The 67,688-nt window shown below is 44.7% G+C and overlaps 3 protein-coding genes across 3 annotated transcripts; 2 read left to right on the top strand and 1 right to left on the bottom strand.

The window, feature by feature from the left end:
- Positions 1-15,175: 15,175 nt before the first annotated feature.
- LOC119171844 (NF-kappa-B inhibitor delta) lies at positions 15,176-47,090 on the bottom strand. The gene is made up of 7 exons (XM_037422703.2): positions 46,332-47,090; positions 41,123-41,296; positions 38,785-38,899; positions 36,807-37,005; positions 36,291-36,505; positions 34,132-34,341; positions 15,176-25,791 (listed from the first exon to the last, which is right to left on the bottom strand). Exons 1-7 carry the CDS (start codon positions 46,778-46,780, stop codon positions 25,768-25,770), a joined length of 1,386 nt encoding a protein of 461 aa, XP_037278600.2. The 5' UTR covers positions 46,781-47,090; the 3' UTR covers positions 15,176-25,767.
- A 1,708-nt stretch (positions 47,091-48,798) lies between these two features.
- LOC142814214 (uncharacterized) lies at positions 48,799-52,890 on the top strand. Its single transcript, XM_075892487.1, has 8 exons — positions 48,799-49,215; positions 49,352-50,025; positions 50,140-50,378; positions 50,438-50,647; positions 50,706-50,973; positions 51,042-51,735; positions 51,813-52,103; positions 52,214-52,890. The coding sequence occupies exons 1-6, from the start codon at positions 49,010-49,012 to the stop codon at positions 51,356-51,358; spliced, it is 1,914 nt and encodes a 637-aa protein (XP_075748602.1). The 5' UTR covers positions 48,799-49,009; the 3' UTR covers positions 51,359-51,735; positions 51,813-52,103; positions 52,214-52,890.
- An 899-nt stretch (positions 52,891-53,789) lies between these two features.
- Positions 53,790-62,019, top strand: oaf (BRICHOS-like domain-containing protein out at first). The gene is made up of 4 exons (XM_075892486.1): positions 53,790-54,123; positions 57,809-57,943; positions 60,402-60,594; positions 61,590-62,019. Exons 1-4 carry the CDS (start codon positions 53,923-53,925, stop codon positions 61,877-61,879), a joined length of 819 nt encoding a protein of 272 aa, XP_075748601.1. The 5' UTR covers positions 53,790-53,922; the 3' UTR covers positions 61,880-62,019.
- Positions 62,020-67,688: the final 5,669 nt, after the last annotated feature.

The raw sequence follows: 67,688 nt of genomic DNA, 5'->3' as shown, positions 1-67,688 counted from the left end.
AGCTTTCTGCATTATGGCATAGTGACACGATGTTAATGTCATAATGATGTCACGAAACTAGAAGAACTGAAAGTAAATAAAACCTAGAGTCACCCGCCCCACCGCTTTTAACAGTCCCAGCCAACGTCTTCCTTGCTTTCGTGTTTCTGGCCCGTGAAACGACAAATTTTAATTTTACCACTCTGACTTACAAGAATCATCAACAATTAATGCTTAGTGATCGTAAGTTTTCAAAATTGTCTGATTAAGAAGCGTAGACGTTTATAGAGAAAAATGCGCCTAGAATTTCACAGATTAATTTCGTGTTTCTACTGAGAACGCAACAGCTAAATATATCTTGATCAAGCTAAGAGGCGCGAAGTGATTATTTTTGTCGATGGGTGAGCTTTTTTGTTGTATATATTTTTACTTTTCATTTTTATCACCATTACAGGTGCAGTACGTGGTCACCTGTTACACTGCGTGGTCGCAATCGCCTATTTCAATGACTCTTGATATGCACACTTCCTCTTCGCTTGATGTTCCGCGCTAAAGTTATCTTCCTCAAGTAGCGACATTATCCGCATGGCGTGCTTAGAAGATAGCATCCTCTTTGTTCGCCTGTCCAGATTCGGGGAGCCCGTTGCTTTGCTTACAGTGTGCTAAGCCGAAATAATGAAGGCACTTTTATTCCAGATCGATGTTTGGATAACGTGTTATCACTGGATTCCCCCCGTGCAGCACTATGGGGCCGCCCCTGGGAGCTTTTCATTACCGGGTCAAGTAATTGCCTCGTTATATGTGTGTTGCTACAAACGAAAGAACGCTCACCTGTCGCATCTGCTTGAAGAACGCGTAGGTATCCACCTGCATAGTTCGGTCGGCTGCGTCGATGTCCGAGAGGCCCGTCCGGATACCACCATTGCACAGGTACAAGGCCAGCAGCCAAGTCCTACGGGTAAGCAGATGCGCCGTTTGACGCTAATCTCCAAAACAGTGGCTTCACTTTAAATATGAACGTGCACGTGCTCTACTGTACACATCGTGATCTCGTTAATGAATGCAAAAGAGCAATAGTAAAGTCATTTAATGGATTTGTTATGTCCGGTGTTGTCGGCGGCCCATAGACGTACGCGTTGGTCGCGGTAGTCCAAAAAGCTCAGACAGCCTCGAACGGTTAAAACCAAGTTTATTCCTATTCGGATGGAGGCGGCGGCCGAACTGCCGGGGAAAACGACGGTGGCTCGTTTCCGCCGAGCGGGGGAAGGGGAGGAGTCAACATCTGGAAGCAGTTTCAGCAACCGGTCCTTCGCGGGTTCCGAGGCTCGCTCGTGACACAGGGGTGCTTGGAACACAACAAGATTGAATGAAATAAAAATATTGAGGAACAATGTTACTTATATGCGTTGAAGGGAAGTTGAAGTAGTGTCCGGCAAAACTTTGTATTGCCGACGATGTTGCAATTTCTTCTGTTGTTGATAAATATATATATATATATATATATATATATATATATATATATATATATATATATATATATATATATATATATAGCGAAGTTGCGTACAGAAAGAACAGAAAACGATGCTCCCTTAACCACATCTGCTGCCAGACCCACCCCGAAAAAATTTCTCCCTACGCCCTTGCCATGCAAGCGCGCCTATTCGTGAGAGTGGAAACGAACCAACCGGAGCCGCGGAACTCTAACGGAACGTTCTCGCCACTTACTGGTCTGAACTGCGAGAGCACAATTCATGAACCGGAGGCTCAACTAAGCATAGAGACGCTGAACAGCTGAAAGCTCAGTGGCTTAAATGAAATACACGTCATGACGATAAGTAGCCGAGCGCAACGTGAAGAAGCGTCTCTGGCCTCCGTGACTAGCTCCGTTTGCGCAAAGTTGTCGGAGCACATCACCGAGGCTAGGCTTGAATAGTGCTGCTGTTGCAGATGACGCGGCATATGAAGATTACGTTTCGCTTATCTCATTATTACGCTTTCTTTCAGCACTCTGAGAAGTCTGTCGGCCGCAATTGCAATTCCTTGCCCCCCCCGCAAAAAAAAAAAATCATAGACCTCTCATATCGGTTTTTTAATTCAGCAGGGATTGAACTGTAGTTTCTAACTACAAAGTACCGTTTAATTGTTTTTCCGCTTCCAAATAAACTGGAACTGTGCAAAGTTTATTCCAGAATCGTACCATTAATTGTACAAAAAATGTGCAATTCCCAATGACCGAAATATGAGGCCCTTAAAGAAAAGCCGCAGTCCCTTTAGGTAATGCTAAGGGAAGTTCAAGCGAAAGATATGTCCACACTCACACGAGACACAGTCCCATCAAACTTAGAAGTTCTCAGCCTATCGCAATGTTCCTCGCCGCCTAAGCCTTTTACGCGTACTCACGTACAGCGCTACAATTCCTTCGGGGTCAGCCTTCCTTCGGCAAAGCGACGACGATGCCACGAGATGGCGCCATCAAATTATCCCATAACAGGACCACATCGACCACGTGATAATGACGTTGGTACATGGCGTCACGTAATTTCATAGTATACCGTTCGTGTTATCGTCGACCAACTCCTGATTTTTGTAGTGATGAGAATAAGGCATTCGCTTTAATAAGGCTTTCGCAGTGTCACCTACATTCGTGCACATGCAACTGAATTATGAAACCACCTGAAAGGGTCTACTGCCGGTATTTATGACGACAAAGCTTTTGAACACGACACAGACGCGCGTAACCATGACTGCGTTTTTCTGATGTACTGACTGGTTTTTGCTGTCCTGCTTTTTCATCTTCAGCTGGCCTTGCTAGCTTTTACCTAACTTACATCTGTTTCCCTCCCTGTTCAACGTAAACAAAGGGCACCGATAGCTTCGACGCAAGTGAGAACGGGCCTCTGCAGCGAAAAGGGCGCCTGAGAAAATAATTAAGCGCTCCGCTTGTAAGCTCTCCTTCAGTAACACAAAAACACAGTCTCGTTGGCGATGCTGCATACTGAAGCTTTAGCGCGCACGCACGAGAACACAAACTAAAGGTATTTGTGTCCCTTTTGTTTGCGTCCTCGCGTGGGCGCGCGTATGAAGCTCTCCTTGCCACGCAAGACTGCAAAGTTTGGCTGAGATGCTCGCAACAGTTTCAGCATGATATCGCATGTTTTGTCACTCATAGCTATGGGTGATTCACGACCCCTTTAATACACCCGTACTTGCGTGAAAGCCGTTTGCACGCATCATACCTGCACCGGAATCAACTCGGAGCGAATGCGTCGTCCCAAACCGACGGGGTACCCACCCGAGGCCTCCGATGCAGACGAGCTGCATTTGGACGAGCGAGCCGTACCGCTGGCGGTACTCGTCGTTGACGTCCACCTGGCGGCGAGCACCGCAGCGGTTGTACATGCGCAGGAAGATGAACACGATGCCCGAGACCACGGCCGCCACGGCGAACACGCTCATGAGCAGGCACAGCACGTACACCGCCGGCTGGTGGTGCCGCAGCTGAGGAGGCACAGGCCACGAGTGCGCGCGTCAACGCATCTTAATGAACACACGGCGGAAGTAACGACGGGGACACAGAAAGGAAACACACACACGGCGCTAACAACAATATGTTTCAGGTCATTATTTCTTTCTCGCCTATGTACAGGGAATCAACCAGTTCAATGCGCAAGTCCGAAGCAGATCAGTGCTCCTCTTCAGATCGAAAATACAAATCGAAGTTGAAACTCTTTAATCGATAGCATGACTGATCGCGAACTGACACATTTATCACCTAACCTCTCAATCATATCTGCTTATATTTTTTGCGGACGTGTTTGTTCTAATGTTTGCATAGTACAACAGCTTCTTGACAGATTGGTTTACACACGCAGTCCTTACAATGCAGAGCAAGAAGGCCCTCCTAGCCTTTCGTGACGTATGCATGCTCCCTGAACCTCGCATTATAGCACTGTGTTTTTTTTCATAATTATTCACCGACAAAGCCAAGTATTCTAAATAGCGAACTTTAGTGCCGGGGATCCAAAGTAGTTTACGTGCATTCGTACGCGATATTAAGGTTATTAGGGAGTTTTAGAATAGCGCACCGCAAGCCCTTGCAGTGCGGTTGCTGCCACTGCGCATGCGTCGTAACGCGAGTCGGCGTTCGCGGACCGCACTCAAAAAATCCGAAATTGCGCGCGGTAATGACGGCCCGCACGTGGCCCGCAAGCGCTGGTTTCGAGGCTATGGTGTCGCTGCAATCGTGCGTTGCGGATCGCAGCAGGGCAAACGCTATTCTAAAACTCATATGGCGCCCGCTACGCCCGCAGCGCCTGCAAACGGTATTATAAAACTCCCTATTAACTTAACACGCAATCGTCAACCAAGAAGTATACAACGGCGCCACGTCCCCATAGAATAAAAGCCGCAATAATCTTTCTAGGAGAAGGTGGTGTCACGCTTGCTTCACTCACTCTCCTTGCTGTTCCTTAAGCTGCGACCACTCCCGTCTTAGGAAGCTGAGTAAACGAAGCAGTGCGCCACGGAGGAAGGAAAACATTTTTCCTTCCTCTGTGCAGTGCGCCAAGCACCAGCCTTAACACATCTTTCACCGCAATTTCGTAATCACTTGCCGTGATAAGAGTCCACGAAGAATACACTTGATCGCAACGAATCCAGTGCTCAAAATAGAAAAAAAAGGTTGTAGAGTTCGTTGTAGAGGCGGTTGTATAGCAGGGAACAGCCAACGAGGGAGAGAATAATGCGCCATCTTGCTTTTCACAGTTCCGAAACTAGCCGCTATAGGTCCCCGGGATGTTAGGCGGGTCGTCGCTCGAGCCTTCATATTGCGCGCGACTGTACGCAAGCCCTTGCGTTTCTTTGTAATCTACTTGGGTGCGGCTTCAAGTCAAAGAAACGAGATGCCTTGCGTATACCTAGAGAACATATTTTTGGCTAGTTGCATTACACGTTCATTTAAGCCATCTGGGATTGAGCCATCTGGAATTCATCTGGGAAGCAGCCACGGTCGGCTGCTTTGACCTGACGGCCCAATGGGCTTTCGTTGAGTGTGCCCGGGCCGCGGCCAACGCCACTGCGCTCCCTTAAGAGGGATACACGAACACATATAACGCTAAGTCTATGTGGGTTAGGGGCGCTGAATCTTAGGTCACCATTAATGAACAAGGGGTGTTCATGCGTGACCAGCATAGTTAACGAATAATTGAGCACCCGCAGTAAATAAGGTATCGCACTGCCGAAAACGATGGGGCCGGTTCGGTTCCCGGTCACGGTGGCCGTACGTCGGCGGAGGCAAAATGTAAAGTACACCCGAGTATTTAGAACCATACGGGCGTTAAAAAACACCGGCTAATTGAAATTAATTCAAAGCCTTCTCTCGCTCTCTCTCCGCAATCATTTCCGATTGCACATAAGCTTCGGTGAATCATATCGCAGTTTCCGTACCAGAGTCACATACTCCAAGGATGACTTCCGATGGAATGTAGCCTGCAGATCCTTGTAGAAACCTGTTCACGCAGACATAAAAATTTATGAAAAAAGCGATCGAAAAATATACGAAACTTTAGGGCATCATAGAGACCCAGCAATGAGGTGTAGCGTGTGTTACAGGGCCGTAAATTAATTCGTAATTTTGGCGGAGAAAATGCAGTTGTCAAAACAAAGTATTTATGCTAAATACCATCGCAAAAGATAAACTTTAACGTTAACTTCCTTTGATTTATCACCACTGTAGCCATTTCTATACAATTTACGCAGTTTCAGAATATGCTAGTACTATAGTATAATTATAATTACGACGATAGGCTGGCTGGCGATCTGCTACAGTGAAATGTGGTGAAATCGGAATAAGTGCAAGAAGTTGGCGATGACATAGACCAATTTGTCAAAGTATAAAATATTTGAAACGTACATAATGAACAGTAGAGCTGCGAAAGGCCTATACTTGTATTATCAGAATGCTGGTGCGAATGACATCCTATAATAATGTAAAAAAAAACAGAACACCTCGTCTGAATACACGTTGGAATGCGTGCGCGTTATGGCTCCCCGTAACAATATCAAGTTTCTATAAGAAAGGAGGGTTTTTTTTCGTTAAAAATTAGTTCAAAGCAATGCTCAAAGCCATTCAGATATACACTTTCAAATATAAATCATTTTCAAAAAACTCAGACGTATCCATGAGACAGCTGGCGAATCTATCGGCAATGGCACGAGCCGCTGCGAGCTGTGAGATAATTGGACTCCTCATAGACGATCTTGAATAAATGATATTGGCACAATGCCAACAAGCGTTTTCGTTGGTCGAATAAGCAAAAGGGAACGGGCCAACTTAGCAAAAGCTATCAGCTGCGTTCGTGCTTTAACGTCAGTATACTGACTCGGTCTTGGTTTGACGGCAATGGCATGCACCAGCATCTTGGCAGCGGTGTTCCATGCGGACATGACACCAGTGTGAAGGACGAGCGCGGGGGCATCGCGCCGGCGACGGCGCCTGCGTACCAGCAGCTGCCGGGAAAAGACTGCATCGGAGTCTGCGCCAACCAGAGAAACAAAAGCACTGCATCATGAGGTCGATTGTGATAATTATCATCCTAATAATATTAATAGCTAACGTGCCAACACCACAATATGATTATCAGGACAGGGGCACCGTACAGGGTTCCGGAAAATTTTGACCATCTGGTGTTGTTCGTTAAAGGGACACTAAAGTCAAATAAGAATTCACGTCAGAGTGAAAGCTTTATGTATGACAACATTTAAAACGACAATATTGTCAACAACAGTGTCCTACTTATTGAGAAATCAAGGTGAATCCACGAGAACACGTGCGCCGTAGTAAGACCATTTTCAAAATGATCCCGATGACATCAGACGGACCGCCTACAATTAATCATTAGTAATCGATCTAGCAGCACTAAATAAAGAACCTTCTGTACAAGAGACGCAATAAAATGCTACTTGTTCATTTTTGTCTGATTTATGGAAAAAAGAACCACCGGACGTTACTATGGGTACTATGGGGAATGGCGGGAGTGGTTCAAAAATGCAATTTTCGCGTGGTTGCACGGGACTGGCGGTGTCATCTAGCGGACCCAGTTGAACCAAGCACGCCTGCCATCTCAGAGGCCATGGCCGGAAATTGTTCAATGGCCGTTGTTGCTGCTTTCGGTCCGCTGCTACTAGCGCAGTAAAGCCGTGCAACGTTGTGCACGGCAACAGTGACGTGAGTCAGTTTGCTTCTTGAGGCGGGTAATTTGAAGTGCGCTAAAGCGACGCGGACCACTAAAACGTGATTTTATTTCAAAATATGCCCTACCTTGGCACAAAACTAACACTACGAGGTTTCTGGACCGCTATTTCAACAATCAACGTCGACCTAATAGTTGCCTTTGGTGTCCCTTTAACGTGCACCGACATCACACAATACGCATGCCTCCACAGCATTTTGCCTCCATCGAAATGCGGCCGGAATCAAAGCCGCGACCTTCGGGCCAGAAGCTAAGTTTGCGAGTCCAGGGCTAGAGTCCCGTGTACTTCGACTTAGGCGAGCGTCAAAGAACATCAGAAGGCCAAATTTTCGGGAGCACTTCATAAGCCAACCCCCATAATTATATCGAGATTTGGGGACTTCAAATACAACCATTTTAATATTATTATTATTCCCTGAAGTGGTATAGGGCTTTAACGCAGTACACATCACACTGATCCTACGGTGAGCGTGTGTCACATAGACACACACTCAACCTCGTACAAGTTCAAGGCAGAACCTGTACGAGAGCAACCTTTGCGTTTACAGATAAGCCAGACACGACGAACGTATTACGAGACATGTATGCACATACATCAGCGAGGATATCTCAGCATCTAATCGGGTCTTACCTTGTTCGGGCATTTTTTCGACTGATGGACGATCCTGACGACTAGATTGCCAGCTGCAGCTCTGTTTTCTTACCCGCCTATTCACTGTGGCGCAGCTCCGCTAGCAACTTCTTCTTCTTTATCTTCACAGTCTCGGTGCTGATTCGACGGTGGCGTCCAAGGCCCAACAAGATAGATGAATGGGCTTCCCTCACTGTGGGGACGGGCAGGCTAAGCGTGGCCACCGCGGGCTCTGTGAATGGCCAGAAATAGATGAATGAGTGCAAAAGCGAGTAAAGGGGCCGCTTGCACGTTGGCACAATTAAAGTAGTTTTAAGCACAGTCAGGCCATGCCCGACCACCCCATCGTGGGCCCTCTGGAAAAAGCTGTAATTATTTAGCGCTAACATGGAGAATGACCTACTGCGCAGGATTCACGCTAAACGCAGTTACCCAGTTGAGCTTGAAAGAAACGAAATTATTAGCATCATTAAAAGTGCAACGACAACAAATCTGACACCGTGTTGTCAAATGAGCGGCTTGCTACGGTTCCGACACCCCCTTTTTGTTGTGTGTGCCATACCGATACACGGGTTCAAGAGCCGTGCGGTTGGACAATAACTGCTGGTGTTTTACAAACGAAAAACCCGATGTGATTATGGTTTATGAGACACACCGTAGTGATCGACTCCGCAATAATTTCGGCTACGAGCGGTTCTTTCACATGCATCTAAATATAAATAAGCACAGTGTATTCTCCGCGATTCACCCTCATCGACAAGCAGCCGCCATGGCCGGGAACTGAATGCGACGCCCTTGAGCTTGGAAACGGACACTCAACGTTTATTTGCTACGCAACCAATTGAGGTGACCAGGTGGGCCGAGTGGTTCATTTGATCAGCTTGATCAACGCGATTATGGGAAACCTTGGGACTTATTAAAACAAATACGAGAGTTCGCAGAAGGCCTCCGGCCGCTTCTTCGCTTCGGCTTCACGCTTTACTAGGTTTTTTTTTTTTCTAATGCGGAAGTGCCTGTTTTATGCCGGACCGCACCAAGATTCTATTGACATATTCCCGCCACGGAAACGCGTCAGAAAAATACAGATGACGAAGAAAAAAGTTTCGTTGACTTGGGTGACCTAATAGACAAACCCACGGCCTCTGAAAACGGGACCATGGGTGCCCAACGCTCTACTCACTGCACCCGACTCTCATGCACGCGGTTACTCGAACGCGCCTTGTATTTCTAACACCGTCTCTCAGAATGACTCTGGTTGCCAATGGGGTGAAAGGCATGTCTTTTAGATGCGGAAGCATCTTATACTCGCGCCTTGTAGTGCGCCGTCCGCACCGCCTTAGTTGAGCTAATTCATTACGTCTGATACAATAATCACTCGTTCTCTGCTACTGCAATATTCACGCGTTCATCAAGTATAAGGTTATTTGTTGCACTTCAAAAGCATACATGTGTCCGAGTTAAAACGGTCAAAGTTTCACATTAAATGCACCAGGAAGGTAAAGTATTGGTACGGAAACCAGTAACACAAACATGAGCTTGTACGGTAAAGTTAGCTATGTAAAACCTACGCGAGCGTCGGTGCACACTGAACCATGCCTGTGTATTCAGGCATGTGTCTAACTCTGTAACCAGCCACTAAACTGTTTCAGCGGGACGGCTCAGTGCTCTCCCATAGTTGAGTACGAAGTACTCAAAATCGTTCAACATATTAGATGCGGAAGCATCTTATACTCGCGCCTTATAGTGCGCCGTCCGCACCGCTTCTCGAACATTCGACAGCTGACGCGCGCGCATGCGCCGTCGCCCACTATCTGTGCCGCGCGCGCTTCTCCTTCGAAAACATTCGACAGCTGACAGCGCATGCGCCGTCGCGCCGTCGCCATCTGTGCCGCGCGCGCGCTTCTCCTTCGAGAACATTCGACAGCTGACAGCGCATGCACCGTCGCGCTGTATATATACTCAAGGTCGGCGCTCGCTCGCTCAGTTGCCGCTCGTCCGTTGGTTCGTCGCAATAAATAAAACACCGCCCTTTCGCATACGTGCCGTACGTGTTCACTCATTTAACACCCCATTTCACAACCACGTTAACCAATTTAGCCATCGACCCAAGTAAGTCGCAATTTAACACCCGTTAACCAATTACATGCTTCCGCATCCTCCTCAGTGTTCCCCCGAGGGAAGCTGCGGGCAATTTTTTTTGTTTGTTCTTTTAGCGACATGGGATCTCATCGGGACCGTATACGCGTTATTGCTGCCAAATGGCGCGCAGCAGAACTCTCACGACTATGGCGGTTGCCATATAGGCGTGCGCACCAGGAAAGGGGGGACATGTTATGCCCTATACATATACTTATTAGAGAGGAGGGGGCGCTGCAACCCCCCCCCCCTGAAGGTGACCCCCGCACGCTTAAGGCTGTTGCAAAGGCTGCACGAACACTACTGAACCTGTATATATTGCAGGGTTTTCGAAATGGCCAAATAAGAAGGCGCTGCTGTAAGCAAATCCATGCGGACCCTGGCAGCAGGTAAAGGGCCATTCGATGCAGCAATCTTGCGCGCCTCTCTCGCTAGCGTCACTTCTCCCCACGTTTCTTGGCGTTGCTGCGGCCAAAGCTTGCCCACATATAGCGTTGTCACATTGTGTAATTAAATATAAAAAACAGCATAAACATGTTACGCAAAGGTTCTAGTTACCAAAAAAAATGCTCAATAATTGTAAACCGCTTCAATGGAAAGGGGCCCTGCAACACTTTTCTGATTATAATGAAATAAAGCATGCCCCCCCCCCCCCCCCGAACCACATAAGACATTAAAATCTTAAGGATCCGTTCAGTACGAGTGGAGTTAGACGGTTAGGTGTCACGCTTCGACTGCTTTCTCTCACCACTTTTTTTTTTTTTTCAGCGTCACGGCGCGCCGCGAAAAAGAAACGATCGACGTGCAGAACAAGCGTTGTTTCGTTTCTTATCAGTTTGCTCGTTTCATGGTGTTCTGTTAGATTGAAGTAAGAACCGATACTAACTCGCCCAAATAGCCGTCCAACTATTCTCTCTTTATATGCATCGAGCGCGCTGGAGATTAGCAAGATGATTCGCGTCATGATAGTAATGACCAACGCATATTTATGGCTCACGCCGTCTCTGGGAGATTCACCAAGAAATGAATCGTGAGATAAAAGTGATCATCAGGAAGCTGAGCGCTCTTATACGAACGCTGGCTTACCTCCGGTAGAGCCTTTAATGTTCACGAGCGAGCCGCTGGCACGTGGCGGCATTCGGCGGCGGCCGCGGTAACTATGCAGCTGACGATGTTTAAATCGGGCAATGACCACTGCCTTCCGTATATGGCGCAGTAACATGGACATACATCATTTGTAGAGGAAACGGACCAATCTTGCGCTGCCTTACGATAGTCAATTGGTATTTCCAAGCGCCAACCTCGATCGCCGATCGGCAGCGTTTTCCGACTACGCACGAAATTTTTTTCCGGGCCCCTTTAAGCACAGACAAACGAAACAGCATTGCGACGGTCTTTGTATTACTGCTCACCAGAGCATTTCTTTTTCTGCCTTCTGTATTAAGCACATGCGCATTTGCGATGTGTTCATCTATCGCGTCAAACGCACGTGGTAACAGACCTTATGCGCGCACGTTGAGGGCAGGGGCTCCGGAACCGGGGGGGGGGCAGAGGGGGCCACCGCCCCCCCCCCCGGTTTCGGAGCACTGTATTAACAGCAGAAACAGAGATATGTATTAACACCATTATATATATATATATATATATATATATATATATATATATATATATAATATATATATATATATGGGAAAGAAGTGTATACCTAAAGGCTCCTTCTTTCCTTGTTTTGACACAAGATTAATGAGATCTAGCAGACAAAAATGCCAAGGAATCTATAGGGGAAGTTATTGGAACCAATGTAATGTAAACAAGAATTAAGAAAAGTGGGTGAAAAAATAACTTGCCGTGAGCAGGAATCGAATCTACGACCTTCGAATAACGCGTTCGATGCTCTACCACTGAGCTATCACGGCGGCTATCGCCCCAGCCACTTTATTAGTTTTATATGTGAATTCCACACTCGCCGCCATGGCTACATGTGGCGCTGACTGACACTCCCACGTTTAAATTCACATATAAACCCGCATCAATATTAAGTTTCCTCTTGACCTGAATTGTAGCGGTGTTGGCACGGGCAACTTCAAGGCAATGGGCAACGCGAGCAGCGAACTCTTCTGGTAGAGACAAAGATGGAGCACAGGACGTGGACAAAAAGGTGGTGTCTAGAACGAAAGTCAGTGAACGGCCATACACGAGAAAAATATGGGTCGCAATTCGTCGTACATTGTATGGCAGTATTTTATACGAATGTGACAAAGGAAAGTAGTGTCCCAGTTTTTGTGATTTTGTTGAATATACATGGAGATCATGTTAGACAAAGTTCAATGAAAACGCTGCGAGACCATTCATTTGTGAATGGTAGGCTGATGTCTTGTGGATAGTGTTAGATGCCTGGAGGACTTCAGCAAGGACTTGGGGAAAAAATGTCTTGCCACGATTACTAAGGAGCACACGCGGGACGCCATGGCACAAAATTATGGCACGCAGGATGAAATCGGTGACTTCAGAGGTAGCACCAGAGGGAAGAGCTGCCGTCTCCACATAGCGAGTAAGGTGGTCAACGGCAGTAACAATCCAACCGTGACTGGCGGGAGTAAGAGGGAGCGGTCCATATAAATTGACGTCCACGAATTCGAAGGGTGTGGACGGACACGGCAGAGGTTGCAACGGCCCCGCTGGAAGAGATGTGGTACGCTTGGTGCTGGCATGACGTACACGAACTGACATACTTGGCCACACAAGTGGAAAGGCCAAGCCAGAAACAGCGAGTCAATGCGGTCGTAAGTCTTGTGAAAGCCTAAGTGGACAGCTGTCACGTCGTCATGAAAAGCTTGTAAAACCTGGAGACGAAATGAGCGAGGGACTGGAACCCATAGGTTACCGAGAAGATGGTAAATTTGCTGACATATTCTTCCATCTTGAAGTTTGAAGCGTGCAAGCTGTCGTCTTAAGCGGCTGTTTGGAGCCCGGGATAAGCCAGTGAGCCGATTGATGATTGTGCGGCAGTATAGATCTGCATGTTGGAGTGTTGCGAAAGCTGTGGATGAAAGAAGGTCCACCGAGGCATCAAACTCTTTCGGGCCAACAACAGTCTCCTTGGTCGCTTGGCTGGTCAGTGACAAACAGTTAGAAGGTGAAAGTTTAGAACTTGGCGAGAAGGGGCAACGCGACAAAGCGTCGGCATTTTGGTGTTGTTGACCTGACCTATGTGACGCTGTAGTCATACTCCTGTAAGAGTAGCACCCAACGGCCAAGGCGTCTCGACAAATTCTTGAAAGTCGATAACCAACACAGAGCATGATGGTCAGTCACGACAGTGAAAGGCCGGCCGTATAAGTAGGAGCGAAATGTTTGCACAGACCACACAATGGCAAGGCGCTTTTCTTTCGGTTATGCTATAATTTCGCTCAGCAGGAGAAAGAGTACGGGTAGCGTTGGCCACGACTCGTTCTTCGAAGACGTCATTCTGCTGAAGCAGGACCGCACTGGTGCCAAATCCACTGGCGTCAGTGTGCTGAACAGTAGGTGCCGCAGGGTGACATGGCGGAGCACTGGCCGCGATGTGAAGCATCGCTTGAGTGTGGGAAAAGCGGTTTCGCCAGACCGACCAGACAAAAGGTGCGCTCGTGGTCAGAAGTTTATGCAGAGGAGCGGCGATAGTGGCGAACTCACGCACAAAGCGGCGGAAGTAGGATGCTAAGCCTAGGAAGCTGCGAAGGTGTTTGTATGTCGATGTAGAAAATTGAAGTACCGCAGAAACTTTGTCAGGATTGGGCTCAATGCCATGTTTACTGACGTGACCTAAAAACTTGATGCTGCGACTGGCAAACCGACACTTCTTAGTGTTGAGCTGGAGACCAGCCTTAGCTAGACACGTTAAAACTTGGTCTTTGGCCGCTTCAGAGCATCCTGCAGACGTGCTGAAAATCTGCCGGAGTTGCACCTTGAATGTAGTCAAATCGGGAAAGTCCCGTTCATGGTTGTGGAACCATGTCTTAGCGACCTCCTTGAGGTAAAAGGTGACGTAGCACAGTTTGTCGGCCTCATCCCAATGATTACAAGCGCTTGTTCAGTCGTAATTATCCAGCCATTCTTCTTCATCTGTGCGAAGGCCGTGAAATACCGGAGGGTCTTGTTGTGGTGTACTCACGGTATAGTGAGGCCCAGCAGGCTGAGTGGGTGGCGCGAAGAAGGGGGCAGGGGGTGGGTCATTTTGCGCCACCACTGTTGGCAAGCACAGTCGTCGACCAGACAGGAACTTCAGGGGTGACCGGTAGAGCACGACGACGTCGGAATCACAGCACGCTCCACCACTTGTGAGACGACGTCCGGTACGACGAAACGACCATTGTATTCTTCAACACAGGCGCGCAAGCCACAAGCAGCGCAGACCGCACATCTAATTATAATGATGATTACAGCCGTTATTTGGGTATACAGATGAAGATGATGAAGTGAATAGTCAGCGCTCACAATTATATATATATATATATATCGATATATCGACCGGCGCAACACGCACTGGATGTCCGATTGATTGACATGTGGGGTTTAACATACCAAAACCACTATACAATTATGAGAAACGCCGTTTCCGGCTCCGGAAATTTCGACAACCTGGGGTTTTTTAATGTGCCCCCAAACCCGAGCACACGGGCCTACAGCCTTTTCACCTCCATCGAAAACACACTGGAAGATTATTTAGATTGTTACACCTCCAGTCATGGACGTTCACAGGACTTTGTCCTAGCAGGAAGGGGGTGGTGGATGAAACCCCGTGTTGCATTGGAGGGGAGAAGGGGGTCAGGTGACCCTTCTGCACCACCTTGCCAATGCCCATGTTTCCAGTAGTCTTATTTCGCAAGACTAACCAAAGAGTCCTGACCTGAAGCCGAATTCAGCAATAAATAATGTGACAGTGTTTGTGAAGTTGTTCCAAATACTCAATAATTAAAGAAATGCTGTCAGAATTACCCACCTGCTGGTGCCTTACAAGCAATACATCAACAGCTCTTTACTAAATGCTTACATGACAGAAAAATATGATTACACCAGTCTTCAATTTTGGTACTTGGTCATCCATGATTGTGTCAATGCTACTGCTTTTTGTGTCTGCAGCCATTCTGAATATTCAGCTGCTTTTCACATGTAGGTTACAGAAAATGGAAGGACATATTGAAGCAGAATGTTTTTATTATACTTCAATTTCATTTTTTATTGTAAACATACATTCTTGTATGGTTTTGCTTGATTAAACATAGCTTTGGAGCATGTATAATGCTGTACAATAATATCAACAACGAAAAATTTATTTGAGGTCAAGTCTCAATTATAAAAACATGAATCTGCTTCCCCTGTTACATCAAAACAATGCTTTACCAGGATCAACACTTGAGCATAAGTACTGTTCCACTTAAATGTAAACATCGATATCATTGCAAACATGAGACTACAATAAGACCACAAATGAGATATGTACTCAAGTAACAACAAAAGCGCTACTATATTTTTGAATGTGCCTCTTCATTCCCGGATAAGCACCAATATGGTGGCAGCAAGATCTTAATGCCCGGGGAAAAAACAACAACGAAAAAACGGAGGGAATGTGGGCTTCCTGGAAATCTTAACGCTTAATTCGTGGCAGAAGGCATAACACAAATGGTTAACAAACACACCACACGCAAAGACCACAGGGGCAAGCATCACCTATTCTCCCTCCATCCCCCCTGATGCAAAAGAAAACAAGCTTTGCAATTACTGTAAAAATGAGAATGAAGCCATGACGTGCTTCTCACAATGGCCTCCTGTGCGAATGCCTGTAGTTGTAGCAGGTACCTGATAGTTTTTGCAACAACGCCTTGGCACAGCGGCACCAGCTTGTGGCATGATGTCACCCAGTAGCTGCTGCCATCATAACTTCTGAACCGTGAACAAAGGAAGCATCACTTGCTGTCATGTCTTGCATAAAAAAACAAAAACAAAACAAAGTGCCGTAATGTTCTCTCACAAATTAAAAAATTTGAGGAGAGCCAGACCAAAGTAATAGCCTACCAATCCAGTCAAAATGAATGTTCATACGTTGCTTTCTAGCAGGAACTTCACAATGTACAGAACAACATAGGCACTTTTAACAATGAAAATGGATGCCATTGGTATTATCAGCTTCGGTACGGTCACATATTACGGAGCATCAAATGCATGTAAGAAATTGCAGGTACATGAAAACCTTTAACACTACTGACAACAACGAGGCACCAGTGAAGTGCAAAAGTTTGAAGCAAACGATAGCAAGCATGTAGTTTAAGGTAAATAGGCACTACAGAAAAAGCTCACATTATTCCAAACAACAAAACATCACAAACAAACAACAATTAAGTATCATAGAAGTCCATGATGCCAGCATCCTCGACACTACTCTTTAAACATAATAATAATGCCCAACTAAGCAACATACATTTAAAGTTAGCAACAAGTAAAGCAAAATTAAATTTCACCAACTAACAAAAAAATACTGTCTCATTCTTTACACTCTGCGTTGTACAGTTCTAAAGAGAAAACTTAAAAAGCATATATATTGTTGCACAGTGTATGAGTTGGACAAAGAAGAAGAAGCGAGGAAAATGAAAGATCTCTTAACAGCTTGGTCCTGTTTCCATCCAAGCCTTCTACCAACACACCCCAAAGGCTATACTGTGGATGTAACTTATATATGTAGAAGACAATAAGCTTGCGACATGCCGCTTTCAAAATCATTGCAACATATACAATGGCTTTCGCTTGCCCCTTACAGCACTAGTATAAAAAAAACTGTTCTGTTCCCTAGTTTCCAGATAACCGCAGCTCAGCCAAAATATTGCAGCTTTAATAACATGAGCACGTTTGTACACAGTAACACACTCAAAGCAAGGAGCTGAGGCTTAATTCATTCTCCTAAAACTTAAAAATAGTAATTGCAGGGGTTTAACATCCAATAAACAGCCATATCAATTCTCATAACACTTGTGTACCATCTCCTGTGGATGCAATGGAATTGTATAAACACACAGCATAAATGAGGCCTTTTCCCACATTATCAAATAGCTTATAGAACATTCACAATGCAAAACACAATGTAGAGCCTTACAAGTCGCTTTTTCATGACATGGTTTGGATATAGAGATGCAAATGTGCATACTTCGCAGTTAAAATACAAGATCATGCCACAGGCATCCCCTTTCATGCGAATCGATCTTGCCATATCTCTTTCATAGCATTTACAATCAACAAATGAAAAAGACTTCTTTTTGCTCGGTATAATCAGTTTAACAATCAAATATTACACATACGTCAAAGATGTACACGATGCCAGCTTTTGAACTCTTAAATTTACGATTTTAAACACACCAACGTGAGAAGTGCTTCCATTCCACTTCACTAAAAACAGTTGCAGAATCAGACTCAAGTCTCCACTTCAACAATGTAGAACACCTTGTAACAGCACTTCACAAGAAAATGAGCAGTATACGATAACTTTTTGCAAGCCAATGCACAATGACACATTAAGTTTCCACATTGTAGAATTGACACCACAAACAAGCTACATAGTAATTTAAGAGCAAGCAAACAATTTAATAGGCATTCTTCTAGTAGATCTACACAACAGACATCCTGCCAAAGCATCAAAATTCTTTTGAACATACACGATGGTCATGTCGGAAGGACCCACTCTGAATATGGTATCAACATGGCTGCATTTTGTGACTAATAAAACTGCTGTTTTTTTTGCATTTGTGTTTCGCACCTAAACCCAAAAATGAGATGCTGGTTTATGCAACTGCAAAGAGAAGTAATAGCCCAATATAATGCATAATGGCAACAATAACAGTCAACAGAGTGCAATGCCATTTACCATAAGCAAACCAAAGCCATCAAGCATGCGTTGTGAAGAAAGGTATGTTTCAGGAACCACCTGCTGAGCAGCCAGCCACGCCAGTCAGTGCCTCCTCTATTTTTTTCAGTGCCCGGACAAACGCTCTCTTCAGGCGGTCATCCGCGCGCTCCTTCTCCGCTCGCAGCTGCCGCAGTGGCGCTGCGCGAGTAGACTAAGAGATGCTGGCGCTGAACAACTTCGCGTATTAGGAAGCTCGCAAATTCGTGTTTTCATGCGAGTTTATTTGCAGTCATGCTTCTAGACGGCTCACAGATGAGGAAGGATGAAAAGTAACATAAAAATAGCGGCGCGCTGTTTTCACTGGGCTCTGTCAGACCGTGCTACCAGTTCGATATATGCATACGAGTTGTATAGCATTCGCATTTTATTTTCTCTTTCAAGCTATCGAAACCTCATTATTTGCATGCCTTAGTATATAATACTCTTGTGTACCTCTCTGCATATCTGACAAAAAAAAAACAGATTGCATTTTTTTTCATTTCTGATTAGTCACACACACAAAAGAAGCTCGCCAGTCCCCTTATGGATTCACCTAAGATGACTTGTTTGCTTGTTTGTTACAAAATATACAGAAAATATATAGTATCTTGTAAATGGTAACTGCACTATTGCTTACAAAAAAAGAAAAAAATAAAAGACATAGAAAGACATTATAAAAAAACAAAGATCCCGAGAGTGAGAAAAAAAACGATAAAATAATCACTAATATGATTACTATACCTTGACTTTGGGAGCTGACCAGATAACCGAGTAGGCCAAACCCGAATAATATGGTATGTACCATAATTACTCCAATCTAACGCGCACCTTTTTTCCGGTTAAGGGAGTTCAAAAATCGCATGCGCGTTAGAATCGAGTACGAAAAAAAAAAAATGAATACAGTCATTCTATTGCCATCAGCATTTCCAAAATGGCCGCCCCCTACGTGCGTCGGCATGGCGTGTCGGTCATTTCTGCCTATGTGTTTCCCATGTGCGGCACTTCGTACGTGTGCTGAGGAGTTCGTCATCTTGTGAGCATTAGCATCGACGGCATGGAAGGGCTGACTCCAAAAACTCGACGAGTGTACCACGATTCCGCTTTTAAAAGAAAAGTCATCGCGTGTGTCGAAACTGACAGAAATCGGGCCGCATCGCGGTAGTTCAGAGTTCCTGAAACGTGTGTGCGGGACTGGCGGACACAAAAGCAGAATATTGTCGACAGCAAAGTTTCACGCAAAGGCTTCAGTGGACCACAGCAGGGTCGGTTTCCGCAAATTGAAGAGCTGCTCGGTGAGTATGTGATTGAGCAGTGAACGGCACAGCGGCCCGTGACGACAGAACTACTCCTAGTGCAGGCTATGCAGTTAGCCTTAGAAAAAGGGCTAGTGCGAAGCCAGTTTAAAGCGAGCAGATGCTGGCTAACTAACTTTATGAAGAGGAAAGGCTTTTCCCTCCGAAGGTGAACGGGCATATGCCAAAAGTTGCCGGAGGAGTTCGAAGAAATGCTTCACAGTTTTCAGAGATTCGTCCTAAACTTGCAGCACAACAACGGCTACCTGCTTGGGCAAATAAAGAATGCCGATCAGACGCCTCTTTACTTCGACACGCCTGTCACCACAACCGTCGAGAAGAAGGGGGCGAAGCAAGTTCGCGTGCTGACATCGGGCCACGGTAAAACTATAGGGACGGTAGAGTGTACAAGAAGCTCTGAGTGGGATGAGCAGCCGGCTCTGCACTTGCATTGCAGCGAAGCGCGGTTCGTTGACAGTTCGCGTGGCGGCGCTGCGGACGCAGTGAATTGGTGTTCGCGCGTGTTGCATGTGTTTCAAGCAGCTCCAAATGTGTGCATGAGCGCTCCTGCTATGTGTATCTGTGTGCTACTGTGCTGTGGTGGGAGCCTTCACTGTTTCGAAATGAGAGCGCACTACTCAGACACGGACAGAAAAAACAAGTCATGTATCACTAACTCGCCCAGTCAACCATATTAGGAGCCTTGAGTGTTCAAATCAGTGAGTGCCAATGACTTCGGCATGACTAAAGCTAGGCTTCGCCATTGCTACGCACCAGGATGCCACACAGGCTATGCCGGCGTCAAAGCAGAAAGGAAGCTGTCGCTTTTCAGCGTTCCAAAGGATGAAAATAGGAGAAACGTCTGGGAAAGGAACCTCCATCGCAGCGACAAAGCCCTCGAGGAATACTGTGCAGTGTGTGAGCTCTAATTCGAGGACCGCTACATACTGCGTGACTACATCCACATCATTGACGGCAAAGAAGTGAGGATCGCCCGCGGTGTACCCGCGCTGGCACTAGACGCAGTGCCTACACTCTTGCCCAACGCTCCGAAATATTTGAGCTCGAAACTGATGATAATCTCATGCTGCTTTATGTGGTTTATTTGTTTCAGAATGATGAATGAACTGATTGAGGTCATGACGCCTCGATTCAAATCCGAAGCACTGTGGCCCAACTCAAATGGAGCTGCTGCATTGTCAAACTTCTTCAAGTACATCACAAACTGGGAGAAGCACGCTGTCAACGGTGTTGGATTTATCAGCAAATCAACAGCTGTTGGCTTCCGGGTGACACTGTCTAGTTTACTGTCATTATTGCAGTATGTCACAAAGGAGCTTCAGTACCAGTACCTGATGACTGCAAAGCTAAGCCAAGATCCGGTGGAAAACTTGTTCGGGATTGTGCGGCAGTCATCAGGCTGCAGTGATCATCCGACACCAGAGCAGTTTCCGATTACGGTCAATTGCCTCAGCTCTTATAATTTGGCAAGACCAGTGAGTGGTAGCAGTGTGGAGCCAGTGGGGTTGACTGCACTTTTGGACACTGGGGATGCACAACTACAACAAGCAAGCTTGCAAGAAACAATTGAAAAGCACATGGCACTAGGCGACCTCGACAGTTTGAACGATGCTGCTGGCCAGGAGCCGACTTTCCCCATTGAGCATCACAGCCTCGTGCAAAAAACAGCAACTCTCGTTTGGTTTACCACATGGCAGGCTATGCTGCCTAGAAGTGTGTGAAGACTGGCTGTGATACGTGCCGAACCCTCCCGATTCTTCCTGCGTCAGAAGGCAGAGCAAATACACAGTCTGCACTTACAAGTGTTTGCGACCAAGGTTGATTGCTCTATCCATCAAAAGAGCTGTTTGAATTTGTCAACTACCTAGAGACCATCTTCACGGGCTGCTTTAACATGAACCGCCTGCATGCATGTCGATAGCATTTTGGACGTTCTGTCACTTGTGATGAACAAGGACAAAATTATTGGCTGCGCTGCGCATGAAGCCGAAGTGAAAGCAAAGATTGTGCGCTTCTACATAGTCACTCGTCTGCACTTCCTAATAAAGGGTGTAAACAGGGCAAAACAAGAAAGACAAAAAATGGCACAGCTTTTGAAAGTGTGCAGGTGCGCATGATATCACAGTAATAGTCATAGCATCAATTTCTGAGTAGCATAACATTTGGCTGTTGTGAATAAACAGATTCACCTGCAGTTGCTTGTTCTGTTGACACGAATGGTCGAAAATTTTGTAGACTTTGCCCAGAGCCAATCTATAGTAAAGTGGGCCTTTCTGCTGCAAATCTGGACCCTTACTCATTTTCTCGTAATGATGCATGTTAAGCAATCTTAGACACCCTTGTTTTCAGCCTTCAATTCTAAGCACTTCTCTCAGGTATTCACTCTCAATCCCCGCTCGTCCCTACCTTGGTAACCTAACCATAACATTTATTATAACATTTAAGCTCCACATATTTTTTTCAAACCCTGGTTAAAAGCACTAAATTGTTTGAAGTGTTAGCACTGGTAATTTATTTCTGTGTAGTGCACTCACGGAATATCTCAGTAATTTTGCGAGTGGTCGGAGCATGCTCAAAATATTGTAATTGTGATAATGAAAGAGGATACTGAAGCATTACGACAGATTTGAGGGGTGTACAAAAAGTGCAAAAGTACGTCAACGGCAGCGATCACTCTCGAACGTTCAGACCGGTTGACGACGGCCACTGCAAATTTACATTGAACAAGTTGTAGCGCATTGACACTGCCTTCACTTCTGAACTGCAGTGGCTGCCACGACACGAAGGTGATCCATTTCTTAGAGAAATGTGACCCAATCAGTCGGCTGGTATCATTGACGCATCGCTGTCCGTATTCTAAAGGAAACACAGAAAATACACAGCACGCATTCGTTGGAAAGCCTTGTAAGATAATTCGAATTTATTTTTACTTGTTTTCTTCTACCCTCGTGTCTGTATGTAGATGCTGTAAATAGTAAAAAATAGAGCGAAATGCGAGAACGCGTGGCCGATGCGCGTTGGCACGCTTGATCGCGACCAATCCACCTCGCCCGCAGCGCCCCCTATTCAATCAACGAACGCCGCCTCAGAAAGAGCGCTCCGTTCATCCCACTCAGACTATTCTAGTACACTCTAGTGACGGCAATGCTCCGTTGCACGTCAGATAGGCACAAGCTTCTCCCATACCTCATATTTAAACAGTAGACGATCCCGAAAGGAGTCGTTTTCCCGAATGATGTGATCGTACGAGCCAACGAGAAAAATGGGTGCGTGTTGCAATCGATGTCTTACTTTTTTTTTCTGTCGTAAAAACCGGGTGCGCGTTACAATCGAAGGCGCGGTAGAATCGAGTAAATATGGTATGTCTCATATTTATTCACATTTCGAAAATTACTTCCTTGCTCTTTTTTTTTGAGTATTTGTTCAAGTGGGCTTTATGTTAAAATACGTTTAGTGTCTTCAATGAAATCACACACCGCATCAAATAAATCTCCGTGGCGATTTCCGAAAATGGAGGCAAAATTTAGAACAGTTTCTGTGGTTATACCTAGCTTCGCAAACAAAATAGCCAGAAGTATTTTCCTAATTACTGCATAGTTATGACATGAGACAAAATAATGTTCAATAGTTTCCGATTCTTTGCAGAACGGACAAAGAGGGGAGAGTGTCAGACCAGCTCTGTGTAAATAAAAATTTAATGATGGAACACGCACCGGAATCTGGAGATAATCAAGTTTTTCAACGGACTCCACCAAGATTTCCATGGAAATTTGAGACGACAAATGCAAAAACTATTCTCGTTTTCGTTCGATTCAATGCACCGAATGTTTCCTACTTCCCTTCGGGATATTTCTATGCTCAACGTGGTTTTATTACTGCCTCAAGGATTGGAGACAAAGCTAGCTTTCGGCCCCTCACCTAGTTATGCACTGCCCTCATGATCCGCCCATTTCAACCAAGCGAAGATGTTATATGATGCGGTCAAGTTATGTGACCTTCCCACGCGTCACAACATTTATGATATGTAAGATCATATGATGACGTTCTCATGTAGTTAATATTTTTTGTACCACTCGTGCTCACGCCGCTGATGCAAAAAGACGCCGGACGTCGCCGGCGATCAATTTTCAGTTTTCATGAGGCATTTAAAGCTATCGCCTTAATGCACTCACTGCACGGCTGTAGCTTCATGAAATTGCAGCTTTCGCTAGTGTTCGGGGGAGCGTGCTTGCAGTAATCAGGCAGAACGATTGGTCTCCTAATAAATACTTGTACTACACTCTAATACGTAGCCGTCATTAACAAACCGAATACTTTATACGTTATAAGTAGTGGCAGCTGAAGACTACCCATCACATTTGACAACATGGCAATTGGAATCACTAAACGGGAATCACTAAGCGGGGGGAGTGGACTAAACAGTCAACAAATGAGTCTATCAGTAACAACGCTTCCTCGCGATCACTGCGAGTGCAACGCTAGCATTACGCCCCGAATCTGAATGGTAGCCCATGAGCACCACACAGCCATTTGGCTTCTACTCTGCTCGCTACCAAATTAAGATGCCAGAGGCAAGAAGAAATAAACAGAGCTAAGCAGCCGGATATTAATACTACAACAATCCGTTTACGAATACACAGAACCTCAAGCAACTGACCACAGGCCACATTTTTCATGCTTCTCACCTTGGCTCAAGTTGAGAGTAGGCATTAGACTTCAGACTTTAACAGCGCCTAATCAAAGCATAGGCCATGATCGCAGAAATGGCTCCGCGTACAAAGCTGTTCTTATTTATTTCACGATGATTTTATTGTTTAAGCTCTTAAATGGTGAAATCACCTATTATAGTTCCTCATTTTCTGACACTTGCTTTTTCTCAGTGACAACACATCTCATGCTTTATGAAAGAAACGGATGATGACCTATATCGCTGAAAGCAGTCTAGTGGAATTTAGTGCTATTTAGTGCATGAACTTCAGGCTTGCGCATAATGTGCTATGCCACTAGAGAGTAGCAAGCATCGGGGAACATTAGGCACTCAAGCTATCAAGGTTAGCTTCTGGCACAGGCTTCTCTCAAAAATAGACTTTCAGTTAGTCAAAAAAGCAACTCTCAGTCAAGCGAACGCCGCGGTGACAAAATGATCTGCGGATCGCTTGCATGAGCTGTCTGGTATCGGCCTAGCATACGACCCGCGAGCGCCTCGATCAAGTAGTCGCGAACGACTCAAGCCTTTGAAATGAGCTAGGTGGCCAAAACAACAAGTGCTTCACGATTCTGGTTTCCAAGTTTCAATTACATCTCAACAATGTGAATACAGCCAAAAACCGAGCCGTATAGCAGCTTCGAATGCAGCCGCGGCATCCGTTTGCGCGAGAGACGGCGCGGCGGCATCTCTACTCCTGTCGCGGCACCTGGTGGCGAAACGCCGCACTAGCATCCATGGCCGCCTCCCAATGAAATCCACGCCTTCGCCCGGGCACTGAAAATATATAGGACGCGCTGGCCATGCTAAAGACCAATGATAAGTGGTAAGCTCAGCAATGCTACCAGTACATCATTAGGACACATACAATTGATAACGGTGAGCTTATGCTTGGTCCGCTGTATCTAAAACTAAAAATCTCACCGCCGAGGTAAACGAGAAAAAAGTTTTGAGCAGACATATCTTTATGAACAGCAGTAAAATAAAAATGGCTCATATGCCATCCCTATAAAAAGGCAACTGCACTACTTAACAGACGACACGAGAAAAACTTGAGCAATGATAATAACAAAAAATGACACAAATGCAGTGCCAACGTATTCGAGATGCAGCACTGTCACTTCAACAACAACAACAAAAAGAAATGGCACCTAATTTAGCGGCAGAAGGTGAATGGCGGAAAAGTTTCCTTTGTACGATGTCTCATCAGGTCCACACATGTGTTTGCGATGTTCAGTCAATGCAACTGCCTGACACACGCCCCCTTTAAGCAACAGCCCGTTGTTGAGGGAGACCGGCGAGTGCTTTTCAAAAAGGCACATACCCGCTGTGCTAGAAGCGAGCTTCTACAGGTTCTCCTTTCAACTTCTAAATTTCTGAAAATTATCTCTGTCTAGAATCGCAGAACCTCTTTGAAATCATCGGCAGCCTTCTGAAAGAGCAAGAAATCTTGGTTGCGCTCTGCCAATGAGTTGGTGAGTGCCGCAACCTTTCCTAAGTAGCATGATGCTTCTTTGAAAGGAAAATATCAGCTCAGGTGGCTGTAGGCACCGGTGACTCTGACTAAGCTCATCAGAAATGCAAATGTTTCCTGCACTCTGAATCCTACCTTTGTAATGATTGGTAGCGGGTGTCCCTTCCAAAGCACGAGTTTTAGGCACCGGTAAATGTTCCATCAAACGAGGTCAAAAATCGAGTCTTCTCCGTCGAACCAGAGTCAATTGCAAGAGCAAATGTTTCGCCTCAAGGTGCAGTCTGGTAGGGCCCACAGTTGTAAGCAGGGGGAGATAGAAGAGATAACTGGCTCTTGCAGCACAGCCAGCTGAGCTTTTCCCTCTTCAGATATCCAGAAGCAAGCCCACCTAAATAAAGAACAGATATGGCCATTCTCGAATCACTATCAACATGTATCGTAACCGCTCCAAATCCTGTTTGGTGCTTACTCAATGCTAATAATAGTGACTGCTAGGATTTTACATGCCGAAACTAATATATTTATAAACCATGCCATAGGGCCTTCTAATAACAACGTCATGAAGATTCACTTCAACCAGGTATGGTTCTTTAATGTGCATCTAAATTTTAAAAACCGGTTGTTCTCTGCATTTCACCGACATAGAAGTGTGCCAGCTGTGGCCGGGAATCGCAGTTTAGCAGTGCAACCCCTTTAGGTGCTAAACTGCTGTGGTGGTTTTGTTAATGGTAAGCATGCTCAAACTATGCTTGCACAAAACACTCGCAACACAGCAGTGACTTTTTACATTTTCCATAAGCAAAGTTGTATACTTAAGTCTGCACCGCGTTACCATCGAGTGTACTTTGGACATCACTGACACTGAAGTTTTTACAGCTTGTGTGATAGCATTCTGGCATTTTTAATGTGGGAATCGCTCCTTGCAGTGTTGCTCAATTAGACACAAGCCACTTGGGTAAAACTGTTGCAAATAAAGGAGAAAGAAGGGCAGCGGGCACGAACCAAGGGCGCTGGCTCGCTGAGTTGTTCCCTTCACCTTCGATGTAGCCAGACGATCGAGTCCGGTTTCCCTCCGTTTCTCACACTTCGTTCTGGTGCCGAAGCCCGGGATGTGCAGCTTGGGCAGTGCGAGGCGAGACGGCGTCGTGGGTGTTGCAAAATAATAACGAAGGGACTATGGAGCGTGCCGCACTCTATCGAAGAAGAGGAAGCAAAGGGTGAATCTGGGCACGCGCACGTGTTCTGAGCGGTTCGCCGCTAGAATTGACAATAAACGGGCGTGACCCTTTCACATCTGGGCGACGAGTAATTTCGGTACATTTTGGTGCCGTAAAACACGGGACTGCCGCTCGAGAGACTTCCTTTCACGTTACGGCCATGGCGAACTCTGACCACCTTTGGAAGAAGCGCGGCTCAATCAGATCTGGTGTCACCCGGGCCCTGGAACTACTAACAGACCTTCTGCAGCAACCGGATCCTGACGCCTCTCAGATAAATGGTCACATGGTTTATTTCAAAGACAAGGAGGCAGTACTATCGAAGCTCGACGACATAATCCTTGTGACTACAGATGAAGAAGTCCTAGACAACGAAGTAGGAACGGCGCAAGAATACAACGAGAAAATTCTCTGCGCGGTACCAAGCGCCAAGTTCTGGCTTCACGAGCGTGAGAGGACGGCCAGAACGCAGGCTCAAGCAACTGATCCCAGGCTAAGCTACCTCGCGTCTCTGAACTTCGCTGACGCAGCAGGCCAGGTGAGAGAGCACCGTCAGCGTTCAGTTCAACTACCGAAGCGACAGATAGCGACTTTTGATGGTAGTCTCCGTGAATGGCAGTCTTTTTGGGACCATTTCGACGCTACCATCCACAAGAACACCGAGCTGCCACGCATCGAAAAATTCAAGTACCTCCTCACCTACTTGACTGAAAGCGCGAAGCAAGCTGTGGAAGGCATTCGTCTTGCGGAGCGAAATTACGACTTTGCAATCAAGACTCTCACGGATCGTTTTGGACGCCAGGATTTGCTTTTGAACGAGCCTGTTGATCATCTACTTGCGCTAAGCCCTGTGAAAAGCTTGTCAGAGTTCTCAAAGCTTTGTCTGCTGCACGATAGTGTGCAGTTCCATGTTACTGTATTGGAAGGCCTCAGAGTTGCGCTTGACGAGTACGCCCTAATCTTAAACAGTGTCCTGATGCGATGTCTGCCAGAGGATCTTGCCATTATGTACGCGACTAGCCGTGGGGTTACTAACGTTTCTCCGCATTCAAGTGGAAATACGGGAAGAGGGCTGGCTACAGTCTCGTCGTGCATCGCAAGATGAACCCAGGACCCAGATATCTGAAAAAGTGCATGCCGTGGAACGCATACCATCAGTGTCAGCACTAACCGGATCTACATTGCCCGTCAGACCGCCATGCCCACTCTGTCAAACCAACGATCATGCTATCGCTGTCTGCAACGCCAACCTATCAGCTGAGGAGAAGCGAGCAAGGCTGCCATATACCAATTGTTGCTTTCGCTGCGAAACACGCAATCACATCGCCAGATTGTGCCGAAATTCTATCGGCCTCAAGTGTGGTAGCTGTCGGCGGAGCCACCTGACGATTCTCTGCGAGTTATCCAAGCCAGCGGGACTTTCACGACCAAAGAATAAGTCACCCACGTCTCATAAAACCCCGTCAGGTGTCGTGCGAACTGTCGTGGCCGCCCAAGACAGTCACACCGAATCTACTCGTGTGTTATTGCAGACAGGCCGAATTTGGGCAGAGTTCGGAGGCCAATGACTCCTTGTGCGATTACTGTTGGATAGTGGCAGTCAGCGGTCATACATTCATGAAGACCTGTCAAGGATTCTTCAGTGCTCCGTCGCGGGAAAAAAACAGCTGTCTCTCGTCACGTTCGGCGAACCAAGTTCATCAAGACAAATCTACACAGAGCGTGTGAGCGTGCGACTGCGCAGCCAGTTCGACGACTCCGCAGTAACCGTGGAAGCATCAACGATTCCGGAAATATGCACCGTCACAAGCCCACCGCTCGACCCCAACATTTCGCACTGGCTTGATGAACGGGGGTACAACGCAGCTGACAGCCGTCAACGAAATGCATGGCGACCCGAAGAGATAAGTGTCCTCATCGGATCCGACGCTTATTGGCAAGTTGCCACTGGGAAAATCGATCGCTTCAGCAGAGGTACAACTGCGATCAAAACTACTTTTGGATGGATGGAGCAAGGCCCCATGAAGTCCAACTTAAGCGCCCCATCTAGCGCGCTGTTTGCCGTGAGTCACGGTTCTGCTACGAACATCGACGTATCATCACTGTCACCTTTCAATGCTATCGGAATCGATGGAATGCATTCTCGAACCTTTGAGAAGCATCACTTCCAATCTGCATTCGAGCAGGGAAATAAGTGGCATCAACTTGATGAAGCCGTGGCCAGCGGCAGAACCATGGAACAATCTGATATGCCAGGCCAGCGAGTCGACAGTCGTCATGAACGCACAAGCTTTTGTCATCAACAGCCCCTGTGTGGTAACGCCGACTTTACGCGACTTGTTCCAGACCGGTCACGGTCGCGCCTTCGACATTCGTCACGTCGAGTATACCGCTCTCAAGTATGCCAGGATTATTATGTATCTAATAGTGGTCGGTCTCAAGTATGTGAAGGTGTACGACAGCCGCAAATCAATTACCCCGATGCTCAGACGCTGCCGGAAGCAAGGAGAGCGGCGTGCAAGAAATTACATGCTGTTTATCAACTGCGAAAGCCCACTTAAGAACGTTTCGACCGCAGAAGGAATGCAAAAAGCGCAACAGTTCCTTTGAGGACGATGTATACGATAAGGGCAACATGGCGCAGGGCGATTCTCTGGACTACTTGCCTCACCTTCACCATACGCAGTCCGGCGGAAGAGATACATATATGGTTCGGCTGGAGGAATCCCATCAGGCTCATAAGCCTGGCTCAACACTAGAAACTAGAATCACCGGCAAACCGAATAAAGCATCTCGCTAACGCAATAAAGTTGGCATTACACCACGAAGATGTCGCAACAGCGATACCAACAAGCTCAAATGCTTCATCCCGTTAAATTTATTACTGACAGATCGAGACACCTCACTACGACACCATGCCTCCGCCTTGGGGCTCTCGAAAGAACATGTATCGAAACGCAAGGCTCGTTATTGCCAACATCTTGCAGTTGGCCAACTAAAAACATGCCAGCGAGTCGCCCACATATCTATATCAGGGATTATTGCTACCGCGAAGTTTCATCTTTGACGCGTGCGATTCATCTTGGGACCCCTGGGAGGATGTCGCAAAACAATAACGGAGGAACTATGGAGCGTGCCGCACTCTATCGAAGAAGAGGAAGCAGAGGGTGAATCAGGGCACATGCACATGGTCTGAGCAGTTCGCCGCTAGAATTGGCAATAAACAGACGTCTCTCTTTCACATCTGGGCGACGAGTCATTTCGCTACAGCGAGAGTCGGAAAGCCGGGCGAAGGCAAGGTCGCAGCCGGCTGCGATGTGCCTGCGAAGGGGTCACCGAGTGAAGCGGTTGTGAAGTCGACAAATGACGGCGGGGTTGGTGACTGCGGCTCGGTCGCGCGTTGAACCTTTTCTTTAGCGCAGATGACCCAATCTTCGTATTCGCTGGCGTTGCTCACGTCTGCCTAGAGGTCCTCACCGTGTAGTGCAGCTTGAACCTCCTTGTCAAAGGTGATGAGGTGGGCGTGTTTGCTACAATGATGCGGATGAACTCCTGGAGCCTGTGAGCAGGGGTCATCGAGTCTGCCAGCAGGGTGTTGAGAGTCGACATTGCCTTGGTGATGCCTGTCCGGTAGATGCCACGCTGTACTCAGAGTTTGTCCATTGTCAAAAGTCAACGGCCAGGCGACCGGGCGGGTTTCGGCACCAGAACGAAGTGTGAGAAACGTTTCTCACAAAAACTATAACTTTCCTGGAGCTTCAACATGCACTTTTCAAGAAGTTACTAAAATTTTAGCCAACAATCTATCTCACTTGCATAAAGGTTATGCCAGTGTAGGGGCCACAGCTCTGAATCACAGAATATTACTTTAGCGCTTAACAAATAACATTTAGTGTTCTTTGGGAAGTACATTTTTATTCAGTAAATTGCAATGATTGATTCATAAGGCAAAAATAGTGGACAATCTTTTCTTGTTGACATCAGTGCGATGACATGAAATCGATTTTTCCCCCATGTGCTTTCCCTCTTTTGAAGGAGCACTCTGGAAATCTTGCTAGGCTGAATGGTTTTACAGTGCAAAATTGTCTTTCTGTACAAGCGAATGCAACCTAATATGCAGCCTGAAAATACATGGCACCGTTGCGAGATAGCGCGGAAATTTCACGGTGGCTTTGCTACAGGCTTTTGTATTCGGTTTTGTGTATCCAGTTACACCTTCCTGCAGTAAAGAAAGCTTTGATAACTCGGGAAGAAACAGCTACTAAAGCAGTGGGACTGAAGTGGGAGTATGATCCAAACTTTCATAAAATTTAGGCAGTTGCACAATTAGTTCCAAAATTATTACCTGGTCAAAAAACACTGCCGCTTCTCCTTGTGCACAAATTTATGATTCACCACTGAGCAGCCATTGCCTAATCTGCTCTTAATTGTGGCGTCTACTTCAATCACATTTAGGAACGACACCACCGTTTTAAAATAGCGTCAGGAGTTGAGGCATTGACACTCTATGCCATACACAAAAAGTGGACCCCTGCATCTATTTTCAATGAACGTTTCCCTACAGATGCTGAAACACTTGATGCTGTTGTCCACAAGCTGTAGGACATTTTCTCTATGACATAGGACATTTTCACATTATGCTGAAACTGGAGAAAATATTAGAGCTTTTTGGTGTATATTGCTTTACATAGGACATTTTCACATTATGCTGGAACTGGAGAAAATATTAGAGCTTTTTGGTGTATATTGTGTGTCGTTTTTTCAAAGTTATGGTACTACCAATCTACTTGAGCGCTTCGAATGTTTGAGCGAGTATTTCAGTATTCAAATACGCTTTGATGTCAAATTAAAATTTTTGAGATCTTCAGCTATTTGAAAGTAACAAATTGTTTTCACATTTTCAAAATACGGAACTCCTCTGAAAAAGAGGTTTCACTGAAGCAAGAGGCTGTTATGCAGTGAAACAGTCTATTCAAAAAAGACCCACACTGCCATGAAGCCATACTTCAAGGTTAAATGCACATATTACCTGCAACCCAATTAATTTATTTTCATACTACTGAAATGTGTTACATACAGACTGAATATAGCAAATATTAAACGTGTTTTATGACTTACAGCTAGCACACAACTACTATTCAAATACTGGTACTAGCACTATTCAAATTTGATTTCACTTCGCTTATAACAAAAGTGATATTTGCACAAACCTTACACTAATTCCTAAGGTATTGTGCAAGTTAGTTGGGCCATGAACAAAATTAACATTTTTTTTAAATTTTATGTGATACAGTCGACTCTCGGTAATTCAAAGTCGCTTAATTGGAAGTTTCGGTTAATTAGAAATGAGCAAGTGGTCCCATCAGTTTTGCATGCAATCGTATGGAAAAAAATGCTCGATAATTCGAAGTTAAAAACCCATAATATTGGTTAATTAGAAGTTTTTTCAATCGACAGTCTCGTCGCGACCGTAATTTTACAGTAAAATGGGGAACTTTTCATATGCCAAAACATCTGCCGGACCGCGCTGGTGTCTTCGCCATCACTACTGTCCGCAGCGCCACATATTCTTGAAGCGGCAATCTTTTTAACGCTGGCGAATCGCATCGGCGGCATCGACTGACTCTTTAGTTGACTTTTGTCGAGACTCGAGTGTGTCACCGCGTCACCCGCGCGCTGGGTTGATTCCACACGTGTTTCCGCTCTTCTGATTTTGAGTGTTGTGGTGGCGACGTACGTTTGATAATGGCAACTCATGGCCCTTACCGAACGCTAGACCTAGCGACGAAAGTCGAAGTCTTGAAGGAAGTTGACCAGGGAGGCACCGCCAAACAAGACATTGCAAGAAAGTACGGCATTAAGCCTAACACGCTGTCGACTTTCATAAAGAATAAGCGCTCAATATTGGATGCGTTTGAAAGTGAAAAATTCAAGACATCGCGGATGCGCACCGGCGCCTACCCCGAGTTGGAGGAAGCACTGCTGATTTGGATCAGAGAGGCACGAAACAACAAACTTCCTCTCAGTGGTGAAGTCGTCACGGCAAAAGCGTCATCGCTTGCTGAAATGTTGGGCATCAACGACTTCGCTGCTTCGGATGGGTGGCTTAGGCGTTTCAAACATCGCCACGACTTGATTTTTAAAAGCGTGTGTGGGGAGAAGGCGTCAGTCGATGAGGAAATGTGCCTGACATGGAAAGCGGGCAAGCTTCGCGAGTACCTCGAAGAATACCAGCCGGCAGACATTTTTAATGCAGACGAGACTGTGCTTTTTTATCGGCTACTACCGGAGAAGACCCTGACATTTAAAGACGACGACTGTTCTGGAGGCAAAAGAAGCAAAGAGAGAGTGTCAGTGCTAGTCGCGGCGAACATGACTGGCACAGAACGGTGTCGCCTGCTTGTGATCGGGAAGGCTGCCAAGCCTAGGTGCTTTAAAGGCGTGAAGACGCTTCCTGTGGATTATGCCTCGAACAGAAAGGCGTGGATGACATCCGATATATTCAAGGACTGGATCACCAAACTCGACCGCAAGTTCGCGCAATCAAGCCGTAAGGTGTTGTTCCTTGTGGACCAATGTAGTGCCCGCATGAACGTACCTGCCTTGAGTGCCATCCGTCTTGTGTACCTGCCTGCAAACACGACGTCCGTGTTGCAGCCCATGGACCAGGGCATAATAAAAAATGTGAAGGTATTGTATAGGCAGCATCTCGTCGAGCGCATGCTTTTGTGCATGGACAACTCGTCGCAATACGAGGCGAGTTTGCTTAGTGCCATCAACATGCTAGCGCGAGCTTGGACCCGCGTGAAAGAAGAAACCATCGCCAATTGTTTCCGGGCCTGTGGTTTCATGGAAAACTCGGGGGATGCTTCTCCTTGTGCGCCAGTGGAAGTGCAAACAAATGAGCTCGACGACGGTAGCTTTCGCGCCGCTCTCGGTGACGTCCGTTTTGACGAGTATGTCGCTGTGGACAGCAACGTCGAAACATGTGGTCCACTAACGGACAGCGAAATCGTGCAGATGGTTCGGCCCCATGACTGCATTCCTGAAAATGACGATGATGACGACGACATCGGAAATGAGCCACCACCGAGGGCTGCCGATGTAGCTGCGGGTCTTGCTCTTGCGCAGCGGTTTTTTGTTGGAGAACACAACGCCGAAGAAGCACTTCGACACGTGTATTCCTTACAAAACTTGCTAGCCGCAGCCAGATTCGGCAAGCAGAAGAAGATGACAGACTATTTTTCCTCAAAACTGTCGCGCTTTTAAACTAATAAAAGTGCCGTTTTTAGTGCTTTTTGCTTAATTTGAAGTTCGTTTAATTCGAAGTTTTTTGCGGTTCCCGTGAACTTCGTATTAACGGGAGTCGACTGTATGTTATTCCAACTCGTTCTTTTCAAATTGTATGACCAAATCACTGTTCACTTCGTACCTCAAATTTACCTATCGCCTATCTCTACAATATATTAATTTCAAAGCACAGCCTTTATTATAACAGTTCACTAGCATACCTCCAACTGCAGGTCAAGGGGCAGCAGGTCAATCGGGCGCATCCCTTCGTTGTTCAGTGCCTCTACTGGTGCCCCATGGTGCACCAAAAGGCGCACCAGCCGCTCTACCTTTTGGCCAGCGGACCGGCAAGCCATGTGCAGCGCTGTGTCACCCGCATGGTTGGCAATGGAAACCAGTCTGCTGGGGCTGTCCACATTGAGCAGCAGAAGCTGTAAAAGACACCAACATACCGACAGGTTTTCCCATCTTCTAGCAGAAAATTGTTGCAACCTCTCTCCATCATAATATTTATCATAAATACATATTTCTGAAATGAGAAAAGAAGGGGCCATTCTTTTGTTTAGTTGTTGGTATAGCCACGTGGTCTGCATCCTGGGGAGAGCAAGGCTTAGAGCACGTGGATTGTAGGCAAGCTCGAAGCGAGTGAGTACGGAAAGCTCGTATGTGGTCATAGTTTTCTGTAAACAGCTTCTTCTATCTCCGATTCTGAGTATCGTGATACCCCACAATTTGTCTGAAGAATTTATATTCAGCAATTAAAAAAATGCACATTTTTGGGACACATTCTGCAGAAAAAAATCGACCCTTGAAGGGTCAAAGTAACTACTGCAACAAGTGTAAAAAAAATTACTTTGTTGACAAGGATGTCGGTCCTTAATAACCACAAAGTTTTACTAAATTCTTAAGCCACTTCAGCTTCCTATTAAGGAGGCCTTGCAACATTTCTTCTGCATGGCAAGAAAACACAGCCGATCGATTGTCAAGGCTCCTAAGAACATGCGTGCCAAATATAGCGCAGCATGCAGCCTGGAATTTACAATTCTTGGAGTGAGCTGGGAATTGTTCCCTTCTCCGTCTACAAATGATACCATGTACCCAAATTTCAGGTCAATGGCCGATTTGAACATCATGGGCTGCATAGTTACCATGACTGCCACAAGACGCTGCCATATGCCGAAGTACGTGCTCGGCATCACACTGAAACTCGACTGCGCATTCGAAGGAGAAAAAAAAGGGGGTGCTCAAGGTTATTCTGCGGACAAGACAATTTCTTCCCCCCTTGCCATCTCTCCCTGCTTTGCTTCCAGCGTGCTTGTTGGGATGAGGAAAGAGAGAAAGCCATTAGACCTTGCGATAAACGTCGACCTTTGCTTGTACTCGACCTCTTCTAAAAACTTTTGCGGCAGTTAATTCTTGAGGCAATAGACTCCTTTAATGAAGCCATTCAGTGATTATGTAAAGTGTTGCAAGGTCCCTTTAGAGGAACATTACAGGCAAGTAACAATTTATGTCAGAGTGAAAGCTCAATGTATGATTTCTAAAATGACAATATTATAAGTAGCATTGCCCAATTACCAAGAAATTAAAGTAATTAAGGCATAAGAACATATGCGCCACGAGTAGGATATTCGCAAAATGATCCCGATGACATCAGAGTTACCACCTACAATTATTAACTAGTAATCAAACTAGCTGCACTAAATAAGGAACCTTTCATCAATAGATGTAATAAAATGCTACTTGTTCATTTCCGTTTGATTCATAAAAAGATAACGAACCACCGGGCGTTACTAAGAGGAATGGCGCGAGTGGTTCAAAAGTTAAATTTTTGTCTGGTTAAACTGGACAGGTCGAGCCATCTAGCAGGGCCCAGTTGAACCAAGCACACTTGCCATCTTAGAGGCCATGGCCGGAAATTGTTCAATGGCCGTTGTTGCTCCTGTGGTTCCCGCTACTTTCGCTCTGCTGCTACTAGTGTCAGTAGCTGCACAGTAAAGCCGTGCAACATTATGCACGGCAACAGTGATGCGAGTGTTCCCACTTTGAGGCGGGTAATTCGAAGTCTGCTAACGCGATGCAAACCACTAAAACGTGATTTTATTTCAAAATAAGCACTTCCTTGGCACAAAAGCAGCACTAATAGGTTTCTGGGCCGCTACTTCAGCAATCAACATGTCCTTGATATTTGCGTTTAGTGTCCCTTTAAGAAAAAGCTGCTTTTAGATTACAAGCAAGGTTTTCCAGCAAAACATGCCGCCATGTCTCTCACCTAGGAAATAAAGTACTGCATTTTCAATAAAGCTAGACAGCCCAAGTAAACTGACGTGGCTGCATCCCCACTGGCATTGAACACTGCAAACACGAGCCATGTGCATACCTCAACAAGGTCGACCTTGTAATGTTGGGCAGCGTAGTGCAAGGCAGTCTCTCCCACCCGATCCTGCAAGCTCAACTGGGCATTGGTAGTGGTGGCCAGCAGTTTGACCGCTCTGTAGCTGTTAATCGTCTCGTACGTGGGCGGCTGGCCTTTGCTGTTCTCGATGCACAGTTGACCTCCATGGGACAAGACGGCCAGGTGAAGTGGTGTGCGCCCTAGCAACCCCATACAGGCAAAGACATCCATGCGGTGATTTTTACAATTTCTGTCATTATTATAGCAGCTAACATTCTTTTGACAAGTATGAAATGTTAAAATTGCCAAAAATTTGCCAAGAAAACCAAGATTCTGAATGCTTTTTGCAATAGATAATTCAACGTGAAACCATGTTGAATCATGTTTTTTAACACAAAAGTCGATGGTCAGTCTAAACTGGTTTGAATATTTTTTTTGGGTGTCCTTTAAGAAAGTCCTTGTCATGATTCAATGGGTGAGGGTGTGAGAACAGCTGCCAACCTTTGAGATCTTGGGCATTGACTGAGGCAGGGCATGGGGGTGCCAGCAACTGCTCAATGCAGGAATGGCCTCCTCGCTCAGCCGCCAGGTGCATGGCCGTGGCCCCATCCTTGTTTTGCGCGTCCCGCTGCACGCCTGCCTCACACAACACACCCACTACGAGTTCCTGTCGTAGCATGCACGCATAGTGCAGTGCTGTCTGCGAAAACAGATGCCATCCAGGGGACCAATGTAGAAAACCTGATTTCATATTGATAACAGAATTGCCGTTACTTTCACTTCATGCAATATGAGGTACCACATGGCACATCCTTTTATCATCATAAACCTGTCTTATGTCTACCGCAGACTCACCACGGTGGGTCCGCAGTTATGCCTAGCAACGACTTCGAGCAAAAAGCGCCCCCCCCCCCCTTTTTTGTACGCTCGATAATTTTTACCACCATGGCAGCTGCAAGAAAATTTTAGAGCACTTTTACGTAGTTTTAGTGAAGATATTTTTAAAGCAAATAGAAAATTGGCTACAGACCCTGAAGACGCGATTTCCAAAAAATCAATTTTTTTACGTCTCATTCAGAACAAATTCCTATACGACTCCTGATTCTCTCTGGTTATAAGAAACCTTTTTAGTGTTTCCATAAAAGTCTGTGGTAAGAATACTTAGATTTTACATACTCCTTTTACAACAGACCAAAATCCTCTTCAATACGGAGGTCTGTTGTAATGAGGTTATACTGTACGTGCATCATCTCAACCTTATTCCTTGGTGGACTTCCTTTACGTGAGTAGGCCCCCCTGTTAATTTTTAGCCTAGATAGACGTACTCTTTAACCTATGTGTCCTTTCAAATGCGAGCTAATTGCCAAACGAATCCTAAAGACACAGCTAAATTCGGTAAACTGGTCAAAAGTCCGCAATTAAAACAGCACAAAACATGAAAACAGAAAGGAAACTATAATTGGGAGTACAATTCCAGACTCACTGCTACTATTATTTCCCGTACATCATGTACAGTGCTCACAGATTGGAAGGAGACAAAAATGTTAATATCAGAACAAATAAGTACAACTGCTCGAGATAAGCACATCATGCTGCTATGAATCTGGTCACCACAGGTAATGTTAGTTAGGTGCAAGTGTGCCATGTCAAAACTACATTGAAGTGACACGGACTGAAGATGATGTAAAAAAGAGCACAGGAATCCTGAAGACCTGAAGCAAAAAGCACGAAGGGGAAGATGGAAGTTTGCAATCGAAAATTCGTAAGCAGGGGGTCTGTGCGTGGAGTTGTTTTTTACATAGCTGCAACTGTTATGTAGTATATATATATACATACTGTATAAAATGTAGGGGCCCTGAAAAAGACAAAGCCCATTAATCGAAACATCGGTTCCAGCACACACCCTATTTATGAATTTCTCATTAGTCCTAAACTGTCACTTTTCCTGATATGAGCTGTGCACTTGTGTACAAAGCAATATAATGAAAAAAAAAAGTCAGTTTTTCTGTAAGAGTGAAGCCACAAATTTAAATGTTAGACGAAGTAAGGCTAGCAGCTAAATCCTTTAGCACCTGACCTGATGGAGCCCAACAAAACACTCGTGTAAGGCAATTTGACACACACCTCTACACCTGCTTAGTTAAGTACACAGCCTGCTAGACATGCATCTTTATCATGGAGCCATAATGGGCATGTCGCAGGACGAATGATGGCATTTCCTCGCTACTTGAAACTTTATTGTCCACTGCCTTCGCACACTTTAACTTGCACACAGCACATACGAGTCAATGATGCCATTGAAATGAACTTAACATAAAACTAACAGCGACAGTAAAAAGGTGCCTCGTGTTTCCATATACTAGCTGCTATTGTAATAAAATGGAGCTGCTAAAACAACATGCTCATAAACAACATACTACATTTCCTACGGTACACTGCACAAGAGCTGGCAAGAAATATATAGCAGAAGTCAGCACACCTGCCCCATGTGGTCGCACGATTCAAGGAGCCGGCAACTGTTGTCCCGGAGAAGCCGCACCACCAACTTGTAGAACAGTGCGAGATTCCCGCTGGCCACAGCTTCATGCACATACCTGCCAAGATTGCCAGGTTCAAAATATCAAAAGGAGACAAGAAATCTCAGGGTAGCTAAAAGTCCCCTGCTCAATGACAATGCTAAAATTAGAAAGAAAAACAGTGCTTGGCTCGAGTGCGAAAATTTTTCACACGGAATGATTACCATCATCCTTTTCAGCCTATTTCATGTCTCCCACAGGATGAATGCCTCTCCCAATGACATGTATGTTTAAGAACCCTAGATGGTAGAAATTTCCGGAGCCCTCCACTACGGCGTCTCTCTTAATCATATGGTGATTTTGGAACGTTAAACCTCAACCTCAATTATTGTTATTTCCTAACGATCTCCAATTTCCCCTATCCTGTGCGAGCTGGTTCCATTTTATGCTTGTGGACTTACCGATTCTGTCACTCCATCTGACCCTCTGTAGCTGCATTTCCCATCTCTTGCCATTGAAACATGAATTTGGAAGGCCAGTATGTTTGCAGCCCAAAATACAAGATATGGTGTACGCTTCGCTACCAAACAAACGATCATGATAATGATAGTAACTGCAAACTATGCATTCCACAAGCGGTGTCATGTTATCAATTATTTGCATTGAAGTGTAATATTGGGGTCATTTGATCATAACTATATTACATAATGTTGTACTGTGCTGGCAAACATGTTGCCAATTGCTGTAAAACTCCCTCCTAACGGAGCCACTCAGTGAAGCAAAAAATGTTTGCAGTTACAATGGCTACTTGCATATTCATCATATTGAAGAAGCTACGACTTAATGTCCAAAATCAGTTCTCTTGGCTCGAGGACTTCTCCTGCTAGAGAGGAGCATTACCTCGAGAAGTTAAATCTAACTTCCTTATTGAAGTAACTGTAAATCATAATGGTGCTTCCATTAGCACAGCCACTAGGCTGGTATCAATGAATATTCTCTTGCACTTAAACATAAATAGATAAATTTGAAGAACTGTAGTTAGCAAGCTTTTTGTTTAAAGCCTTAAAGTTTTCTCTCTTTGACACGCACACGTCTGTTTCACGCAGTAGTTAAAGTACTGACATTGACACCTTGATTGATTTGTGGGGTTTAACGTCCCAAAACCACCATATGATTATGAGAGACGCCGTAGTGGAGGGCTCCGGAAATTTTGACCACCTGGGGTTCTTTAACGTGCACCCAAATCTGAGTACACGGGCCTACAACATTCCCGCCTCCATCGAAAATGCAGTCGCCACAGCCGGGATTTGATCCCGCGACCTGCGGATCAGCAGCCGAGTACCTCAGCCACTAGACCACCGTGGCGGGGCGACATTGACACCTTATCAACGATATAATTTGCACTATATATTCAATTACTAATTAGACCAGCATGGTGCCTTCTCACAGGCTACTTTGATGATGAGAAGGGCTGTCATTAAGAAGCAAATACTGATAGGCCACCGCTTGCTTTGCTGTGCACTCAAAAATTAGATCGCGCAACGTCCAGCACTGGGCATGCAAGAAGAATGTGCATGCAAAGTGACCAGCCAGTTCAACTTGCCCTAATTATGCAGAAGCTGAACAGCAATCATGGCTTTAATCATGCACTGGTAAGTGGTAACTTCAACTTCCACCTTCCCTATCCCCTCTTGCCAGGTGGCACTATCTGCATCAGCACATCAAGCACTCGCTCAAGATGCAAGCTTACGTGTTTTTATGTTCCGCCAGCTATTTATACAAGGTGAACATTTCACAATTTCTCTTAGCACAGCGACAGAGTCACAGTGTACGAGATGCTGTGAGCACTACTATAGTTGGGCAAGGCGGTCATAATGCGCTGGTCTGTATTGTAAACAATGGTTACGCACGGACATTATTATGGTTAGTTGAATCCATAATCAGGCGACAACTGCATTTCGCTTCTCCTCAACATTAGTACAATCTAATGATACATTCTGTTGTGTGCAGATTTATTGGTCTTTTAAGATTTTTTTTTTTTCACTACATACCGCACTCGTCTGTCTTCTCCCATGACAGCTCAATAATACAGTGACAAACATTCAATTGCAGTCCCTGGTGCCTTTTTTTCTCTGCAAGACCGTAAAAACGTCATCTTGGTGTACACTGAGCATCAATTCTGAAATTTTTGGTGAAATGTAGCAGGATGTAGCAGGTTTCACCTGCCAAAATGATTTTTCACCTATTGACGTAGTATGGCAAATCAATTACATCACTGTCAAAGCAGTGATTGCTCCTTACGTGCGGCCTTTGGAGTCTCGAACCAGTAGTCTGCCACTGGCTTGCAGCTTTGCAACAATAGCGGCCGCATTGTTGATTGCAACCAAGGGCAGCTCCTTGCGTAGACGTGCCTGCTGTGGCCACTCTGGATTGGGGTGCCTAACCGGGGGGCTCACGGGGTCATCCCTGCGCACACTGTTGAAGAGAATGAACTTGTGAACATACACTTCCCACAATTCAAAAGTCTCTTCTCAATCAGGTTGCAATTTTTCTGCATCAGTTTTCAGAGGCACCTTCCATGGTTCTGTAAGAGTTGAAAGAAACTGGCAGCTGGCCAGAATGTGACACATGAAACCGATGGAAATGGAAAGATTGTGACTTATAGTCACAGGATCAAGCATCCTCTTCCCAAATTCGGTTGGACTGAGATTTTGAATAGTGTTTGAATGTCAGAAGAACTGGAACATCTCATCGCATCGATGGAATGGAACATCCCACTGGCGAAAAAAGAGAAAATACCGGTGAATGGTTATCGACAATAATGTACGCAAAAATGGGATTAGAAATCATACATTTTAAGCAAGGATGCCGCAAGGTTTCAATCTACAAACATAGGTTCCAAGCTAAAACACCATTCGAGGTAAAAAAAAAAATTGTCTGGTCAGTCTTTAGACAGGGAGTGAGAAGGGAAAGGCGGTTCTAACACCGTGCCGAGGGCCACATAACACTGCCACATGCAATGCTGACTCTTGCTCCAGACCTTATGAAGCAAAGGGCCAAATTGCAAGAAGTTGACACTATAGGGGCTGGCCGGCAAGAAGGGGAGAGAGGGGATTTGGCGAGTTTACAACTGTTACGTTTGGCTGAGTAGGGATCCAAGCCGGGAGAGAAAGACGCCGTGAGGAGGAAGAACACGCGTTTTAATACAGCGTGCTCGCCAAAAAAAAGGTGTACAAAAGAATGGCCCAGGGCATGGTCCAGAGTCAATTATAAAGGAACGCCGTGAGCAAAGGGGACGGGGAACATATCAAGGCACAAGCGCAACAACAGATTATCGTCCGGAGCAGGTGATAAGCGCTAAGCAGTGCGCAATTACAACACAGTACAAAACTACAATAGAAATCACTTTTTTTTTCAGCATGCATGTCACAAGGTTGTGATTTGCAAACAGAAATTGCAAGCAAAAAGCCAACTTGAGTTCAGGAGTGGCTATGTTGGCCATCAGATAAGAAGCAATCAACCGAAAGGGGGGGGGGGGTGTTCTAACTCCATGTTGCATATCACTACCCAGTGGGCCACAGGTTACCGACCCCTGCTATAGACTGACATCATAAACTTAATGATCGGTGACTCAGCTGACAAAGGGCGTTACCGGGTACATGAGTGAGAATATTTTGTTAGACATAAAAGCAGCGATGAAACCGTATCGGGCTATAGCGTGGAGCACAATCATATATGTACTGCAAACCGAACCTGTTGTACCATATCCCCTGTAAAAAGCTCGCACGTCAGCTACATATTCGTAGCGAAGATGTACTGGTTTTACAATTAAAATATGTTGCATTGGCCTTGAGTATAGGTCGGCAAATGCGCTCGTGAGTCGACTCACTCAACTCATCCAAACTCGCATCGAGCCTAAAGTCCGAGTGAATCTGGGTTCGTTACACATTGGTGAATCTGACAGAGAAATTTTAGTGAACACAAGCACCAGTGAGTCCGATTGAGGAAAGCATTCACAAGTGCTAGTCTGAGTGACTTTCACATTCTTTTGTCAATCTCTCCAATCTACTTGACTTTGGTGTTACTATCACCCTCATATCGGCTCACGTTTATAATGATTATGTCTACTCCCACATCAATGCAGTAGCAATCATGTGCCGTCTCAATATCAATCGAACAGATGCATGCGTTACGGAAGGGGGAGGGTCGAACGTAGGCCTTATAAAAAAACATCTCATTCGAGTTATCAACCTTTATGAAAATTTCCTAAGTGGATTTCAACCACTGATAGCTAGTATTTAAAGATACAGATCAAAAGCCCCAAGTAGAGCACTGATTATGCGATATCGGTGTTAAAAAGAATAGACACGTTGGTCGAAACAGATAAAAGCCTGCTAACGAACTCATTAGACAACTCACTCAGACTCGGAGAGAGCCGTGAATTTGTGCCCTAGTGAGTCCAAGTGAGCGCGATTGAGGAAAATTTTAGTGCGCCTGAGTTCGAGTGAGCCCGAAAAGGTGAGGTAGGTTTCATGAGCAAGTCCGAGTGAGCTCTAAACTTTTTGCTGTCCTCTGGCCTTGCGTGAAGTGAAGAGCCTGAGGCAGACATTGCAGTTTTACACTGTCCAATTGAAGAAAGAAGTGTTCCATTGCCTCAACCGATGCGCGAAGTGGCCAAACTACCTAACATTAGCATGCATGGAACAGACATTTATCTGCGCCAATGTTTTGAGAACACAAATACCTCCACATTAATCTGTGTGATTTAGTCATGCATGCCTCAGCTGGATACTTCGCACATATCTAGAATGTATAGAACTCTTATAGGCAGAAACTGATTTGCGGGAGTAGCTCTAAACAGCTTTAGCCATAAGAGTGTGCAAGGTTTCCCACTGGAGATGAAGGAGGGGGGGAGGCAAACATTCATTACAGTGCTCCCATGCCCGATGAAGTCAATGTATGGAGCAGACTTTGTACCTCTCCTCTTAAACGACTAATAGGAGAGGAGAGGCCTCCCCCCCCCCCCACATGTGCATGCCTATGCAAACTCAGCTTTATATACCTAACCTTCCTAAATTTTCGTAATACTTCAGTATGCAGTGCTGTATTTCTCACAACAGTTTACTTTTTCTGATGTTTTGTAAGTCAGCTCTTTACTGTTGAGGTGCATTTGTACTCACAGTGTAACACATTTGCTTCTGCTTATGGCTTACAAATTCAGGCCAGTGGCATTTAATAAAAAATTGAATAAGTACATAAACAAATAAAAAAAACAAAGCAGGTCAGTTCTGCCACAATCCTCAACCCCAAGTTCATCTATAAAGGTAAGAACATATTTATGTCGCTAGAAAGGCTACGTGACATATTTACATGATTGCTTGCGCTGCCATAGGTTTATCTGTTTTTTTTGCTGTATTTATCACTATGGCTGTTTCTTTCTTTGTTTTTTCCAAATATTTCTGCAATAACCTCGTTTATTAATTCTTACCATGGTTGTTTACTTTTTTGTTCATGCTATATGTATATGGCATGCTTCTGTTTAGCCGGTGTAACTGCTCAGTGTATGAGGTGACCAGGTTCCTTTCAAGCTGCCCAATCAAGTTTTTTTTTTTGCCTGGTCTCCTCCCAGCCTTGTTGTAAAATAAACTCAATTCAATATTCAGAAGTTAACATGGCATTACAACTATTAAAAATTACTTTTTTGTAGTTGGAGACAACAGACTACTTCGCTTGTCAGGGAGATGAGTTCTAAAACACCTGAATTCATAGTTGCATGCAATGATATGAAATCGATACTGCTTCTAGTGCTAATACCTTTTCATGTTTTTTGAAAATCATCAGTGACCAGTGTGACTGTCTGCCTAAGCTAACAACTAGCAGCTTTAATAGATTGATATGTGGGGTTTAACGCCCCAAATACGATTGAGAGATGCCGTACTGGAGGGCTCCTGAAATTTCAACCACCTGGGGTTCCTTAATGTACACCTAAATCTAAGCACATGGACCTACAGCATTTTTGCCTCCATTGAAAATGCAGCCGGGATTCAATCCCACCACCTGCGGGTCAGTAGCCGAGTACCTTAGCTACTAGACAACCGCGGCGGGGTTATCAACTGGCAGCGAGCGAGTCCAGCACAGAATCGAGCCTAGCACAAATCACCGCGAAATGGTGCCCTTGGATTGGAGGAAACTGCATTTGTAGTCTCTGTCACACACGCTTCAGTCGGCACAACAAATACCTCTTTCCTGTCGGCAATGCCTTGTTGAACAAACACCGTCACCAAGCAAGTGATTGCACTGAATGTTGCTGTCAGTCATTCTCTAATGCCCATGCTTTAAAGTGCCAAAATACAATGAGTGCACATGATTGGTATCATCATCAGCCCAACTTCACCCACTGCAAGGCATGGCCTCTTACATCTCGTCAATCCGCCCCTGTGCTTTCTGCTGCCACTTTATACTTGAAAGCTTTTTGAATCTCATCTGTACCCCTAACTTTCTGTCTCCCCTTCGCTTGTTTGCCTTCTCTGGGCATCCAGTCAGTTAGCCTTAATATCCAGTGGCAATTCTGCCGATGCGCTATGCGCCCGGCCCATGTTCATTTCTTCTTAATTTCAAGTATGATATCCTTAACCCCTGTTCATTCCCAAACCCACTCTCCTCTCTTTCTGTTGCTTAAGGTTACATTTATCGTTTTCATTTCTATTGCTCCCTGCATCATCCTCAATTTAAGCTGAATCCTCTTTGTTAGCCTCCAGGTTTCTGCTCCGTAAGTAAGTACCGATAAAATGCAGCTGTTATATACCTTCCTTTTGAGAAATAGTGGTAGACTACCATTAACGACTTGAGAACGCTTGATCAATGTGCTCTTATTTGACTATCATGGTTACTACCTCTCTTAAGTAGACACATTCTTGTGCAACTTCCAGTGTTTGACTACGTATCGTTTGGTATATGAAGCCTCTTATATCCAAAAGAGCGGCTTTTGTTGCGCAAGCTATCTGTTACGCCGCTCCTTCGACAGGAAATATCATTCCTATCAGTACAGCGTTGACACTATACTTTTAGACTTGCTCTGAATAAGTCATTTGTTTTTCTTTTTTTCAAACGGGGCATTCATTGCAGCGATGCCTGAAGATGAAGCGAGCGGTGTGCATTATATAAGGAATTGGTCAATAATGAAACCTGTCAAGCGATTTAAAAGTTTGTGAAGAGCTACCGGGAGGCCGATATCGTAAGTCTTTTTTATCGTCATTCATTTTTTTTTTGCGTACACAATACTGCCACGATTAATTTGCAATCATTTATAGCGCTTTATTGCGGATTTTGTAACGAAGGTAATGCAAGCCGCCCGTCCACCGATCAGATAACCCAAGTTCGCGGAAAGGAAGGCATGCCGTTACGTTTACACTGAGAACCATGATAAACCTCTTAGGGGCTGACAGCAGTAACAACAAAAAACAAACAAATGGGCTAAGAAATATACTATGCACTATATAGCACGCCATACCTGTCTTCTCGCGGCCGAATAGGCTTGAATTGAGGAGGCTGGCGGTTGATCTCTTCAACCGAGGCAGGCAAGGACGGGGGTTCGCCATGGTGCAGATATTTCAGTATTTCCTCGATTCTGGCTGGCTTTTCTGGGTCGTCGCCGTCTTCCAGTTCAGCGCCGCTGCTCGAGGTACTGCATATCGTCTCGTTCGATGCTGGCGGAGACAGGGAAACGGCCGAGTCGACCGACGAAGGCCGGTTGTCGGACGAGGGACTCCATTCGTCGGCGCTGCCATAACGATACGGGCACGGCCGAGGCACCGTAGCGCGACGCACGGGTCCGCGGCGCCGAACCGTGGGACTCGCGTCGCCGTCATCCTCGTGATTGGGCGACTCGTAGCCTTCGTCGTCAACAGAGAGCGAGTCGAACAAGTACCGCAAGTCCTCGATGGGCTCCCCGCTCACCATTTTCTTTTGTGAGCGATAACAGCTACGGTGACTAAACGCGCATCCTTTCGACACGTCCGGCTGGCGCCAACAGCGAGATTTAGGACTGTGGTTGCGCTCGCTGGAAGCCGAAGGGGCCAAAGCTAGCGCGGGAAATCGTGCCTTCGCCCCGCAGCTGGCATAACAACAACAACCTCAACTTCCCTGTTGTTGCGTCACAGATGCGTGTCTTCACGTTTCCTGACGGCAACGTTAACCCTCAGAACACCTACCGTTAACCTTTCTAGCTTAGCTACAGAACACCTACCAGTTGCTTATAACTCACTTTTACGTTGTTTTCTGGTAATAGATGGATGGATGGATTTGACTGTAGCCTTTAGATCGGGCGGCGGCTAACGCCACCTAGCTGTAATACTTAGTGAACTAACCACTAGTTTTATTTTTTTTTCCTTTAAATAGTGAAGTTGGGGACTGGTACTTTGCAGTGAGGAGTTTAATTTTCACTTGTGCCTTGACTTTATCCAGCAATCAGATAACCTTCTTCTAGTTAATTCTACCCGCTTGAATTGCCGTTACCGCTGGCCACGGAGGAAGGAAAAGTGCCGCTGGCATAGGTTGTATGAATGGATGGATGAATGAGTATGGCTGTACCCTTTAGATCGGGCGGTGGCTGACGCCATCAAGAAGTAATATATAATGAACCAAAAACTAGATTTTTTTTTCCTTAAATAGTGAGGTTGAGGATTCGTACTTTGCAGCGAGGGGTTCAATTTTCACTCGTGCCTTGACTTTAGCCACCAATCAGATAACCTCCTCCTAGTTAATTCTACCCGCTTAAAGTCTATTTTGCCCTCACTGTCCCTAAACCCCAGTGCTTTGAAAAACTCTGCGCCATCAACCTGAACTACAGGGTGAAGCCATTTACAGAACATTATCAAGTGTTCGGCAGTCTCTTCTTCCTTTCAACACGCACTGCATACCGTGTCTACCCCTTCGTACTTCGCCCGATATGTCTTTGTTCGCAGTACTCCCGTCCTGGCCTCAAACAGTAGATAACTACCCCGAGTATTATCCTAGATCCTTTCCTTGGCTATTTCCTAATTAAAAGTTCGATAGATCTCTAGTGCGCACTTCCTAATCATGCCAATGCTCCACATATCGGTCACAGCTACCTTCACCTTCTTCTTAACCGATAATTCTTTTTGGTTTGGCCCCTTGCTGTTTTCCAAGTACTTATCAGTAAATTTTCTGGTTCACTTCCGCCATTTTCTATCGACATTCTTCATGTACGAGTAGCTAAATACCTTCCTAGCCCAACGCTCCTCCCCCATTTCTCTCAATCGCTTCTCAAATTTTATCTTGCTGCTAGCTTCCCTGCCCTCAAATGATGTCCATCCCATATCACCTTGTACTCCCTGATTTGGTGTATTCCCGTGAGCTCCTAACGAAAGCCTACCTATTCCACGGTGCCTAATCTCTAATCTTGCTTGAACTTCTGGTCTCATGCACAAGACCACATTGCCGGACGTCAGTCCAGGAACCATGACCCCTTTCCATATTCCTCTCACAACATCATACCTATTGTAATTCTACAGTGCCATATTTTTCATCACTGCTGCATTCCTTTTACCTTTAGTCGTCACGTATATTTCGTGTTCCCTCAGGTACTCGGTCCCATTGCTTATCCATACGCCCAGATATTTGTATTTATCTGTTATCTCTAGCGTGACCTCCTGTATTCTAAGCTCACTACCTTCATTGTCATTAAAAATCATGACTGCTGATTTTTCCTTACTGAATCTGAAATCTAACCTATCTCCCCCATTACCGCAGATGTCCACCAATCTCTGCAAATCTTCCTTGTTGTCGGCCATTAGCACTATATCATCTGCGTACATCAATGCTGGTAGTGCCTGTTCAATGAGTTTTCCTTGTTTGACGAAAGAGAGGTTGAAGCCCAGTCCACTCCCCTCTAATTTGGCCTCTAATCCTTGTAGGTACATCATGAATAACAAGGGTAGGGTGGCTAGAATGGAGGTGTGATGAGCGGGGCGCCTTTCGCTTGGCGGAGAGGGTCCTTCGGCGCGCCGATGCCGCTAGGGGCGCTGATGGCAGCGGCGCGGGTAGTGAGCGGCGCACTTCGCTGGGTTTGCTTCAGTCGCGCCATAATTTTTTTCGTTAGCAGTCGCACTGTCTTACAAGTATGTCGTCGATCGGTGATTGCGTTGAGTCTCTCTGAAATGTCCGAAGATGTCAACGACAAAAAAGAAGACGCAACGTTGGTGCTTTGTGCCTGGCTGCAACACTGGATATTATAATTCTTCAGGAGAGAAAGTTTCCCTTTTCCGAGCTCCCACGTGTAGTGTGCTGTTCGACAAATGGATTCGTGCTATTCCAAGAGCGGACAAACAGCTTGACGAGAACTCCGCAGTGTGCGAGAAGCACTTCGACCCAAGGTATGTACAAAAAATAGAAGGCACGGTGTTCGCACACCCGAGCAAGAGACCAATTTTGCTTACTTGCGTTCCACGTGTCACATGCTGCATTGCAACATAACCAATTGGCTGTCCTTTTCTCTTTTCTTTTTCACAGATTTGTCGTGCGTACGTTCAAACATAGGATTAATGGTGAAGATGTATACATGCCGCGCGCTGTGCCGACCTTAACAAATGACGCCGTGCCGACGATTTTTCCTAATTTGCCTAAATACTTGACGAAAGCTCTGCCCAAGGAGAGAAAGAGACGGAAAAGCGTGGCTGAAAGTGCTGTTTCGAGTAAAAGAATTAGTGTGAACCACGACAATGTCGAAGAAGGCTCAGCGATTGACCATGACGTGATCGTTTCAGAACAGAACGTCATGTTGACCGAACAGCTGCATTCCTTAAGTGCTATGCTTCACCGTCCTAGCGAGTTGTGGTCGATGCAGAAGTTCGAGCAAACGAATGCATTATGCTACCAGACCGCTAAATTGGACAGAGATTTAACACCTCCTGTTATTCACAACAAGATAGTGTTGTTTGAAGCTGAGGAAGGAGCAGCTGCTCAGTGCAGCATCTTTCTGAACGGGTTCCTATTCAAAAAAAGTGGCTGTCAGACAGTGAGCCAAGCACAGGATCTTCTCAAGTATGCAGACACATTGACACCCTGCGTAGGAATTGGGACAATGGAAGAGTTCCAACCACTGAATTTGGAAAGCAAGGCGAAGCTATCTCAAAATCGTGTCTTCTCCCTTTCTTGCGATGGTTCCTCATCGATTTCGCTACAAGGTATTATGAGATATCGCAGTTGCGCAAACCCTGCCTAAAATATTTTATTTGAGCCTGTAGATACCTGTCCCTGCTTTGGTTAGACTTATCCACCGATTATGGTACACTTTACAGATGGCTCATCTGGACGTTGTACTGCCTGCAGAAAATGCAGAAACCTTCTGAAGGCTCGTCTGCTCCGTCTAAAAAAAAAAAAGACTAAGCGGCCACTTGCAAGAACAGCTGCACAACGACTGAAATGGGCTGTTCGTACGTTGAAGAAAAAGAAAATGAAGCTGCTTACCTTGCAGGATGCCCTGAAGAAGATGCGAGAAAAGACTTCACAAATCATTGCATCTGTGTTAGAGGAAAAGGTACACTGTCCCATTAAGTTGTTATAGATTCATTACTAATAGCTTCTTAATTATTTCAGCTGAAACTTCTTCCAAAAAAGCAACGGGCTGCGGTGCAGGCTTGTTTTGACGCTGCCAAACGAAGGTCCTTGCGCGGATATAACTACAATAAAGAATGGCTCCTTGAGTGCATCATCCTCAGAATGAAAAGTGCACGACTGTATGAGCATCTTAGAGCACACAGAATTCTTGTCCTGCCAAGCCGTGCTTGCCTTCAAAAATACATCAAGGTATGTGATTGCATATGGTGTGCAGTATAGAGATGGTTCCTAATGTTTTTATCTACAGGGATTCGCTGCTGCTTATGGGTTTAATACCAAACTCCTGAGCTGTCTGAAGAAAAAAGTTAAAGACATGGATGAAATGGAGAGGCATGGGGGCATAGTAGTGGATGAAATGAAACTCTCTGCTCATCTGGACTTGCAGTCGTCCAGCAATATTGAAGGCTTTGTCGACCTCGGCAAGTTTACCGATGCCAATGAAAGACACCGCAAAGCTGACCATGGGCTTGTCATAATGTTCCAACCATTTGTGGGGAAATGGACACAAATCATTGGTAATATATTTTTTGCACTGTTAAGGCACATATGCCGAAGCGTTTTGTAATGCTCTATTTCTCTTCAGGTGTGTTTTCATCCAGCGGGAACGTAAAAGCCAGGCTGTTGACAAAACTTTTGGTAGAAGCTACAATTTTGTGTGAGCAAGCCGGCCTCTACGTGGATTACATTTGCTGTGATGGTGCGCCCTGGAACAGATCTATGTGGAACATCCTGGGGATACGCGCCACCCTCAATGACATTCAGTGCAGAGTTGTTCATCCGTGCAACAAACACCGATTTTTGTACTTTATATCGGACTTCCCTCACCTCATGAAGTGCGTGAGAAACACAATGATGAAGCAGGTCTTCAACACCCACAACGGAAGGGCAAGTTGGCTCTAATATTTCTGTGGAATTTTTATGCATAATGCGTACTTCTCAATGCTAATTTGAATCCTTAACAGTTCCTGATGCAATGTGGAAATTTTACAGGCCCACTGGGATCATGTGTCAACCATGTGGAAACTTGACAGCAGTGCCATCACCTTGAAAGTGGCACCAAAGCTGACTCGATCACATATCTTTCCAAATGGATTCGAGAAAATGCGTGTGGACTTAACATTTCATGTTTTCAGTGCCCAAGTGACTCGGTGCTTAGATTTTTACAAAGATCAGATCGAGGAGCAATACACAAATGTTGAGCCAACAAGACTCGTTATTGGTCTCATGGCGGAACTAATCGAGGTGATGACATCCAGGTTTCCAGCAGAAGCTTTACGGTAAGAGTGAAATATTTACCCTGTCGATAATTAGTCCAGACAAAGTTTCTACGCTTCATACATAAACATTATTTCAGGCTTCACAGCCGAAAGGAAGCTGTGCTTGACCAGGCACTAAAGTTCCTCGATTTGTGGGAAGCTCACGCAAGAGGACTTGGCTTTCTAAGCAAAAGTACCGCAGTGGGTTTGCGTGTGACGTTGAAAAGTACGAAGCACCTCCTGGAGTACCTGTGTGAGGAAGTACATTTCAAGTATCTCATGACGGCTCGCCTAAGCCAAGACTGCCTTGAGCGCTGTTTCGGAATCGTGCGGCAGGCAGGTGGTGGCAATGATCACCCAACCCCTGCACAGTTTGTTGTTATCACGAGGTATTTTATTATCAAATTTTACGCCTTATGTTGCATGTCGTATAAACTTGTTACGCATCTGATTATGTTTGACTGCTGTTGTGAGTAAAATATGCATTGTTTATTTATAGATGCCTCAGCTTCTATAGCCTGGCAAAGAGTCCGAAGGGTGGCAATGTAGCTGACGGAGTGGTGGAATCTCTTCTCTCTCTGGAAGAAATGCTGCACGAGGTGGAAGATCACAACGAAGACAACGAAAGACTTTCATCTGACGTGCTAGAAGTGTCTGTAGATCATGCGTCATACACTGTTGAGCGAAGTGACGCCCGCCTTGTGTATTATGTCGCAGGTTATGTCGCAAGAAAGCGTGTACTTCGTAGTAATTGTGATGATTGCAAGAACGCCTGCCTTGCTTCTAAAGAAAATGTGCCAGGAAATCTCCCAGCCCAGGCAAGCAAGCTGTGGGATCTCGGAGGACTTTTGTATCCGTCGAATTCCTTCTATAACCTGATATTATCCCTTGAGAACAAAATCACTCGCTTCTTGAGCACATCACGTCTTCATGCCAAATCGGCCGTTGAGATGATGAAGGGGATAGGCGAGACGCAACAAATTGGTTGCGCAAAGCATGCTGCTTTTTTGACGAAAAGTGTGGTGCGATTTTATTGCCTCACTCGTGTCCACTTTTTTTTGAAAGGGATGAACCAAAAGGAAGACGAAAAGAAAGGGCGGAGAGTAAAGCCATGCGTACTCTAGTGGCAGTGCATGAATGGCATGCGTGGAAATAAAGTTGTGTTTTTGTGAAAAAGTGTCTGCTAAATTTATGCTGCTGGGAACAATTCTCAAGTCACACGCTTAGCGGTATAGGTAAATTTTGGCGCTCTTAATGCGTGACTCATCTGAGTTAATGTATACATTAACTCAGATGAGTTTTAGCTGCCTATAGGCAGCTAAAACTGCTTCGTTTGGAAACCGATATTTGAATGAGATTGTGCGCTCGGAGCGGGAAAACGAGGATATATTACAGGCGTTTCTGCTCGTAGTTGAAGGAATTTAGCATGCCCAAAATAATATGAAGCCTTCCAGTAATCTCAGAATCTCGTCACATACCTGCAAATCTACTGTGAGTAACCATAATATTAAATCGCCAAAGGTTACGTCGAGTCACGCTCGTACGCTTCCTCGAGAATTATTTTCAGAAGCGAGTCCATACGGTGATGTTAAATCGCTTATGCGCCATGTACTGCCTTACACTGTCTCTAACGGAAAGGCTTTCACTGAAAATCGGTGACTAACGCAGCGTGAAAGATAATTCTGCGGCGAGCAGCGCGCGCTCATTCGTACATCGCCTGCGAAAGGCTACCCGCGCCGGTGCGTGCAGCGCCCCAAGCGGCATCGGCGCGCCTTGGGGACCGGTTTCTGCGGCCGCTTTTCACACCTCATAATTCTAGCCACCCTAACAAGGGTAACCACCTCCGTTACCTATGCCAGCGCCTCCTATGCACCCAACAAAGTTGGCTCAACAATAAGTCATAAGTAAAAATTGTGTTTCATTTTTTACAAAACATTTACACCTACGTTTTTAAAATGCTGTTATAGTTTATGCAACACTGTAACAAAAATATATAAATACTTGTATTTACAAGTGTGCAACGCAGTCATTGCGAGCCAAGCCGAGAACTAAACGAAATCCACAAGTGTATCAACAAAAGCGAGAAAGGCGAAGCCTTCCGTTGCTGTCACCTTCGTAGTTTCATATTGTGCGGGCGTTGTAGTAGGCGATCGGTAGTAAGGATGCTGCGGCCAACCAGCGGTTGTAGCTAGCCTAAACGTCCTCAAGATGGGCCCAGCGGCTGCTGTGGTGCTGTTTTGGGCGTGCCTTGTGCGACCGACGCCGGCGCAGCTGATCATCAACGTGCGCAACGCGGGAGGCGACCTGCTCCGCGAGCGGCTGCTAGCCAACACCAGTGACGAGACCATCACACTCGAATTCCAGAGGGCTGATGGCACGCACGTCACGCAGCTCATCGACTTCCGCGCGGTCAGTGGACGTCGACACTCGAGAACGATGGATGGCTAGCCGGTTGCGAAAGGGCGCGCGCGCTGCGAAACAGAAGTTGCGTAGTGAAGCCCGAGGTAGATGTACGCAGACTGTTGATCGCCAAGTCGCAGACGTTAGGTCAGGCCGGGACTAAAAGGATTGTACAACAAAACTAGCATCAAAATGTGCCCCGCCGCGGTGGTCTAGTTGCTAAGGTACTCGGCTGCTGACCCGCAGGTCGTGGGTTCAAATCCCGGCTGCGGCGGCTGCATTTCCGATGGAGGCGGAAATGTTGTAGGCCAGTGTGTTCAGATTTGGGTGCACGTTAAAGAACCCCAGGTGGTCGAAATTTCCGGAGCCCTCCACTACGGCGTCTCTCAATCATATAGTGGTTTTGGGACGTTAAACCCCACATATCAATCAGTCAATTAGCATCAAAATGTCGTTGTAGCCGATTACGTGCACGCTGCTTGCTTCGTAGGTAGCTCGTATGCGACCTCTGCGAATGTGTTACTCTTGTAAATCGAATTAGCCACTTACATGTTCTCCAGATTTGGCATGTCTGCACCCCCCCTCCCCCCGTTTCTTCTTTCTGTGATCATGCAGTGTTAGCGCTTATCAGAACGAAGGAGCCATAACTGTGTTTTAAAAAAAGCCCTTTCCCCCTTGGAAAAGCTGCGTCTAGTCGAGTAAGGTATGTATTCAGTGTAATACTCCCCATTTGGAGCTGCGCTGTTTTTACTTCACGACGAAGTAAACTGTAGCGATGACATACTAGTTGGGATGAATTCAATAAGGACATTTATATTGCACAGAATTTTCTTCAGTTGAATTTTAAAATATGTGGCTAATGACCTGAGTGTAGCATTTCACTCAGTGCCTGTTCACTGCAGACGTACCTGAGCAACTTGCCCTTGTTCCAAGGTGCTGCGACAGTTACTGGTGATTGATTGCTGGCACCGTGCCTGCATTGTGGCAAATGTGTGCTTGGCTTGGCAAAGCTTGTTCACACACAAAAGGCTCCGATGTAGACGTGCTCAAGGACAAATGATGTGAAACCCAATGTCGCAGCAGTAATGGTTGGGAAGGATGTTGGCACAAGCTAGTTGGCAGCGGGAGCTGCCATGTATGTGGTTGAATAGAAACTGTGCTGGTTTGTGTGGGACATTTAAATGTTTCATCGGGCCTGCTACTCAGAGAGAAGGTGCAAAGAATTATAACGGTGCATAATGACATGATACCCATAGCATTACTGTACTAAGCCAACACACACACTATACCAAGCTGGCATTTGTGGTGTCTTGACGTCTTTCTTGTATCCATGTTTACACACTTTCTTTTTGCAATGGACGGTTACCAACAAGGTCAGCTCTGTTGATCATAACAGAAGCTGAAGACTGAAGAACTGCAAATAACACCCCTTAGCTTCCTTGACCATGTTTCCTTGGCTTCAGTATGTGATGGCTTTGTATGACTATGTCGAACAAAGCAAGCCCCTTAACCTGTTTCACTTCCCTCATTCATTTCCTAGCGAGGGTTTCGATCCCAGCAGGTTTGATGCCTTTAGGTAGTGTGTGAGGGTTCATTAATCAACTGCCTGCATGCAGAATTTTTGTGCTACATGATACCAAAAGACAGAACGTTCCACATTTGCTGGCCAACATTCCTGGGGTCACACGAGCAGAAATACCCAAATAAAGGGGATTTAGGATTAGCCACTGCAATAGCACCAGTGGTAGTCCACGATCGCAAGTTTAGTCCCTACGGCACGGACAAGTTTTTGTTTCTCCTTTCATTTTAATTTACTTTGCAATAGCTATGGCGCACTTCAATTTAAAGCTATAAACAATATAGTTATATGTAGTTATGTGTAGTTATTGTTCATAGTTATGTGTAGCACGTGTTTCACTCCATTCCTCTTTTTACAAATAACATTACTGTTATATTAGTGTATATTTCGCTTGTCTGTGACTACCTGTGATGTGGTTTATGCAATACAGTAAAGATTGTAACATTCTACTTTTGTATTTTTTGTTTGGAACTTAATATGAATGTGACTGCAGTGACCAGAACTCAGAACCGTTGTACTGCAGCCACTGAATTACCATGAAAGGCCTTTCAGATATCTCCATCTTTTTGCATAGCATGTACTAACTTCGAAGCATATAACGCCATACTTGGTAGTGTCTCAATATCATTATTATTATTATGAAATGAATTAGTAATTTTATTTCAGAGAGTGGTATGACGAAACATGCATATAAAACATTTGTATTATGTGCTAAACGACTGGACACCTCAAATCTGTGCTCATGTACACTTGAAGTGCAAGTAAGCAAAAATTTTGTTGAATTTAAAAAAATGTTGAGAAATACCTACAGCTCTGTGGCACATAGTGACATTTAGATGTTACGAAATAGAGAGAGGTTAGAAAGCAAGCACTGAGCCTTTGGTAGAGAGAGGTTAGAAAGCAAGCACTGAGTCTTTGGTCTATATGTGTGGTGTAGCAGTACCAAGAAAAGCTATAATACCAAATATCAAGTGTGAAGCATTTATAGACAGTTGCAAGAAACCAAAGACTGTGAAAGGAACAATGAATATTACAAATAGCTAAGAGTAACAGAGGGCTGAGTTGGTTACAATATAACATGTAAATATAGGTTAGATAACAATATAAAGATAGGTTAGAAGGTGAGCCTCTGGTTAGCAATCTCTCTCGTTCCGATAATTTCTGGTTAATCCAATGGTCTGTCTGTCCTATATAGAAGCTGCCGCAGCTGACAGTGACTTCATACGGCACACCTGTACGGGAATCGGAGAGTTTGTTGGTGTGTTTTATGGAAAAAATACACCTGTCCGCTTGTTGTCTTGCTAGTTTTTTCTCTGGACTATGCCACAAATCTTACCTAGCTTATTGACAGCCATGAAAACGATGTTAATTCCGTGTCTACTTGCTACTTTCTCAAGCATGTGAGATACACAATGTATGTGCATTGTAAACTACAAGATGTTTATTCCTATCGCTTTCTGCAATTATGCTTGGACACAACACAACGGACTTCTGTAAAATGGCAATAGCAGCATGAGGATAACCTACATCCAAAAGATGCGTAACCTGTGCATCAAAGCTATCGCTCATTTTGTGCTCACAAGGCTTGGTGAGGACAGGTTTAAGGCAAGACATGGCTGTACCGTTGTTACAACCTTAGAGTCCTCTGACAAAAAATTTAACAGGATGTTTTGATGATCTACAGAAATACTGCCAGCATACATGGCCCTTCGGAAATGCCTAGAAATGTATTCCATTATTGTGAAGCAATTCTTTACTAGTAAGGTTCAGCCCCCCCCCCCCCCCATTTGGTTCAAGTCTTTTGCTCTCTGTGGTTTCCACAGTTTTAAAGTCCTCAACACTACAAAAAATTAAGTAACAGAGCAATCTTTGAACCAATGCATCTACCTGGTTCCTACACATGAACGCCTTCCTTCCAGTCTACCAGCATCTACTCTAAGTACGTGGAAAGAATTTGTAAAATAGTGCCTGTCAAAACCCCATATTTATCAGCTAAAGCCATCTGTGCCCTTGTTTAATAACACAGTCATTAACACTTTTTAACAAGTCCTCATGCAGCAATGAGCTATGAAGGTTTTTGTGCTTCGTATGCTTATGCAAGCGTTGTTGTTACAGGAGGTGCAGGTGTTTCGGGTAGTGGTCTTGGCCGAGGAAGAGCAAGGCCACAGGGAACCTCAGGTGCTGTGCTTCCTCATTCGCTTCAATCGCCTCGGCTTCATCTCGGTTGACGCCATGTCTAAGTTGCGGCAGGTTGGTTTTCTTACAGTCTTCCAGAGTGCAGATTCAGTAAGAGCGTTAGATTGAGGAGGTTTAATGTCCAAGAGCAGCAGTACAGCCTCTTTACAAGGGCAGTTTGTGGGAAGATGGAGGATTGAAACAAGGAACAGTGATAAAGACTCTTTCAAAACACTTTTTTTTGCATTCATTTAGCATTAAAATTCTCTTTTGCTAATGGAGTAATGAACTTAACACCATACTTATATTTATTTCTTAATTTCGTGCAAGAACTTTAGCCCCAGTATTCTTGACAGCGTTTAAGCTCGCTGGGAAGATGTTCAAACTTGTTATTTCTGTTGTTCCTTTATGGTGCAGCTTAGTCGTAAATAGATTTTAGTACACTCAAACCTCATTATTACAAAGTTTAATCTTACATGAAAATAAGTTCATTATATCTGAAAATTTGTTATAAAGGTTTATTCCTAACACTATATCTATTGGAAGACTATTTTTAATTTACTTCATTATAACCAATATTTCATTACATCTGGTATTGTTATATCGAGATCTGAGTGCACGTGCTGTCAAAATGGAGAGCCGACATGATAAATGTACATGGCATTGCAAGAGCACCGTTTATTTTTTTTCACTTGTTCTATCTTATCAGGCTTCTTTTCAAAGTAAGAAATATATGTAGTTTTTGTTTTATTAGTAATTTACTGCGTACGCAGGATGACACGCAGTTGTTCTTCCCTTGGCAGCAAATTAAAGTGCATAATTCAGCAAAAAATGTGGAACTCGCTCATACTTACTCATAAAATACATTTTGTGCTCAGGACTCACTCAGGCTGACCCACCAAAGCTTTTTTCAACCGGACTCGCATGGTCTTGGACTGAGCTAAATTTTTATCAAACGGACGTACTTGGACTCAGTGTCACCAAAATATTACTGACACGGACGCACACGGACTCACTGCTTGATCTATGTCGGAGAGAGCCGGAATGAGTCCACTCATGAGCGAGTTTGCTAAACTTTTCATGGGATGATAGGGCAGCTAAAAATGTGGAACTCACTCAGACTCACTCATGAAATATATTTTGTTCTTCGGGTCCACTTGGACTCACACTCACAAAAATTTTCCACGAGCAGACTCACTCGCACTCAGACTCAGTTTTTTTCCGACCGCACTTACTCAGACTCACTCGAACTCATTCAGACTCGCAAGTATATCTGAGTCTGAGTGAGTCGACTAGTCAGTTTATTAGCTTGCAATTAGTTTTTTTGACCATGGCACAAATGCTCTCAACATCAATATCCGACATAATCTGTGCTCTGCTTGGTGCCTTCTGATCTCATACCTTTAAATATGAGTTGTCAGTGGTTACAATCTAGTAAGGACATTTTTATTGAAAGAAATCACAAACATGATATTTTTATCAAGAGCTTTTTATAAAAGAGATTGGGGGGGGGAGATAATCAGGGCACCTCACCCACTCAAAACTCGTGCCTCTGATCAATAAGTATTAAGTTGGTGTATGAATGCTAGTGCGTTCAAGTGCGTAAGTAGACGAGAGTATAAACGTGAGCTGACGTTAGGCTGATGGTGAAGTTAAGTAGGTAGGACCATAGTTCAGCAAAAAAATTTGGAACTCACGTGGACTGACTCAAGAGTTATAGTTTATGCTGAAAATATAATTTGCACTTAAGCTTATTTAGATTCAGGCTAGTCAAAACTTTCTTCAACAGGACTGCTGGCTCAGATTTGCTAAGTTATTACTCTCCCTGTCTTACTCAGATCATAATCTGAGTAAGTCTGAATAATCATCTCTTGAGTGAGCTTGCCAATCTATGTCTGTGGCTATGCTTGGTAGCTGTGTAGTGCAGTTACTGTGCGACTGAAACCAATTTTTTTGTTGTAAAAGGCAGAACAAACAAAAACAGAGGAATATAAAACGCATACTTGGGTTGGAAAATTTGAACTCCCGACCTTTTGATTTTGAATTCCTTGAATGCTCAATCGCTGCAATCATCGGCCTTTTTGCTGGCAATTCCGTGTATGAGTGACCACATGTATTAAAAGTGAGGGCAGCTCCTCAAGCTTCACTAGTGCTTGTGAGCAGCTTGATTCTCTTTTAGTAATAGCCTGAATGGATGCACTTGTTCACTAGGTTCACTGGTTTACCGTTTTCATGGGTGCCGAACAGCTATCATCAAAGAGTATTTCAATAGCATGACATAGAACCCTGTAATTCGATAAAAAATGCCTATGAATCAGCGTCTCTAAAGGACACTCATCAGCAAATTCGTGTTGCTTTTTTAAAGAAAGTAGGAACTTAGGTCATGATCGATTTTCCATTTTGTGGAAGGATTGTTGTTGAATGTTGAGTTTGTTGTTGTTAAACTTGTCTTGTGGAGAAAGCTTGTAGCCCTGTACATTCTGTGTTCTGGAAAAACCTCTGCTGTCTTTTGCGACTTCTAATTGTGTGACAGCGGAACCCCTTGGCGGAACGAGAACCCGAGGATGACCGTGGCCGTGAACTGGTGCAATTGGACCTGAGCGTGGACTTGTCCCGTGCGGGTCTCATTTCGCCGCATGTGGCCACGTTGTGTGCCGATGCCCCCCAGGCGACCTTCGCTCGACAAGGGGACATGCAGGCGTGGGCTGCTTCACCTGCACGCCAAGGTCTGAGTAATTCTTGCTTTTTTTTTTCAAAGATTTGACTACTCGTTGCACGCTTGATGTGATATATCAAAGCTCGCCAATCGAAGTGCTTGTTGCAACTCTTTTTGTATATGTGACCGCATGTAACATGTCTCTAATATGTCAGGCTATTTGCTTGCCAGTTCTTTTTAGTTGGGTGCCGTGGATGTGAAGGATATAATCGCAGCAAGCAAGTCAGTGCGGTATGAAGCAGGCATCACTCAGTGTCGGTCAAAAGTCATGTTAGAATACTGGTAGTACTGGCGCACAGAAGCTTTATGAAAGAGGTCATGATGCAAGTCCCTTCACCAAAACATAGACTGAAAGAATGAGGCTTCCATTCCTCTTGGTCATTTTGTCCCCACTATCTTAGGAACCTTGTGGAAGTAGAAGTGTCACTCTCGAAATGCACCTGCTGGCCACTGCGCATTTATTGATTTCATTCCACAAAGTCTACTAAGTAGCGTGTTCTGTGGCAGTACTGCTTCGGGTATAAGAAGGAACTTGACTATTATTAACCGGGGCATAGCGAGAAAACCTTTTTTTTTCTTTTTTTTGGTGGGGGAGGGTTTAACAATCATTTATGTATGTTTGTACATGTATTTTTTATTTGATGACTACAATTCCTCTCATTTTACGAAATTTGCATTATTATTGTGTGAGAGAGCTGGAAGCCCTCTGATTCGTGCACACCGTTTACTATAACAGGAATTTTGTGGACATGAGTTGTATTATCTACATAACATGTAATAATAATATCTAGGGTTTAATCGAAACAATAATATGATTATGAGGGATGCTTAAGTGGAGGACTCTGAAAATTTTGACCATGTGGTGTTCTTTAGCGTGCACTGACATCGCACAAACCACAGGGCTCTTGTGTTTCACCTCCAATGAAGCATGTACATAATATGTAGATTGCTTCTTTGAAAGCCAGCATATATACTGTATTCTCATGTGCATCTTGCCTTGTACAGCATCTGGCCAGGATCCACTTTTGCTGGCAACTGCTGTACGTCCAGCACCGGGAACAACAGAAGCAGCGGCGGGTCTGCGCTGTGGTGCCCTGTCTCAAACGACATCGGGCCCATGTGGCTGTCATTTGCAGCTGTGCGTTGCCTGGTTTCCATGTGGTCTCAAGTGGTGCCGCGACGCTCGCCGAGCTGCCTTCCGCTGCGGGATTCGCTCGTGCCGCAAGTGCCGAGAGTTCCGCTTTCCCGTGACCGACCGCATGCAGTGCCTCTGGGACGATTCCTCTGCTTCCTGATGGTTGCTGGCATCGCTTGCCCACCATAGACGGCCTTAGGGACAAAGCTTTGGCAAGCAGTCGCCAACAATCCCAGCCTTAGTCGTGGCCAAGATGCAGGTGGTACAATTCTGCAGTCGACTCCCAAAGGTTCAAGATCGGCTATGGCCCAGTGCTACAGCTGCTACGGACTTCTCACCAGCTCGTGAGAGTATATAGGAGGCATGAATGGGCATATAGAAGGCCGAATGGGCATGACCTAAGCCCAGGTCAATGCCCAAGCGCAGCAGTGTTGCAAGGTTCACATATTACCCTGTCTGTCACAAGGTCTAAGTAAGGTCATGGTGAGTTTATCATGTGGTACGTGAATGAGGGCCTTCACTGAGTTAAGACTACTGTTTTTTAACCATTTAAATAAGCTCTTATACATGCCTCTTGCAAAGCCTGAGGTGGTGTGAACAAAATACGTTAAACTGATCAAAACTTTGTTGTGCCGCAGACTTCATTGCTAATCTGCAGCAAATTTTAGGATATGAAGTGTTAACAAAGTATGTTGTCATTGTTCAGTGCTCTACAAATGTCGTTTTGGCAGCTTTTGGTCGGCCATGGTACACCGCCAAACTATCGCTCAACTCCAAAAGCTGTGAAGTTCAGGTGATACCTTGCTAACAGTGTGCGCATAAGGTCCCAACATAATTTTATTTTTGGTGCTTCTTGTGTTCATAGTGTACATGTGAAGTGCAAGAGTAGTAGTAGCTACGATACATTGAAGGCAATTAATAATTTGCAAATTGCAAGCGTGCTCGTGTTGGTGCACACACAGTTGTTGCATTTATAGTGTGTACAGCAGTACATTTTAGTATTATTTTGTACTGTTAATGAAAAATTTGCCTCTAATGCAATGTCATGAGCAATTTGTTGCATATCTTGCGATCAGACACCCATTGTGTAGAGCTGATTTGTGGGGTTTAACGTCCCAAAACCAAACCCGATGTGTAGAGCTGTTCGTGTGCTAGTATTTATGCAATTAGGAAAAAGGCATGAAATGAACCTAAAATGAAAAATGGGGTATTTTACATTCTGTGGTGTGTCGAAGCCTTCACAGTAACACATCAATATTGCTGCTATTTAGTATATTAGGCTGTGTATCCGAGCTGCTGTTAAGGGGGCCTTGCGACCATTTATTCAAGTAATAGTCGGATGGCTTCAGTAAAAAAGCTTATTGCCATACGAATCGGCTGCCACAAAAAGTTTTGGGATCTGTCAAGTGTGAGCGAATTTACAGGGATTGCCGTACGCTTCCAGCGCTTTTTTTTTTTCCTTTCGTACTAGTCGCTGAAAGCTACGCCGAGAGGGGAACTTTTCGCAAACTGTTGCAGGGCCCCTTTAAGCAACAATGCTATGCAGTGGACACAAACAATGAGAGAAAAGGTAAAGCTGTTTGTATGAATTAACCCGAGTTTACTGTAAGTTTGTTCATAGGGAAACATTTGGCTCCTTGAGCAGCTAAAAGAACAAGCTTGTCCCTAAGCCGTGTGTAATATGATTGGTGCATGCAAAAATGTCTAGAAACAAAAATTAGGTTGTGTGCTTTAGATAATTTGGACAGAATTCGAAAATATTTTACTTGCTGTGTGCCTTCATGAGGTCACATTGATAACTTTGGCTCAAAAGTCTTATCCCAGAGCTGATCGTTGCAATACAAAATATCAAGTAAAAATGCTGCTGTAATTCACATAAACTAAAGCACGGCCATGTGAAAGCTTCTTAACGCTGCACCTTTGAGAATATGAAAAAAAGAACATGCTTTAGGATACTAACACATACACAAAAGACACCTTCAGGTTTCGCTCCAGAATAAGTTATAAAAATTCGTAGCTGTTTGTGTGATGCAAAAAAAGAAGCACATGACAAAGTGCAAAAAGATAAACAAATGAGAAAGACCATGATTTACTTTAGTTTGTCACAAAACACTTTTGATGGAGTGAGGTGTTTGAAAAGCCTGTGTATAGCTAACTTTTTTTTTAATAGCTGTCATTGCAAATAGTGTCACTTTGTAATATGGTCACAAATGAATTTTACACGTAAGAGAATTGCTTAAAAGTGTCTGAAGAATAATGAGCAGTCTGCAAAGCAAAGTCAAAGAAAATTTATTTCTTCGGGGTATTTGAATTCTGGATTTGTAGTCCGATTTGCAAATTTCACCTTTCAATTTACATAAGCAGCTTATAGATAAATGAAAAATCCCACGTCATCCCAGTTCCCGATTGATGGCGTTCCCCAGTGGCCATTGGACCATATTTGTGAAGGAAGAAAGCTGGAGAAGTCTGTTACGAGTGAGTGGCAACTTTGGTGTAGCCCGAAAGCCAATATTGTCCACATAGTCTTCCACGCAACTGCACCAGAATGCTTGATATAATGCTATCATTGCAGTCATTACGGGTCAGAACTTATGTAAATAGTGAGCAGCTGCTTGTAGCAGTCTATATAGGCACATTTTCTGTGGTTGGCAGTGTCCAAGAACAACATTTATTCAGCCATAACAAAATGCGAAATATTACGATTCCAGTCACTTGATGCCCTTTATTGCAGATCAACATGGAACATGATTTCCAATGTAGCAGACCATTCTCACTTGGTTTGATCGGCTTTTATAATATTATGAGGGAAATTCCAGTTTTAGTAATCTGTTAGATCCAATGGAGGAACTTTTTAACATAATTTGTCTAGGCGATACACTCGCATCACACTTTGTAGATGATATGTACATGCGCGTAGTGTAGGTGTATCGTCTACACCGACAGATTCATTTCATTACTAATGCAATATAGTGAAGCAACACATATGTGAAAATGCAGGTGTTTGTCTCAAAAAAGTAATACGATTGCCTGTAAACAGAAATATTTAGCATTGGAATTTGGCCTTTGTTTATTCGATGCTGTTTCTAACATCCTGGATAAATGAGCATATCTGTAATCCGCTTGATGAAAGGTACGTATAGTCACACAAATGTGTCCTAATGCATATCATGGGGAAGCTTGCATTTTCCAGAGTTTAAGCTTGGTGCTATCATTTCTTTGTGGGACTGTTCTGAGAGTTGTTTTATTATGGTATGTATTGTCATGCCAGTAATCGTGTTGATGGAGGGATACTATATGCATAGCATGATTGAAGAAAAAGATGAATATGACCCAGTAAATGAAGCAAGAACTGCATTTCCCAACTTGCACATTAAGTACAAGCATAATATACCAGTAAATTAGCAAAATTTGCTAGGAGTTGTAGTAGACAAAATATCTTTGGAAATTTCTGTACGAGGTACAATCGATTTGTGAAGTTAGTCCAGTACAATTGTTATGCATGCGGCACTGTTTCTCAGGTTTCATTTATAACAAGACTACGGGTGAGGAAGACATTAACATTCTCGTAGATTTCTGGAAAGTTAGTTTTGTTATTATTTAATAGTCATTATGTTGTTCTGACGCCAAATTCACACCTTTTCAAATGTTTTCTACAACACATGTTGGTTTATACATGGAATCTTGTAATAATTTATTTCACAGTAATTTCAAGCTATATGTGCATTGGTGTTCATTCATCTCAGCATTAAATCACTTCTATGATAGAGGAAACATATCGATGAAACATAGAACCTACTTTGCATTTTTGCATATCAAATGCTACGTAAATCAGCGCAAGGTGTATACATGACACTTCTGGCTGAGTTCTGTAGATTTTATAGTTCAAGCATTTTAATTATGTGTTTGGGTGCAAATAATGAGAAAGGCATGCAAGCAATTCCAGACAAGAAGAAAATGCATTTCCTGTTAAAACAGTTGTGATGCCACCAGTTACTGTCACAAAAAAAAAAAGTATTTGCTGTGCTTAGGGCTACGATGGCATAACATCTATGCTGTTCTGGGTTGAAATCTGTTATCTAGCAGTTAGACAATGTACATGCACCTGTTTTTTTTTTTCTTTAGCTGGAAGATTCATATGTGCTTAGCATTCATATTCACGGTACACACAGCATGTTTGCACTGCCTAAAGGTGTGGATGGTAGCGTAACTTGGCTTTCTACTTGTATAGCTGTACCGGTATTAGCATTGAGACGTAACAGAAAATGCATTTTATGGCAGCACTTGAGGCCAGTGCCTGCGTGCTTTTATTGTAAGAACGTGTGAAAAGTTCTGCACTTTACTGAGCATTGCTGGAATTGTGTACATTGCAAAATGAAGGGCTCGACGGCACTCTTTTCTCTGTGGCCAAATGTGGGACTCTCTGCACATAACTAATATTGTGGTGTTGGCAAAAGGTTCACAGCCTTGAAGTCAGTACAAGTAGACGTGTACCTTTCATATCTCCATTCTGAAGACGTGGGTCTCTGGACGGCATTGAGTACGCAGAAAAACTGAAGTGTGCCACATTTTATTCATCTTGAACAAAGACAGTACTACTACTTAACACATGGACAAGTAAAGAACACACGAGTACAGGTTCCGTCCCCAAGTTCTTTGCTTCGAGATGGATCCATACCAACAAGCTCCTTTGCCAACTCTTATAAGCTGAATTTTATTAAAAGGTCCTCTGTGGACAACACTTGAAATGTGCAGATTGCAACACAATATGAGCACTGTAGCCTCTTGCTAACAAGTGTGTTGAGATAGCAGCCCAAGTCTGCCTGGATTAGTGAATTCCTGCTGAGAAACTGTTACGACTATGGTTTCCTGCCACTTGCAGGCTTGCAAGTATACAAACTTTTTTTTTTTACTTACAACAGCAAAAAAGTGACTTCTGTGTGCAGATTCTTGCTCAAAATTTGTGAGATGTGACCAGTGTAGAGGTTGTGGGTTGTATGTATGCAAGTGATTGCCTGAATCTGTGCTTTTCTCGTTTACATTGAAATCTCCTAAATGCCCACAACTTTGCAATCTTAGAAGTCTCACTGTGCCTTCGTCGTAAGCGTGCCGAACTGAACACGCTCCCTTTGTTGAAGTACCACTGGCTTAGCCAACATTGTGCCAGGTCTGTGAGGCTTGGTCCCAATTTCTAGGCAGTTGTCTTGCCATAGGTGTGAGGATATCTGACCCCGGTGTTCATTCTTGTGGCCGTCACTCGCAGGGCGCAATGGTTTGTTTGTAAAACAGTCAAGTTCCTCCGCTGGCTATGCATGCAAGTGAAAACGCTGTGATGCGATAATCAGTGAATTTTGAACTTTTATATTACAGTGGCAAAGTATCTTGATTATGATGTGTTCTGGCCCAACTCGTTTACTACCTGTATGTGAAATTGTTTGAAATGTAGTATTCTGTATATTGTGGTTGTACAGGTGTAGTTAGCGCCGTGTGTTGAGCGAAACGCTGCTTCCTCTGCGCTTGTAAGTATATCTGCGTTTGAAGCACAGCTGTAGCATTTTACTCTTTAACAGCAGTGTTTCACAGTGTGTCTCTGACACTGTAGGTGTTGGTAAGCTACATGCTCAGTATAGTTGAGAATAGCCTAGTGTCATGAGTTGAGAGCTCAGCAAGGCAGTGAACTTCAGTCTGTTCAAGTTAGTGTTGCTTAAATGTGATTTTTAATAATTTATTATGACTTGCGTGAAAAGAAAGCATATATATTGTGCTTGCTTCTGCAGCAATTATGATGAAATCAGGCACATGTATTCTAAAAGTTGAGACTGTGCTTGTCAGTTCACATCGCTTGCTTTGATCAGTTCACACTCGTATTCATCACATGTTAAGAATTGGGCATCAGTTCTTTGCTATAGAAGGTCAAATGGAAAGACCTCCATACTTGTCTGTTCACCTTACTTATATCAGGCGTCTCTGAA

This window comes from Rhipicephalus microplus, chromosome 4 (genome assembly GCF_043290135.1).
Source record: "Rhipicephalus microplus isolate Deutch F79 chromosome 4, USDA_Rmic, whole genome shotgun sequence".
Lineage (NCBI taxonomy): Eukaryota > Metazoa > Arthropoda > Arachnida > Ixodida > Ixodidae > Rhipicephalus > Rhipicephalus microplus.
Note: the sequence above shows the minus strand (reverse complement) of the source record. Positions and strands in the feature narration are given on the sequence as shown.

What these genes read in the sequence shown, in the direction of transcription:
- LOC119171844 (XM_037422703.2), bottom strand. Translation starts at nt 46,780, where the DNA reads ATGGTGAGCGGGGAGCCCATCGAGGACTTGCGGTACTTGTTCGACTCG. An exon ending in CAATGCCCAAGATCTCAAAG is followed by an intron (nt 36,506 to 36,806) that starts GTTGGCAGCTGT and finishes TGGGGTTGCTAG; the next exon opens with GGCGCACACCACTTCACCTG. An exon ending in CCCTTGACCTGCAGTTGGAG is followed by an intron (nt 25,792 to 34,131) that starts GTATGCTAGTGA and finishes TTCTTTATTTAG; the next exon opens with GTGGGCTTGCTTCTGGATAT.
- LOC142814214 (XM_075892487.1), top strand. Translation starts at nt 49,010, where the DNA reads ATGTCAACGACAAAAAAGAAGACGCAACGTTGGTGCTTTGTGCCTGGC. An exon ending in GAGAAGCACTTCGACCCAAG is followed by an intron (nt 49,216 to 49,351) that starts GTATGTACAAAA and finishes TCTTTTTCACAG; the next exon opens with ATTTGTCGTGCGTACGTTCA. An exon ending in CATCTGTGTTAGAGGAAAAG is followed by an intron (nt 50,379 to 50,437) that starts GTACACTGTCCC and finishes TAATTATTTCAG; the next exon opens with CTGAAACTTCTTCCAAAAAA.
- oaf (XM_075892486.1), top strand. Translation starts at nt 53,923, where the DNA reads ATGGGCCCAGCGGCTGCTGTGGTGCTGTTTTGGGCGTGCCTTGTGCGA. An exon ending in AGCTCATCGACTTCCGCGCG is followed by an intron (nt 54,124 to 57,808) that starts GTCAGTGGACGT and finishes TTGTTGTTACAG; the next exon opens with GAGGTGCAGGTGTTTCGGGT. An exon ending in CCATGTCTAAGTTGCGGCAG is followed by an intron (nt 57,944 to 60,401) that starts GTTGGTTTTCTT and finishes ATTGTGTGACAG; the next exon opens with CGGAACCCCTTGGCGGAACG.